General features: G+C 47.5%; 1 protein-coding gene across 1 annotated transcript; it reads left to right on the top strand.

Moving 5' to 3' along the window:
* The first annotated feature begins 19,168 nt into the window (after positions 1 to 19,168).
* USP22 (ubiquitin specific peptidase 22) lies at positions 19,169 to 59,335 on the top strand. The gene is made up of 13 exons (XM_064583214.1): positions 19,169 to 19,555; positions 36,298 to 36,430; positions 39,246 to 39,359; positions 41,389 to 41,490; positions 41,779 to 41,948; positions 42,894 to 43,041; positions 45,946 to 46,051; positions 47,595 to 47,753; positions 52,579 to 52,705; positions 53,812 to 53,903; positions 54,618 to 54,680; positions 55,281 to 55,430; positions 56,223 to 59,335. The coding sequence occupies exons 1-13, from the start codon at positions 19,385 to 19,387 to the stop codon at positions 56,263 to 56,265; spliced, it is 1,578 nt and encodes a 525-aa protein (XP_064439284.1). The 5' UTR covers positions 19,169 to 19,384; the 3' UTR covers positions 56,266 to 59,335.
* Positions 59,336 to 71,294: the final 11,959 nt, after the last annotated feature.

The raw sequence follows: 71,294 nt of genomic DNA, 5'->3' as shown, positions 1-71,294 counted from the left end.
CCTGTGGAGATAAGGCGTGGAAGCAGCAGTTTGAAAAATGCCTGTGGCCCATGGGAGGGAGAATGATTTACTCACCTCAGAGTGTGGCCTGGAGAGTCAGGAATCATGGGAAGAACCCTCCAGGAACAAAAGAGCTGGCAGGCACCATTTCCGCCCCCCCCCCAACTACTCAGCATAAACACACAGCTACCTGTAGGAACCAGCAGTGCCAACACTTGCTACCTAACTCATTTATATCAATCTCCCCCCCCCCCATGGATGGGCAGATCTGCCCTTTCTACTCAAGTTTGCCTAAGGCCTGATGTTGCAGGCCCCCTCCCCAAGAAGACCTGCAAACCCCACCAACAATTTGTCTCCTGACCCATGCCTTTTGTGGGGCCTCCCTTCTGGCAGTGATGGTGCCAGGTCTTATTTTGAAAGCAGACCAGTTCATACCCTGTTAAAATACACCCCATCTGGGCAGGGACCAAACACTGCCCACAATAGGCAGAGAGCCTCTTCAGACAACTGGATTGAAGGGAAAAGCAGCCAGGACTCAACAGCAGGGCACATGCACACACCATAGAAGACACTCCCTGAAGCGCCGGGTCCTGGGGAACAGGGGACCCTGCACCGCAGGGCCCTACAGGACCTCTTCTTCATAATGTCATTACCTTCAAGAGCAGGAGATGTAGCTGACTTTCCTAACACAGAGAAACAGACACAAGAATTAGAGGAATATGTTCCAAATGAAAAAACAGGACAAAGTCACAGGAAGAGACCTAACTGAAATGAATACAAGTGATATGCTAGATAGAGAATTTAAAGTAACGATCATAAATATACTCACTGGACTTAAAAGAGTGGAAGACATCAGTGAGAGCCTTAACAAAGCGATAAAAAAGAACCAATCAGAGATGAAGAACACAATAAATGAAATAAAAAATACACTTGATGGAATAAATATCAGGCTAGAAGAAGCAGAGGAATGAAATAATGACCCGGAAGACAGAGTAATAGAAAGTAATCAAGCTGAGCAAATGAAAGAAAAAAGAATTATGTAAAATGACAATAGACTTAAAGAATTCAACAACATCATCAAGCATAATAACATTTGCATTACAGGGATCCCAGAAGAAGAAAAAGAAAGAGAAAAGGGGATAGAAAATTTATTTGAAGAAATAAGAGGTGAAAAATTCCCTAATCTGGGGAAGGAAACAGATATCCAGATCCAGGAGGCACAGATATCCCCCCAACAAAATTAACCAAAGGAGGTTCACACCAAGACACATAGTAATTAAAAAAACAAAAAGTAGTGATTAAAACAAGTTTTTTAAAGCAGCAAGAGTAAAGAAGACAGTTACAGATAAGAGAAACCCCATAAGGCTATCAGTGGATTTTTCAGCAGAAACTCTGCGGGCCAGAAGGCAGTGGCATGATATATTCGAAGTGGTGAGTGGGAAAAGTCTGCAGCCAAAAATACTCTATCCAGCAAGGCTATCATTCAGAATAGAAGGAGAGGGAGAGATAAAGAATTTCCCAGACAAATGAAAACTAAAGGAATTCATGACAACTAAACCAGCCCTACAAGAAATGTTAAAGGAGATTCTTTGAGTGGTAAGGAAAGACCATAAGTGAGAGTATAAAAAGTTGGAAGCACAAAAGCAGTAAAAATAAGTATATCTGTAAAAATCAGCCAAGGGATTCACAAAATAAAAGGATGTAAAATATGACACCATATACCTAAAAGGTGGAGGGGAGAAGAGTAAAGAATGGGTTCAAACCTAAGGAAACATCAACTTAATATATACTGCTATATGCAGAAGATATTACATACAGATGTAATGGTAACCACAAATCAAAATCCAGTAATAGATATGCAAAGATTAAATAGAAAGAAATCCAAATATATCTCTAAAGAAGGCCAATAAACCATGAAAGAGAACAAGAGAAGAAAGGATCAGAGAAAATCTATAGAAACTATCACAAAACAAGTAATAAAATGGGAAGAAATACACATCTATCAATAATTCCTTTGAATATAAGTGGACTGAACACTGCAATCAAAAGACATAGGGTGACAGAGTGGATAAAAAAACAAGACCCATCTATACACTGCATATAAGAGACTCATCTCAAACCTAAAGACACTGGCAGATTGAAAGTGAGGGAATGGAGAAGCATTTATTTTGCAAGTAGATGTCAAAAGAAAGCAGAGTAGCAATACTTACATTAAACAAAACAGACTTCAAAACAAAGACTGTAACAAAAGACAAAGAAGAACACTATGTAATAGTAAAGGGGACAATCTAACAAGAAGATATAACAATTGCAAATATTTATGTACCTAACATGGGAGCACCCAAATACATAAAACAGTTAATAACAAACATAAAGGAACTAATCAATAGTAGTACAATAATAGCAGGGATCTTTAACACCCCAAATAACATCAATGGGTAGATCGTCAGAACAGAAAGAACAGAACAGAAAATCAATAAGGAAACAGGGGCTTTAAATGACAATCTGGACCAGATGGAGTTAACAGACATATTCAGAACATTCCATCCTAAAACAGCAGAATACACATTCTTTTCAAATGCACAAGGAACAGATCTTCAGAACAGATCACATTATCGGCCATGAAACAAGTTTCAACAAATTTAAGAGATCAAAGTCATACCATGCATCTTCTTTGACCACAATGCTATGAAACTAGAAATCAACCACAGGAAAAATCTGGAAAGAAGACAAATACATGGAGGTTAAATCACATGCTACCAATAATGAATGTGTCAACGAAGAAATAAAAAATTACATGGAAACAAATGAAATGAAAACATAACAATCCAAAATCTTTGGGATGCAGCAAAAGCAGTCTAAGAGGAAAGTTTATAGCAATAAAGCCTACCTCAAGAAGTAAGAAAAATATCAAATAAACAACCTAATCTTACACCTAAAGGAACTAGAAAAAGAAGAACAAACAAAACCCAAAACCAGCAGAAGGAAGGAAATAATAAAGATTAGAGCAGAAATAAATGATATAGAAACAAACAAACTAACTAAAAAACAATAGAAAAGATCAATGAAACCAGGAGCTGGTTCTTTGAAAAGATCAACAAAATTGATAAACCTGTAGTCAGACTAAAAAAAACCCAAAACAAAACAGAGAGGACTCAAATAAACAAAATCACAAACAAAAGAGGAAAAATAACAACGAACACCACAGAAATTAAAAAAAAATTGTAAGAGAATATTATGAAAAATTATATGCCAACAACTTGGACAACCTAGGAGGGATGGATAAATTCCTAGAAACAGGTAACCTCCCAAAACTAAATCAGGAAGAAATAGAAAATTTGAACAGACTGATTATCAGCAATGAAGTTAAATCAGTCATCAAAAAACTCCTAACGAAAAGAAGTCCAGGACCAGACAGCTTCACAGGTGAATTCTAGCAAACATTTAAAGAAGAGTTAATACCTATTCTTCTTAAACTATTCCAAAAATAGAAGAGGAAGGAAAACTTCCAAAATCATTCTATGAGGCCAGCATTATCCTGATACCAAAACTAGATAAAGACACCACAAAAAAGAGAACTACAGGCCAATATCTTTGATGAACACAGATGCAAAAATCCTCAACAAAATACAAGCAAACTGAATCCAACAATACATTAAAGAAATCATTCACCATGATCAAGTGGGATTTATTCCTGGGATGCAAGTTCAACATTTGCAAATCAATCAACATGATACATCTCATCAATAAGAGAAAGGATAAAAACCATATGATCATTTCAACAGATGCCGAAAAGGCACCTGACAAAGTACAACATCCATGATAAAAACCCTCAACAAAGTAGGTCTAGATGGAACATGCCTTGATATAATAAAGGCCTGATACGAAAAGCCCACAGCCAACATCATACTCAATGGTGAAAAACTGAGATATTTTCCCCTAAAGTCAGGAACAAGACAAGATGTCCACTCTCAACACTTACTCAACATGGTACTGGAAGTCCTAGCCACAGCAATCAGACAAGAAAAAGGAATAAAAGGCATCCAAATTGGTAAGGAAGAGGTAAAACTTTCACTATTTGCACATGACATGATACTATTTATAGGAAGCCCTAAAGACTCCACCAAAAAACTACTAGAACTGATAAATGAATTCAGTAAAGTCACAGGTTACAAAATCAATGTACAGAAATCTGTTGCATTTCTATACGCCAATAATGAAGCATCAGAAAGAGGAATTAAGGGCGCCTGGGTGGCTCAGTCGTTAAGCGTCTGCCTTCGGCTCAGGTCATGATCCCAGGGTCCTGGGATCGAGTCCCACATCGGGCTCCCTGCTCGGCAAGAAGCCTGCTTCTCCCTCTCCCATTCCCCCTGCTTGTGTTCCTGCTCTCGCTATTTCTCTCTCTGTCAAATAAATAAATAAAATATTTTTAAAAAATTAAAAAAAAAGAAAGAGAAATTAAGAAAACACTCCCATTTATAATTGCGTCAAAAATAATAAGATACCTGGGAATAAACCAAAAATAATAAGATACCTAGGAACAAACCTAACCAAAGAGGTGGAAGACCTGTACTCTGTAAACTATAAAACACTGATGAAAGAATTTGAAGATGACACAAAGAAATGGAAAGACATTCCATGCTCATGGACTGGAAGAACAAATTTGTAAAAATGTCTATACTACCTAAAGCAATCTACACATTTAATGTAATCCCTATCAAAATACCAATAGCATTTTTCACAGAACTAGAACAAACAATCTTAAAATTTGTATGGAACCACAAAACACCCCAAACAGCCAAAGCAATCTTGAAAAAAAAAAAAAAAAGAAACTGGAGGCATCACAATTCTAGACTTCAACTTATTTTAAAAAGCTGCAGTAATCGGGTGCCTGGGTGGCTCAGTTGGTTGAGCGACTGCCTTCGGCTCAGGTCATGATCCTGGAGTCCCGGGATCGAGTCCCGCATCGGGCTCCCTGCTCGGCGGGGAGCCTGCTTCTCCCTCTGACCCTCCCCCCTCTTGTGCTCTTTCTCTCAAATAAATAAATAAAATCTTTAAAAAAAAAAAAGCTGCAGTAATCAATATATTATGTGGTACTGGTGCAAAAATAGACACATAGATCAAAAGAACAGAATAGAAAACCCAGAAATATACCCACAATTATATGGTTAGTTAAACTTCGGCAAAGGGTAAAAGAATATCCAAGGGGGAAAAACAGAGTCCCTTTAACAAACGGTGTTGGGAAAACTGGACAGCAACATGCAGAAGAATGAAACTGGACCACTTTCCTACAGCATACACAAAAATAAACTCAAAATTTAAGGACCTAAATGTGAGATCTGAAACCATAAAAACCCTAGAAGAGAGCATGGCTAGTAATTTCTTTCATACTGGCAGTAGCAACATTTTTCTAGATATGTCTCCCGAGGCAAGGAAAATAAAAGCAAAAATAAACTATTGGGACTACATCAAAATAAAAAGCTTCTCTGCAGCAAAGGAAATAATCAGCAATCCTAAAAGATAACCTACCGAATGGGAGAAGATATTTGCAAAGGGCATACCCAATAAGGGGCTAGCATCCAAAATATATAAAGAACTTCCACAACTCAACACCAAAAAGCCCCAAATAATCCAACTGAAATGGGCAGAAGACATGAACAGACATTTCTCCAAAGAAAACATATGGATGGCCAAAAGACACATGAAAAGATGCTCAACATCACTCATCATCAGGCAAATGCAAATCCAAACCGCAATAAGATATCACCTCACACCTGTCAGAATGGCTAAAATAAACACAAGAAATCACAGGAGTTGGCGAGGATGTGGAGAAAAAGGAACTCTCTTGCATTGTTGATGGGAATGCAAACTGGTGCAGCCACTGTGGAAAATAGTATAGAGGTTCCTCAAAAAGTTGAAAATAGAACTACCTTATGATCCAGTAATCACACTACTGGGTATTTACCCCCCCCCCCAAATCAAAAGCCCTAGAGATGCCTGGGTGGCTCAGTCGGTTAAGCATCTGCCTTTGGCTCAGGTCACGATCCCAGGGTCCTTGGATCAAGTCCTGCATCAGGCTCCTTGCTCAGCGGGGAGTCTGCTTCTCCCTTTGCCTGCTGCTCCCCACTGCTCGTGCTCTCTCTCTCTCTCTGACAAATAAATAAAACCTTAAAAAAAACAAAAAACACTAAATCAAAGGAATACATGTACCCCTACATTTATTGCATTATTTACAATAGCAAAATTATGGAAGCAGCCCTAGTGAGTGGATGAAGATGTGGTATATATATGTACACAATGGAATATTATTGAGCCATAAAAAAGAATGAAATCTTGCCATTTGCAAAAACATGGATGGAGCTAGAGAGTAGAATGCTAAGTGAAATGTCAGAGAAAGACAAATACCATATGATTTCACTCATATGTGGAATTTAAGAAACAAAACAAATGAGCAAAGGAAAAAAAGAGAGACAGAGACAACCAAGAAACAGACTCAACTATAGAGAACAAACTGATGGTTACCAGAGGGAAGTGGGTGGGGGAATGGGTGAAATAAGTGATGGCGATTAAGAGGACACTTAGCATGATGAGCACTGAGTAATGTACAGAATTGCTAAATCACTATATCGTATACCTGAAACTCAAATAATACTATATGGTAACTATACCAGAATTAAAATAAAAAAACTTAATAACAAAATAAACAGTGTACCTTCAAAAAAATGAAAATAATCAAAAAATTTTCAAAAGTTTTAAAAAGAATGAAAAACACTCACGCATTCATTCAACAAACATTATCCAATGTCTATGAAATAGCAGGAATAGGTGCTTTTGAACGAACCACAGTGACACAATGATTTGAGGGGCTTAAAAAATATATTGATGCCTCTTTCTTGTTCCAGATTCATTAAAAGGAGTTTGAAGGGCATGGGATGTGGACATGAGTCCTTCATTAAAAAGTTCCCTGGTGATCTTGAAGAGCAGTGGGGGCTGCAGACAGCTGGTCTGCACCAGGATACCCACTCCGTGCTCTCCTCTCCGCACGGGAGGGGACACAGACCTGAGAGAAGATTTGGTGTTAGGAACAAAATGAAGCGGGACACCATGCTGGATGCCTGCTGGGTGTAGGGAGCCTTCTGAGGAAGGTCAAGGAGAGCCACATGAGGTCTGACTGCTGAGCGCGCATCTGAGCGACAGTAAAAATCAGGGGGAGAGAGAAGAGCTAGTGCGGCTCCCTTGAGGCGGGCAGGGGTCACCGAGGACCCCAAAGGGCGTGGCAAGGAGTTTGGATTTTATTCCAAGGGCAACGGAAACTAATGGAGAGATGTGATCTGATTTGTACTTATCCAAGATCGCTCTGGGGTAATGGGATCGCTCTGGGGTTATCCAAGAAACGAGGCTGGGTCGCTGGCAGGGGAGGACTCAGGACTGGGTGATGGATGTGGAAGGGAAGCAAACAGATTTTCTTTGAGGGAAGAGTGAGAAGGGCTTAGTGATAGTCAAAGAGGAAGAAGCCCATGAAGGTGCAGGGTGGGTTCCTCAGGCAGACAGAAGAGCCAGGCAGGGGCCCTGAGGGGAGGGGCCGCAGGACCGGGAGAGGGGGTGGAGAGGGAGGGGTGGACAGGCGGGTCGCTGGAGGAGTGTACTGATCCACACACAAGTATTTACTGAATGTTGGGCATGGGTTAGGCCCTGGGTATACAACGATTTAAAAAAATCTTACCTGCAAGGAGCTTGCATTCTGGTACAGGGAGAGAGAAAATCAACATGATAAAAAAATAATGTGATATGCAAAAATATAAAACAGACTAAGAGGCATCTGAAATGCTGAGTGAAGAGATGTTTGTAATTTTAAGTAGAATAGTCAGGAACTGTTCACTGACCAAGACTTGGTGAGGGAGCAAACCATATCTGGGAAAGAGCTTTCCAGGCCTCAAACAGCAGGTGCAAAGGTCCAGAGGCAGAAGTATTCCTGGTATGTTAGAGGGCCTGGAAGGAATTGAGGGTGGCTGGAGTGGAAGAGCAAGAAGACAGCAGGAGGAAAGAGCTGTGGAGGGATGACACATGGAAACGACTTGTTTTTTCTTTTTTTTTTCTTTTTCAAAGATTTTATTTATTTGACACAGAGAAAGAGATAGTGAGAGAGAGAGAGAGAGCACATTTAGGGGGAGCGGCAGGCAGAGGAAGAAGCAGGATCCCCGCTGAGCAAGGAGCCCGATGTGGGGGTCGATCCCAGGACCCTGGGATCATGACCTGAGCCGAAGGCAGATGCTTAACCAACTGAGCCACCCAGGCGCCCCTAAAAATATTTTTTATTGAGATGAAATTCATTTAACATAAAGTTAACCATTTTAAAGTGTAGAATTCAGCAACATGAACTGCATTCATACTGTCGTGCAACCACCACCTCTGTCTAGTTCCAGAACATTTTCATCCTGCCAAATGGAAACCCCATTCCCCAAGCCCCAGTGAGCAGTCACACCCCGTTCTTCCCTCCTTGCAGCCCCTGGCAAGCACTAATCTACTTTCTATTTCTATGGGTTTTCCTATTCTGCACATTTCACAGAAATGGAATCATACGATATGTGGTCTTTTGTGTCTAGCCTTTGTCCCTTAGCATGAAACTTCAGGCTTTCATGAACTTTTTAGCATGGGTCAGAACTTCAGGTCTTTTTATAACTGAGCGGTAGGCCCTTGGATAGACGTACCACAATTTTTTACTGGACCATTCCTCTGTTGATGGACTTCCGGTTGTTTCAAGGACTAAGCTTTGATTCTGAGTGAGGGGTTGGCCGTTGCTCTGAGCAGAGGACAGGACCTGGTATCTGTTCTGACAGGATCCCTCCAACCGAGGCAGGAGAGCAGACAGGGAGGGACACCTGTTGGCGTTTAGAGCAATTATCGAGGGAAGGGATGGTCGTGGGTTGGCCCAGAGTGCTAGCAGTGGGGGTGCTGGCCCTCCCTCAGCCTTCTGGAAGCCACGAAGGGCAGGAGGATGGACGGCAGGGCGGGCACCCTGCAGACGAGCCCTGTCACACTCTCTGTGAGGCCTCCTTCAGTGGCCGGCTTTGCTCACTGTCCTACCAGGTCTCTGAAAAGCCCCTGTGGAGGGAAGAAATAAGAGCCACGGGCTCCAGTGCCCATCCCAGGGCCGGCTGAATCACCTGACCTGAGCGGTAAGGGGTGGCCATGGGGTGTCCCTCCTCCTCCCGTGCACTGCCAAGCCTTAGCAGCTCCCCAGGGCCACCTGCACTGAGATGACCCTGGAAGCATCCATCACAGTCACCCCACGGCTCACACTGGCCGTCCATTCAGCTCGGCTCTTTCCATCCCTGGGCCGCAGGCGGCCTGATGTCAGAAGGGCAGGCACCCCACGTGGGCCCCACCTTTATGGCTCCCAGCAGAATTGAGGTTTGCTGAATTTGGCCTTGATAGACACATTCTTCCTCTATTCTTTTTTTTTTCTTTTTTTTTATATTTATTTTTTTTATTCTTATGTTAATCCCCATACATTACATCATTAGTTCTAGATGGAAGTGTTCCATGATTCATTGTTTGTGCATAACACCCAGTGCTCCATGCAGAACGTGTCCTCCTCAATACCCACCACCAGGCTAACCCATCCTCCCACCCCCCTCCCCTCTAGAACCCTCAGTTTGTTTTTCAGAGTCCATCGTCTCTCATGGTTCGTCCACCCCTCCGATTTCCCCCGCTTCATTCTTCCCCTCCCGCTACCTTCTTCTTCTTTTCTTTTTTCTTAACATATATTGCATTATTTGTTTCAGAGGTACAGATCTGAGATTCAACAGTCTTGCACAATTCACAGCGCTTACCAGAGCACATACCCTCCCCAGTGTCTATCACCCAGTCACCCCATCCCTCCCACCCCACACCCCACTCCAACAACACTCAGTTTGTTTCCTGCGATTAAGAATTCCTCATATCAGTGAGGTCATATGATACATGTCTTTCTCTGTTTGACTTATTTCACTCAACATAATACCCTCCAGTTCCATCCACGTCATTGCAAATGGCAAGATCTCATTCCTTTTGATGGCTGCCTAATATTCCATTGTATATATATACCACATCTTCTTTATCCATTCATCTGTCGATGGACATCTTGGCTCTTTCCACAGTTTGGCTATTGTGGACATTGCTGCTATAAACATTGGGGTGCATGTATCCCTTCGGATCCCTACTTTTGTATCTTTGGGGTAAATACCCAGTAGTGCAATTGCTGGATCATATGGTAGCTCTATTTTCAACTTTTTGAGGAACCTCCATACGGTTTTCCAGAGTGGCTGCACCAGCTTGCATTCCCACCAACAGTGTAGGAGGGTTCCCCTTTCTCCGCATCCCCGCCAACATCTGTCGTTTCCTGACTTGTTAATTTTAGCCATTCTGACTGGTGTGAGGTGGTATCTCATTGAGGTTTTGATTTGGATTTCCCTGATGCCGAGCGATATTGAGCACTTTTTCATGTGTCTGTTGGCCATTTGGATGTCTTCTTTGGAAAAATGTCTGTTCATGTCTTCTGCCCATTTCTTGATTGGATTCTTTGTTCTTTGGGTGTTGAGTTGGATGAGTTCTTTATAGATTTTGGATACTAGCCCTTTATCTGATATGTCATTTGCAAATATCTTCTCCCATTCTGTCGGTTGTCTTTTGGTTTTGTGGACTGTTTCCTTTGCTTTGCAAAAGCTTTTTATCTTGATGAAGTCCCAAGAGTTCATTTTTGCCCTTGCTTCCCTTGCCTTTGGCGATGTTTCTAGGAAGAAGTTGCTTCGGCTGAGGTCAAAGAGGTTGCTGCCTGTGTTCTCCTTTAGGATTTGGATGGACTCCTGTCTCACATTGAGGTCTTTCAACCACTTGGAGTCTATTTTTGTGTGTGGTGTAAGGAAATGGTCCAGTTTCATTCTTCTGCATGTGGCTATCCAATTTTCCCAACACCATTTGTTGAAGAAACTGCCTTTGTTCCATTGGACATTCTTTCCTGCTTTGTCGAAGATTAGTTGACCATAGAGTTGAGGGTCCATTTCTGGGCTCTCTATTCTGTTCCATTGATCTATGTGTCTGTTTTTGTGCCAGTACCATGCTGTCTTGATGATGACAGCTCATTCTTCCTCTATTCTTAGCCCTCCCTACTTCTGGGTTGGGGAGGCAGCCCCTCCTTCCTCCTCCCCTGTCTTGCCAGAAGCTGATGGGGTTAGCTTGCTTAAGACAATCTATATTTGTTTTATTGTGGGACAATAACGGAATTCACAGGAAGTATGAAAATCAGAGGGAACCTCCATTTCTGGTCCACTACATGGACAGAGCAGCAGGGCACAATGGGAAGTGAGGCCCCCAGAATGAGAATAATGAAGGCACTGTTTACTATTAATCACTTACAACTAGACAAACATTTTAATTCGGCTCATTCAAAGCGCTTTTGGGTTGAGGAACCCCCTCCCAAACCACAAGTATGGTATAGACTGCCCAATGGGGGGGGGGCACAACACAGTGGCCCAGTAGGAGCAGGATCCCACGATCCCCAGGGGCAGGGCATAAGTTAGAAGCTACGAAAGAATGTAACCCTCAGTCTCCCCTTTCTGCATCTGGTGATCGCTAGCCCAAACATCCCACTCCTCCCTTATGCCATGACCGACTCACTATGTGCCTACACGTAGGGGAGAATGCAAGCCTGCTTCAAGATGTTTGCCATCCCTTTGTACTGCTTTCCCACGCTTGGAGGCATCTGTCCTTGCTTTTCTTTCTTTTTTTTTTTTTCCTATTTTTTTTATTCTTATGTTAATCCCCATACATTACATCATTAGTTTTAGATGAAGTGTTCCATGATTCATTGTTTGTGCATAACATCCAGTGCTCCATGCAGAATGTGCCCTCCTCAATACCCACCACCAGGCTAACCCATCCTCCCACCCAGTCTTTGCTTTTCTGATAAAAAAACAAACAAACGAAATCAAAGCTATGTGCAGGATTCAGCCGCTCCCCCTTGCAGAGGCAGCCCTGCACGGCCACTCAGATTGCTGTCTGAGAACTTTATTTCAGTGTCCAACAACACTGAATCCAAGAATTTCGCCTTGGGGACTGGATGGCATGTGACCTTGGGCAGGTGATCAAACTTGTCTAGTCCCAGTCCCCTCATCTCTAAAGAGGGGTTAAGAGCACCTCCCTGCAGGACGCCGGCTCTCACATGACCAGGATGATGCCCGGCGCACAGTAGGTATGTAATCAATGAGTTAGTAGGAATGATGTTGTTTACTTCTGTGTGGTCCCATCTGGTTTGTGTCTCTGTACTTCCAAATCGTGCAGTATGTGTGATGGTTGAGCCAAATGCATGATTCAAGCTTACCACAATGCTGGGCGTGGTCTGAAATTCTTCACTCGGTGTAACTCATTTATTTAATCCTCACAACAGGCCTTTAAGGTGGATGCTGTTGTCACTCCTATGTTACAAATGAGGAAACTGAGGCACGATTAATTTGCCGGAAGTCACACACCCGTAAGTACCGGAGACGGGGTTGAACCCAGGTGGTCTGGCCCCAGACCTATGCTCTTTGCCTTTATGCTCCGCCGCCTCTGCTCAGGATAGAATGGGAAGTGGGGACAGAAAAAGGGTCAGGTGAAAGCCCAGAAGGTAGGCAGCAACATGATAGGGACAGTGAAAGGAGACAAGGATTTTCTGGTGCAAACACTCAGTGACCTGTAAATGTGCCTTGGTGTTCACGTATCTCCTTTCTGGGAAAGGGGCAGGGGAGCCTTAGGCCCTTAGGGAAGAAGACTTGGCCTGCCCAGCGTGCTGAGCTGTCCCTTCCCTCCCTGGCTGCAATGCTTCATCGGTTTTCAAAATCCCAGCTCTTCCCTGCGTGCCAAAGACAGGAAGAAATGACTTGTGACAGACCACAGAGATGACATGGGGACAGGAGTCCAAAATAAAAGAGAGAAAGGCAGAGAGGAGAGAGAGAGAGAGAGAGAGAGAGAGGAGGGCTTGGCAGCCTTGTAAAGGAAGAGCCATTTTCCCTCTGACGTCCCTTGACAATGGACAAGGACACTGTTGCTAGGCTGCGGGGCGTCCAGCCCAGCGTGCTGCGTGTTCAGACTGCTAAAAGGTCACAGTCCTGGGCAGAGGCAGGTCATGACACAGCATGGGTGGTCCCGTCACCAGAGCCTGGAGACCAGCCAGGGGCTACAATTTGCTTTCTGGAGTCCTTAGCAGGCTGGTGAGTGACAGAACACAGCGGTCAAAAAGTATTTCTCACTAAGGAGATACAATATTCATCAAGTTCTGAATAGGCTGTTGCAATTTCTGACACAGACTGTCATATTTTGCCCCTTTTAGAGATGTATACTCCCAGCTATTTTTTAAAAAGATTTTATTTATTAATTTGAGAGAGAGAGAGCATGAGCAGGGAGGAGGGGCAGAGGGAGAAGGAGAAGCAGACTCCTCTCTGAGCAGGGAGCCCGACAGGGGACTCGATCCCAGACTGGGATCATGACTTGAGCCAAAGGCAGACGCTTAACGGACTGAGCCACCCAGGCACCCTTAATCCCAGCTATTTTAGAAAAAACTTTCTTCTGCCCTTTCTTCTATACAGAGGAGATTTTATTTATTTATTTTTAAAGATTTTATTTTTATTTATTTGAGAGAGAGAACACCTGAGAGGGGATAGGGCCAGAGGACGAAGCAGACTCCCTGCCCAGCAGGAAGCCCTATGCGGGACTTGATCCAGGGACTCCAGGATCATGACCTGAGCCAAAGGCAGTCGCTTAACCAACCGAGCCACCCAGGCGCCCTATACAGAGGAGATTTTAATAGCCAAGGTATTTCCCAGAGGTCCCAGTTTGCTAACACTCCACATTCACTGTGACCTTGAGCAAGTGACTTAAGTTCCCTGAGGCTCAGGTTACTCAATCCTAAAAAAATGAGATTAACCCCCTTTGCTCATAGGCTTATGACAAGGTCAAATGAGATGATATGTGTAGAAGCCCTTTGAAACCTATAAAGGATAACACAGAAGGATGGTAACATTTCTCTTCTCTGCTTTTTTTTCCCCTGTTACTAGAAACTATTATTCCTATTGATATAGACCAATCTCTAAATTGGCAATTTGGATGACTCAGTGCAAAAGAAATGATCTAATAATACATTTGTGTGATCAGAAATATTATCCAAAGCTTAGAAACAAAGTAAAGGGGGCAGCTGGGTGGCTCAGTCAGATAAGGGTCCGACTCTTGATTTCGGCTTAGGTCATGATTTCAGGGTTGTGAGATTGAGCCCTGCCTAAGATTCTCTTTCTCCCTCTCCTTCTGCCCCTAAACACCCCCACCCTGCCATATGTGCTCTGTTTCTCTCTCAAAAAAAAAAAAAAAAGGGAGAAAGAAAGAATGTAAAAGATGACCGCATGACTTTTAATGTGCTAGACATCTGTTCTCTAAGGAAATGTAGCTCTGCTTATCCCACTATTTATTCAATTAGGAACCAGATATTTTACAATTCTCTAAGCTTAAAGATTAATGATAAAGAGTAGTAAGATATGATGATTTTCTTTTATGACCAGCAGAAAAGTCTACCCCAAAGCTTACAGGTGCATTTCCTTGGAGAACAGTAGTTCTCAAAGCGTGGCTCCTTGACCAGCAGCAGCTTTATCTGGGAATGGGTTAGAAATGAAGTTTCTCGGGCTTCACTCTGGACCTAAGACATCACAAACTCTAGGGGTGAAGCCCAGCATCCCAAGGTTCCTCTGTTATATGCTCCAGTTTGAGAACCACTGCTCTAGGACATTAACCAAGTTTGAAAGTAATAATTAGAAAACCGTATCTCATCATTCCCTTTTTTCCCACTGACCAAAAAAATCCCATTTTCCCATATGATCTTTTGACTTGTCTATATCTTCCTGTTGTTCCCTTATTAATAAGTTAAATAAAACTTTGCTGTGTGCTTTGTTTTGTTGTTAAATTGATATAACTGACATATAACATTGGTTTTCAGTGTACAATAAAATGATTTGACATAAGTATATATTGCAGAATGATTATGATAATATGTTTTATTAATATCTATCACCATACAAATTTGCCTATCCTCCATCCCCGTCTCTGGTAACTACTGATCTAATCTCTGCATCTGTGAGTTTGTTTTTGTTTTTGTTTTTTTTTTTTTGGTTTTCTGGGTTTATTTTTTTTATTCCACATATACGTGAGATCATATGGTATTTGTCTTTTCTGACTTATTTCACTTAGCATAATGTCCTCAGGGTCCATCCATGTTATTGTGAATGACAGGATTTTCTTTTTAAGGGCTGAATAATATTCCAGTGAACACAATAGAGAAAATATGGTGTATCTATATAAATACAATGGAATATTATTCAGCCGTAAAAAAGAAATCCTGGGGCAGCTGGGTGGCTCAGTCAGCTAACCATCCAACTCCTGGTTTCAGTTCAGGTCAAGATCTCATGGGTCATGGGATCCGGCCCCGAGTTGGGCTCTGCTCTCAGCAGGGAGTCTGCTTGAGAGTCTCCCCTTTTGCCCCTCCCCCCACTTGGGTGCATGCTCTCTCTCTAAAATAAATAAATAAATCTTTTTTTAAAAATTAAGAAATCCTGACATTTGCAATACTTAAGTGTCTTTCAGTACTTTCAATGTTGTTCCACTGTCTTCTGGCTTCCAAGGTTTCTGATTTAAAAAATATATCATTGTTCTCCTGTCTATAATGTCTTGTTTTTCTCTAGTGGCTATCAAGATTTGTTCTTTATTATTTGTTTTTAGTAAACTATGTTGTGCCTCAGCATGTTTTCTTCACATTTTTAAATTTTAATTTTATTTTATATTTTTAAGATTTTATTTATTTATTTGAGAGAGAGAGACAGAGTGCAAGCACAAGTCACGGGGAGGGGAAGGCAGAGGGGAGAGGGAGAGGCAGACTCCCTGCTGAGCAGGGAGCCCGATGCAGGACTGGATCCCAGGACCCCGGGATCATGACCTGAGCTGAAGGCAGACACTTAACCGAGTGAGCCACCCAGGCACCCTTTCACGTTTATTTTACTTGGGGTTCAATGGCAGTTTTGAATCTGTACATTTATACCCTTCATCAAACTGGGGAAAATTTCTGCCATGATTTCTTCAAATATATTTTCACTCTCATATTCTCCCACCTCTCCTTCTGGGACTTGAATCACACATACGTTAGGCCTTTTGATACCATCTCACAGGTGTGTGAGGCTCTGTTCAGTTTTTCAATATTTTTTCTTTGTTCTGATTAGATCACTTCAATTGATCAATTTTCAAGTTTACTTACTGTCCTGTATCATTTCTATTCTGGTCTTAAGGTGACCTTTTTATTGGAGATACTGTATACTTCAGTTCCAGTTCTTCCATTTGGTTCTTATATGTAGTTCATACTTCACTGCTGCTATTTCCTATCTTTTCATTCATTTCAAGGATATTGTCCTTTACTTCACAAAGCACAGTTATCATAGCCACTTTGAAGTCCTCGCATGCTAATTTTAACATCTCATACTTCTTAGGGTTGTTCACCTCTGACTGTCTTATCTCTTGAAAATGAATCATATTTTCATATTTTTCTTCATATGTCAAATAATTTTGGATTGTATCTTGAATGTTAGAAATGTTATAGTTTTTAAGTATGGATTTTGTTATATACCTCCAAAGAGAGTTGATCATTTTTTTTTTAAGGCACTAACTTAAAATTTAACTATTTCTTGGGCAGCAGCTTTAATCTCTACTCACTTCTTTTTCTTCTACTTGGGCTGCTTGGAATTAGCAATGAGTGGCTAAGTGGTCAAGACATAGTTCATGCATAGACTCTGGGGCTCCCCTTCTGTCTCTCCTCACTTTTCAGTGGTTTGTTCTGTACTCTTCCCCTGCTTCCTCAGTCCAGAAAGAGGCGGGGGTCTTTTGTCAGAGTTTCAGCCTCCCTGTCTGGGTTCCTCCAAGTGTAGCCTGTCCTCAGTCTATAAGCCATAAAAAACAGGTTACTTCCTTTGGGCAAGTCCCATCTTCCACGGGTCTGCTCCCTCCTGAATCTGCTTGCTTTGGGTCACTCTCCAGTGCTTTCAGGTGTTTGTTTTTGTATTCTGTCCAGAGATCACAGTTGTTATCAGAGGGAGGATTAGTGTAGGATATTGCTTGACCATCTTGGAAGCACAATTCCACAGGTGTTTTAAATTTAAGTTGGAAAACAAATTAAAAAAACATATAGAAAATAAATTTTAGACCATGTTAGTCTCATGGATGGTGGGAAATACTTTTTGAGACAAATCCCTCACCATGTCACTTATTTTTAAAAACTGGCCAACTCCTACTCATCCTTCTATGCTTATGTAAGGCATACTAAACATTTCTGGATCCCCTCCACTATGACTGCTGGGTAGGGTTAAGGTAACAGGTGTCTTGCAATGTTTTCATGTTACCTGGACTTTCCTTTATCTCTGCAGTTTCATATTACTGTAATTGCCTGCTAATGTTGCTATTTATCCCACTACATCCTGGGATTCCTTTTTTTAACTCAAGTAGAGTTGACACACAATGTTACATTAGTTTCCGGCACACAGCATAGTGATTCCACAGCTCCATGCATTATGCTATGCTCACCACAAGTGTAGCCACCCTCCTTCACTATACTGACCCTATTACAACTAGGCTGTACCTTTCATCCCCATGGCTCATTCATCCCATAACTGGAAGCCTGGACCTCCCACTCCCCTTCACGCATTTTTGCACATCCCCTCCCATCTCCCACTCCCCTCTGGCAACCACCAGACTGTTCTCTGTATTTATGGATCCGTTTCTGCCTTTTTGTTTGTTCATTTTGTTTTTTAGATTCCACATAGGAGTGAAATCATATAGTGTTTGTCTTTCTCTGTTTGACTTACTTCACTTAGCATAATACCTTCTAGGTCCATCCATGCTGTCACAAATGGCAAGCTCTTCTTCTTTTTTATGCCCATAATATTCTATTGTGTATATATACCACATTTTTATCCATTCATATATTGATTGACCCTTAGGTTGCTTCCATATCTTGTCTATCATAAATAATGCTACAATAAGCAGAGGGGTGCATATAGCCTTGAGTCAGTATTATTTTCTTTGGGTAAATACCCAGTAGTGCAATTTCTGGCTCATGTGATGTTGCTATTTTTAATGTTTGAGGAACCTCCACAGTGGCTGCATCAATTGACATTCCACTCTGGGATTTTTTCTTATTGAAGTATAATTAACATAAAATGTTATATTAGTTTCACATGTACAATAATTATTCAACAATTCTATACATTTCTCAGTGCTCATCAATTTAAGTGCATTCTTAATCCCCTTTATTTCACCTATGCACCCACCCACCTTCCCTCGGACAGCCACCAGTTTGTTCTGTTTTTTTGAGTCTGGGGTTTTGTTTGTTTGTTTTTTCCTTTGTTCTTTTGTTTCTTCAATTCTGCGTGAGTGAAATCACATGGCATCCATCCTGGGATTCTCAAAGTAGGACATGGTCTTAATCATTTCAATGCCCAGCAACTTCCAGACAGGCCACAAAGATGAGCGAGGCCTGCAGCGTCCCAGATGAGGGACTCCCGTTGCCAACAACACTGACAGCGAGCCAGGGAGGCACCGCCTAGGGTGGGAAAGCCCACGCTGGGGGGTCAGCACAGACCGGCGTCCAAGGGAGACTGCACGGATTTGCAAGGCCCAGCCCGTCGCTCCGCCTCTTTGCGGCAGAGCTCAGGCCGGTGCAAACCGGCTCAGTGCCCCGAAGGCCGCTCCGCGTCACCCAATCCTCGGCTGGCCCCCACCTCCGCAGCTCTCCGTGGGAGCCCGGGAATGGCAAGTGGCCAGCTTCCCGGGGGGCAGCTCTGAACCAGGCGACCTGTACTGACAGCTAGCGACAACCGCCGCGGCCGCCGCGGGCCGACCGGCGACCGCCGGCGTAAGCGCGGGGGCGGACCCTGGTCGGCTCCACGCCCCCGCCGAGCACTCACTCAGCCGATCGCCCCGGAGCCTGCGCGCGGCTGGGGCGGCGGCGTGGACGGGCGGGCCCGGGAGCGGCCGGAGCCTGCGCAGTGCCGCGCCCGCGGCTGGCCGGGGATGACGTAACCTCCGCCTGCGGCCTCCGCGCCCCGCCCCGCGCCGCGCTCCGCGAACCGGGCGAGCGCAGCGCGGGCGGTGCCTGGCTGGCCGCCGCCTCCTCCTTGGCGTCCGCGCAGCCGGGTCTTTGTGCGCCGGCCCCGCGGCTGCCCGCGCTTTGTTCCCGGCGCCCGTTCCCCGGCCGGCCGGGGCGCGCCGCCGAGCAGCCCCCTGCGCCGCGCTGGCGTCGTCCTCGTCCCCCTCGCCGCCCCCCGCGCGCGGCCGGGCCTTGCCCCCCATGGTGTCCCGGCCCGAGCCGGAGAGCGAGGCCATGGACGCGGAGCTGGTGGTGACGCCGCCGGGCTGCTCGCACCTGAGCAGCTTCAAGGTGGACAACTGGAAGCAGAACCTGCGGGCCATCTACCAGTGCTTCGTGTGGAGCGGCACGGCGGAGGCCCGCAAGCGCAAGGTGCGAGTCCCCTCTGCCCCCGGAAAACTGCGGGCTGAGCTGGGAGCCGGGGGAGACCCCTCTTTTTGCAGCGTTGCCCAGCAAGTGGGTGGTGTGGGGCTTCTGGGCCCTGTTGGGGTGCGAGGAGAAGGAAGGGAGGGCTTGTGAGCCCCCTGCGGACCCCTCCCGGGCTACGCTAGCCGGCGGGGGGGGGCCCCCGAGAGGGCTCTTCTTTCTTATTCCCTGCCCCCTCTCCCCTGCCCCCCTCCCCTCCCTCCCCTCTTTTCCCCTCCCTCCCCACCTCCCTTCTCCCCCCCCTTCCACCCTCCTCCTCCCCCCTCCCCTTCCCCTCCGCCTCGGTCCTCCCGCCCCCTCTCTTCCCCTCCCCCGTCTTCCTCCCCCTCCGCTGCGGGGGTGGGGGCGGAGCAGGGGCGGGGTTTGGGGCGTGTCCAGTTCCGGAGGTGGGCGAGCGCAGATCTGGGAAGCGGGTGGTTTTCTTCTCCGGGGTAACGATGGAAGCCTGGTACGGAGAAGGAAGGTGTCCCAGGTTCCAGCGCCAGGCCTCACCGAGGAACCCTCCGGGGCAGGGAAGGGTTCGGGGGCGGGGATGGGGGCAAAGAGCAGACGTAGGACAGAAAACTAAAAAGGGACAAAGACTCCGGGGCCTGTTGGGTGGTCTGCTGTGGGTCCGTCCCCTGCCACCATGCTGAGCACCCATTAATCTGGAGCGTGCGTTAAGGCTTACCTGGGTCAGGGAAACTGAGCCGTGTGTCTCGACCGGGAGTTGTCAGTATGAAGCTACAACGGTGTGGTGCTTGGGCAGAACACCGCACCGGCTCCAGGGTCTGCAGGAAGGAATGCAGGGAGACGGCATCGTCCCGCCTCGTTTCAGATACGGACGTGGGTGGAGGGGGTGAGCAGTTGGAAATGGAGCGAGTCAAGCCACTGTGCACCTCTATCTGGGAAGGCCATTTCGTTATCAGCACGATGTGTTTTGGAGAATCGCTTGTAGCTACGGAGGAGTGGATTTAAAAGAAAAGATCGGTTTGACGGGAAGGTGGGACAGAGGCGTGCCTTCTGCGTTAGGAGGCTTTAGTAAGAAACTGATCACCTCCGTGAGACGTTGAGGAAATTACCTTTAGTGTTATCTTTTTCAGATGAATGCCCCATTAGGCTTATTAATTATGTGGAAATCGGAAAATAACGGTATTATCTGAATGAATCTTGTTACAGTGTAACGCGATTTTGCAGTTCAGTGAGGTTCGGAGGTTTGAGGCTCTTTCCACCTTGTAGCTTTTTAAAAAAAAATTTTTTTTTTTAAACTAACATCCCCTGAGATTGTAGGGGTTAAGCACCAGTTTTCTTTCTTTTTATTAGTGATGGTGTTGGGAAGCATTACCTCTCAGGATGAACTGAAGTCAGAGATGATTTCTGTTAGGATCAGAGTGAGATTCTTGCTGATGGAATTGTGTGCTCCTGAAAAAATATCCTGGTTGAAAGCGATGGTCTTCAGGTGATAATCTTGTTACTGCTCCATGTCATTAGTTTAGTGGTTGAGATTTATATGGTGTGTGTAAGGTTCCTCTCCACATTGGATTCCTTACTTAAGGAATCCCCTGCTTTTATCTTCTCTCTCCCCTTCCCCTGTAAATTTTTAACAAAGCTGAAGGAGTCAAGTTTAACACATCATTAACTTTGTCTCCTTTCCTAAAGTAAGGAATCACTTTTTCTTTTGCTATATGTCTTGGATTAATCCTTTAATGTCAGTTGCTTAGTTTGGGAGCTGTTGAAGCACGTCTCTATTATTCACTTACAAAAACTTGAGTTATTGACAGACAAGAGGTGGTGATAAATACTTACCTCAAATTGCAGGTCTGTCACTGTTGCAATACCTTTTTGTAGTATACCAGCCAGGAATCCTAATATCCTTCGTCTTTTCTGCTCCAGATTTTGGGGGGGGTGGGGGGAGGTTCATTTTTGTATCATTTGGGTCCTGTCTAACTGCATGTCTAGCACTCTCTAGTGGCCCAGCCAAGGAAGAGTTGGTTTGACAAATGGTTTAACCCTCATGGTTAACAGTGAACAATACATGTTTCCCAGTGAGTAGGATTCTCAGTAGATCTGTATGTAGGCTTGGTATATATATATATATTTTGGTTTTAACAATATGAAGTTTCCTGTAAAAATATTTCAACTTAACGGGGTGCCTGGGTCATTAAACATCTGCCTTCGGCTCAGGTCATGATCCCAGGGTCCTGGAGTCGAGCCCCGAGTTGGCTCCCTGGTCAGTGGGAAGCCTGCTTCTCCTTCTCCCACTCCCCCTGCTTGTGTTCCCTCTCTCGCTGTCTCTCTCTCTGTGTCAAATAAGTAAATAAAATCTTTTAAAAAAATATTTCAACTTAAATTATAATCTTCCTAAATAAACAAAGGTGCCTTTTGAGGTTGAAGTCTCAGCAACAGTGTAACCATAGAAATAAAGCCCTGACTGGTGTGAGGTGGTATCTCAATAAAGCCCTGGATAAACAGGTGAGCTTTCTCTAAGTAGAAAACGGTTATGGTTTTTGTATCCACCTTTGATTCTTCTTTTGCTAGGCACAGAGTAAGAAGAACGTGATCAGATTTGATAACTTTCTGTCCAATATAGGCTTGAATTGCAGTAAAACTTGTGTACTACTGAATGTAAAAATGTTCCCATGTTCCTGTGAGTTAGGACTCAGTGCTGCCACAGTGGACTCTGCTTGAATATAGCAAATATCTTACCATTTTAGGGTTTGTGAAAAACTGACAATGAAGACATCAAGATTTTAAGTGCTACTGGTTATTATGACATAACAAAGTCTACACTGTAATTTGAATATATAGACCTTGGGAGGACGGGGAACATTTTTTAAATAATCACTTCTCTCTCTTTTTTTTTTAAAGATTTATTTATTTGACAGAGAGAGACACAGCGAGAGAGGGAGCACAAGCAGGGGGAGTGGGAGAGGGAGAAGCAGGCCTTCCACGGAGCAGGGAGCCCGATGCAGGGCTCGATCCCAGGACCCTGGGACCATGACCTGAGCCAAAGGCAGACCTTAACGACTGAGCCACCCAGGCGCCCTGCACTCCCCTCTTTTTGAACTGTTTCTGTGACTCTAAAATTTTGCAGCAACTTGTCCTCAAAACACAGCCCTTTTGGGAAGCCTGGGTGGCTCAGTGTTAAGCGTCTACCTTCAGCTCAGGTCATGATCCCAGGATGGGATTGAGTTCCACATGGGGCTCCTTGCTCAGCAGGGAGCCTGCTTCTCCCTCTGCCTGCCCCTCCCCCTGCTTGTGCACGTACATGCGCTCGCTCTCTCTCTCACAAATAAAATCTTAAAGCAAAACACGGCCTTCTTTATAGATGTAGTAAATAGTCTTACCAACTATACCTTGCTCCAAGGGAAGAAGAGTTGTCAAACATAGTGTAATTTTGGATTAATATGGGTTCTGGTTTAGTTTGGTCAGTAATCTGGAGGACAGTAAACTGCTTTTGAAGGTTTCTGTCTGAGGCACAAAATTTGGGGCCTGAAGCAAGCCTTTGGGTAGAAATTCTTAGGGAAATATTTCGTTTGAGAAAGGGGCTAGAGAGGAAACTTACCTGGGAAATGATAGATAAGAGGCGGGAGGGCTCTAAGATCCAGTAGTCATACCTTACTTTAACAGTTCTGTTTGATGTTTGTGGTCTTCACACCACCATTTAAATGTGGAACGATTCCCTGTTTTTTAGAACTCTCATTCTCTCTTCAGTCCAGAGTCAACTCTGAACCCTGGGTTTCTGTCTTGAGGAATTGAAATCCTTTTTTTTTTTTTTATTCTTATGTTAATCCCCATACATTACATCATTAGTTTTAGATGAAGTGTTCCATGATTCATTGTTTGTGCATAACACCCAGTGCTCCATGCAGAATGTGCCCTCCTCAATACCCACCACCAGGCTAACCCATCCTCCCACCCCCATCCCCTCTAGAACCCTCAGTTTGTTTTTCAGAGTCCATCGTCTCTCATGGTTCGTCTACCCCTCCGATTTCCCCCCTTCATTCTTCCCATCCTGCTACCTTCTTCTTCTTCTTTTTTTTTTTAAAGGCTAAATTTTTTATTTTATTTTATTTATTTATTTTTTATTCTTATGTTAATCCCCATACATTACATCATTAGTTTTAGATGAAGTGTTCCATGATTCATTGTTTGTGCATAACACCCAGTGCTCCATGCAGAATGTGCCCTCCTCAATACCCACCACCAGGCTAACCCATCCTCCCACCCCCCTCCCCTCTAGAACCCTGTTTGTTTTTCAGAGTCCGTCGTCTCTCATGGTTCGTCTACCCCTCCGATTTCCCCCCCTCATTCTTCCCCTCCTGCTACCTTCTTCTTTTTCTTTTTTTTCTTAACATATATTGCATTATTTGTTTCAGAGGTACAGATCTGAGATTCAGTAGTCTTGCACAATTCACAGTGCTTCCCAGAGCACATAGCCTCCCCAGTGTCTTATCACCCAGTCACCCCATCCCTCCCACCCCACCCCCCACTCCAGCAACCCTCAGTTTGTTTCCTGCGATTAAGGAGGAATTGAAATCTTAATTGTCAAAATGCCATTAAATAATAAGTGTCACAAAGCCGGATTACAAATATCTGCCTTAAAATTTAGAGTACTTGTAGATGCCCAATGATAATTCTTACACATAGGCTAATTAGAGCCTGAACATACATAAAGGAATGCGTAGATAATTCTAGATGCTTAATTGTCGGTCAGTTTTACTGAGGAAGATTAAAATACATGAATCTGTGTATTTAAAAAATAACAATTAAAATAAGTGACAATATGAACATACGCTCTTTTTTTGCATTTTTTTTTTTTTTTTTTTAGAGAGAGAGCACTCATGAGAGCAGAGGGAGGGGCAGAAGGAGAGGGGGAGAGAGAGTCTCAAGCAGACTCTGCACTGAGCATGGAGCCTAATGTGGGGCTTGCTCCCACAACCAGGAGATCATGACCTGAGCCGAAACCAAGAGTTGGTCACTTAACCGACTGAACCACCCAGGTGCCCTGAATATATATATATATATTTAAAGGTTTTATTTATTTACTCATAAGAGACAGAGAGAGAGGCAGAGGGAGAAGCAGGCTCCCCACTGAGCAGGGAGCCCGGTGTGGGACTTGATCCCAAAACCCCGGGCTCACGACCCGAGCCAAAGGCAGACGCTCAACCATCTGAGCCACCCAGGCGCCCGCCCTGAACATACTCTTAATGTGTAAAAATAAAACACCTTATCGAATAGGCTTATTGAATGTATATGGTGAGTCATTTCTGGCCCCACACCACCACTGTCAAGATATGTTTGCTGCCTGGGTCTTCCAGATTTTTAAAAAATTATAGGGGCACCTGGGTGGTTTAGTCGGTTAAGCGTCTGCCTTCGGCTCAGGTCATGATACCAGGGTCCTGGGATCCGGCCCCACATCAGGCTCCCTGCTCAGCAGGGAGCCTGCTTTTCCCTCTCTCTCTGCCTGCTGCTGGCGTGCTCTCTGTCAAATAAATAAATAAAATCTTAAAAAAAAGAAGATAAATACATCTGCATATAAAACAGTTACATGTTTTTATTTATGTAAACATACGTGCTGTGTATCTTGTTTCCATTTTTCACTTGTTGCCCATGCATATAGATCTGTTGAGCTGTGTGCGGTTAATATTCCATTGGATGCAAAGAGCGTTGTCTATTTTCCCCTTTTTTCAAGCTTTCAATTTGTAGGATTTACTAAGAATTTATGTAACTTAAGTGTGGTAATCAGTTTAAAGAAGGAATAATCTTAGGCAAGTCATTTTAATATATGTTTTCCTTTACTGAGGGATTGGAACATGATTTGTCTACTTGACATCAAACCTGAGATGCCTTTATTTTTATTTATTTATTTATTTATTTTTTAAAGATTTTATTTATTTATTTGAGAGAGAGAATGAGACAGAGAGCGAGAGCATGAGAGGGGGGAGGATCAGAGGGAGAAGCAGACTCCCTGCTGAGCACCGAGCCAGATGCGGGACTCGATCCAGGGACTCCAGGATCATGACCTGAGCCGAAGGCAGTTGCTTAACCAACTGAGCCACCCAGGCGCCCCCTGAGATGCCTTTGAAAAGTGCACTTTTATTTATGGAGAAACATGGGGAGGGAGGTAGCCAAAAGGAGACAAATACAAAAACTAAGTATGACACATGAAAGTTTAAGGTAGTATAATTTCATAGAGTACAAGCGTAATGCCCTTTCATTTTGAATCTTGACAAAGCGACAAATATAGGTTGTTAGCTTGTGGACACTTGCCTCAGATGAGAGTAGCTCTTACAGTCAGGGTTGTGGAAATGTGGCTCAGGTGTTCGGTTGTTGTGTGGAAAGGGAAGTTATTGCAGGAGGAAAATGGTCCTGCTTCTGTTGAGTCAGTGGTTACTTTGCCATGTGTTTTAGAAAAAGACGTACTAGTCCAGGGCTGTGCACTGGTCATCTCTTTATAAGTGCTGCTGTAGTTCTGGAGTCTGAGATCCGTCCCTTGAGATCTGAATGAATCTCTGATTCCTTTGAACTGTTTAGTAGAAATCATCATTGGGGGAAGACAGTTCTGTTACTGGCTTTAGACAGAGTACTTGGATCAACAGGACACACTGGTAGATCATAAACCGAGAGCCATGAGCTTGCATGTGTCGCTGGCTTCACCGTTGACACAGGTCATTGACTCAGCCCGGTGCTTACACCGTGACGTTGAGAATGCTGTTGGGCCCACTTCGGGTTTTGTGTTTTTGTTTTTTTAAGTTCAGTTCATTTTTTGGATATGTCTTTTTTTTTTTTTAAGTAAACTTTTTTCTTTTCAAACTTTATTCTCTTGAGGAATTAACTTTTGCTTTATTTATTGATGCGTTGAATCTCAAATCCTTACAGCAAAACATAACACCATTCATACTAAGCAGGGGACAGGTCTTTCCAAGTAAAAGGTCCAGAATGGAAAAAATTTTTCTTTTGAGATAATCGTAGATTGACATGCTGTTGTAAAAAATAACACAGACATCTCTGTACCCTTTACGCAGTTTCCGCCAATGGTAACATCTTGCAAACTGTAATGAAATATTAACAACCAGGATGTCAGCATTGATACAGTCCATCTTTGATACAATCCACCCATTTTCTTCAGACCCCCCCCTCCCCCCGTCTCCCTGATTGTTAACCTTTTACTGTTACCGTGGTACCTTTTGTCACAACCAATGACAAAACTTGATACATTGTTATTAACTGAAAGTCATACTTCATTCAGATCCCATTAGTTTTTCCCTAACCTCCTTTTTCTTTCTCAGGATCCCATCCAGGATTCCACATTACATGTAGTTGTCATGTCTCCGTAGGCTCCTCTGGATAGTGACATTTTCTCAGACTTTCCTTCTTTTTGATGACCTTAGCAGTTTTGAGGCAAATTGCTCAGGTATTTTATAGGACGCCCCTCAATTTGGGCTTGTCTGATGTTTTTCTCATGGAGCTGTGGTTATGGCTTTTGGGAAGGCCAGAGAGGTGAAGTGCCCTTACCAAGCCCTGTCAAGGGTGATGGGGTCAACACGACTTAGGACTGTTGGTGGAAAGCTTGACCGTGTGGTTGTGAGGCTGTTCTACAGTAAAGTGGCTCTTTTTCCCTCCTTTCCATACTGTCCTATTTGGAGCAGAGTCACTCTGCACAGGTCACATGTAAGGAGAGGGCAGTTAACGCTCTGCGTCCTTGAGGCCAGAGTATCCAGATTATTTGGAATTTTTCTATAGGAAATATTTGTCCTTTCCCACTCACTTAGTATTTATTCAATCTTTTGTATCAGTATGGATTTACAGGTATTTTATACTATGGGTTATAATCCAGTATTCTGTTTTGTTGCTCAGACTCTCCAGCTTTAGCCAGTGGGAGCTCTTCCGGTTGTCTTCCCTGTCACTTGGGCATACCCTTACCAATTTTTGTTTGGTTTATTGTTGTTTTTGAGGACTTCCTTACTTTCTGGTACTGTGAGTTTCTAGGCTTATATTGTATATTTTCTGCCCTGGTCTTAGAATCTACCATTTCTCCAAGGGGCCCTAGTCCTTTTATTGGAGAATAGAGTTAGAAAATATGGTTTGGGCAGTGGCTGTGCTTGTTGATACCAGTGATGTGGCTTCTCAGCCCTCAGGGGACAGAGCCAAGAAACCGACGTGTATATGCCAATTCATGTACACACAAGTCTATGGTGGTTCATCTCCACCCTTATTAAACTATACCTGAGTTCATAGTGATGTCTCCAACTCTAATCCAATACTACATGGGTCGTTCTAGCCTTTTCTTGCTTATCTGTAACTTCTCTGTCCAACAGATAAAACGTACCCACCATCTATGTACTTAACTGTTTAATTTCAGTTTGCTTGTATAAAGCAAACTCAAGGGACGGATCTCAGACTCCAGACCAAGGATAGTCTGCCCCCAAATGTGACACTTTGGCATATTGTCTATTCTGAATTAAAAGTTCCTTAAAAACAGCCCACGAAAGAACACTCTGGCAGAGATAGGGAATTTAGAACCGAGAAAGCTGTATGACCTTTATTACTTTCTTACCAGTTTACGGCCCAGCCCAAAATCTGTGTTTAATTCCTTAATAATTGAAGCTCCTGAACATAAGTTTTTGTCCTGTCAATTCCTCTGTGATTTATTGTCTCTTTGCCAGCTTTTGTCATTTCTTTGGGTCTTAATGTCAGTATTGGTCTCCACGTGCAGTGCACATAATTAAACTTTGGTTCTTTTTCTTTGGTTATTCTATCTCATGTCAATTTAAATCTTAGACTAGCTGGAAGAATCTTGAAGGGTAGAGGAAAAATTTTCCCCTCCAACAGCGGTTTCAGAATTGTTACTCTGCCCCTCCTCGGGTAAGCAGTGTTACCACCTGGCTTTCCCGTGGCTCCTTTTGCCTGGCGTTTTACACCCTCCACTCATTTCCAAGTTACTTAGGCAAGTTGTCCCATACCCTCTGCATACGTGGGCATTATCGCATACATTTATTTGTAATACAGTCAGATTCTTTTGTCCTGGTCTGCACTGCATCCTTGCATCCTCTGACTGCCTAACCAATTATTTACAGGTTGGCATATATTATGGTTTGCCCTTTGTGCTGTGAAAGTTAAGAAGATTAAATAGGAAGTATGTAAACTCGGTTTTCAGGGACTGAAATGACCTACCTTAACAGATCTTTGAGGTTTGTTTCTTTCCTCTCATCTTATGTTGACTGGTACCTGCAGCAGAGAGTGAAATTAAACCAGAATCAGTAGCTTTTATTATTGTTAGCAGCTCTGGTAAAATGCTTTGGGGAATAAGGTGGAAAGAGCAGGTTAAAATGAGGGTTTAGGAGAATCTGATCACTCCCTATACACATTGACAACTGACAGTTGGGAGGTGATGTAGAATTTAAATTGAGAATAGCCCCAGGGGGAAAAAAAGGGTAGCCCAAGGCAGTCAGTACCATGGGGATTTTGCCTTTGCTTCTGCCCAAAAGTGTGACCTGCACAGGTCCCCCAGTCTCTCTTGAGTGTCACTCATTTCTCATTTATGATAATACGCTTTAATTTACATAGCGTTTTATATTTTATAAAGCATTTTTCAAACATAATTTCACTTGATTTTGGTACTCGTAATACACGTTTTAGGTAAGCGTGGCAGGTAAGTCGCCTAACCTATCCAAGGGCACTTATCGTGAACACCAAGTCTGGGCCTTGAAATTAGGTTACTTTGAGTCTGAAGTTTGTGCTCCCACTAAATTATTCTGGAATGTTTTACATCACCACCAAGTAATTCTCTAATCTCGGCAGACAGTGGCCATATGTCGTACAGATTAGACTCAACTTGGACACTTCCTGGAGCCAGTGTAAGATTGTATAGGTTAAGGGTTCAGTCCAAGAGCACTACTCCTACTTTAGACACCAGTCACAAGTCCAGATTGGCACCCGGGCTTGCACCTGATTAGGACCCCTTTTTCAGGTTCGGTAACTTGTTAAAATAGTTCACAAAACTCAGGGAAACCTTTACTTACGTTTACCAATTTATTATAAAAGATAAAGTGTACAGGTGAACAGTCAGATGAAGAGGTACATAGGATGGGGTCTGGGAGAGCCCTGGGCACAGGAGCTTTGTCCCAGTGGAGTCAGGGTGCACCACACTCGCGGTGCATATGATGTAGGAAAGATGTTAGGGTTTGAAGCTGATGGCCAAGAAAGAATTCTTGAGACCTCTTTGGTGCAGAAAGGTGATTTCACTAAAGCTCTGGGACAGGACCATGGGCTGAAAGAGCTGCACCGGAGTCATGAGGAGTGGCCCATTATATACTTTCGAGTTGGGGGATGGAGTTAGGCACAGCCTAAGTCTCTTAAGGAATTTTGGAAGCAAGGTTTCCAGGACCTTGAGGGGGCTAGCTATTGTTAGGAAAAGGTTATTTGTTACTGTCTAATAAAACCTTAGTCATGAGACCCTTCAGATATATATCTGTGGGTCATATGCTTGGGGGATGATTGCCAACATATATCTGGGGGAGTAGAAGTAAAGGAAGTTTCCAAAGGAATTTTTTTTTTTTTTAAGATTTTATTTTTATTTTGAGGGAGAGAGAATGAGAGAGAGAGAGCATGAGAGAGAGGAGGGTCAGAGGGAGAAGCAGACTTCTTGCTGAGCAGGAAGCCTGATGTGGGACTCCATCCCGGGACTCCAGGATCATGACCTGAGCCGAAGGCAGTTGCTTAACCAACTGAGCCACCCAGGCGCCCCCCAAAGGAATTTTTTTAAAGATTTTTTATTTATTTATTTGAGAGAGAGTGCACTTGAGCAGAGGGAAGGGGAGGGTCAGAGGGAAAGGGAGAAGCAGACCCCCCGCTGAGCAGGGAGCGCGACAGGATCCCCAATCCCAGGACCCTGAGATCATGACCTGAGCTTGAAGGCAGCTGCTTAACCGACGAGCCACCCAGGCGCCTCCAAAGGAATTTTTATATGTTAAAGTAGACTTACAGGATCCTGGGGGTCGGGCTAAGATTGCCTTTTACCCTTAGCAAAGTATTAACATCGAGGCACTTAAGTTCCTAGAGGAATGTCACTCTGTTTCAAGGAACTTGTCAGTGGGCTGTAACAAGTAAGGAAATTTAATAATTTTTCTTCTGCCTTTGTTTTCCACATCACATGGATGCATTAACCAACCCAGAAGCCCTCTGGACCCTGTCTTTTAGCATTTTCATTAGGGCTTCATTACATAGTTATGATTAAACAGACACTGATTAGACACTACAGAGGCATGATTGATTAAATCATTGGCAATTGGTGGAGGTTGGGGTGGGGCAGAAAGTTCCAACCCTCTGATCACATGGTTGGTTCCCTGGCACCCAGACCCCATCCTGAGGCTATCCAGAAGCTTTTCAAAAATATCTCAGTAACATAAATTTAGACATGGTTGAAAGGAACTTGTGAATAATAAAAGATACCTTTATCAATCAGATCACTTCGAAATTCAAGGGTTTTAAGGGCTTTGTGCTTGGAATTGGGAAGACCAAAATATGTATTTCTTCTATCACACTTACTGTAATTCTCACTTCTGTACCTCGAGGGAGTTGGGCTAAATAGATCTATTTGAGTTGAGAGAGTCAAAGACCTGAGTGTGGCTTTCTGAGGCTGGGAAGTCTGAGGAGATTGTTTGATTTCAGTTAAGTCTTTGCCTTTTGGTGCCTCAGTTCATGTAGAAAATGGAATGTTTATTCCTGTCCCTTTGCTTATGTCAGAGTCCCTGATGGTAGAAAAGTATTTTGAACCCTTGAAAAAGTCATCAAAGAGAATGAAAAACAATTAAACTTACCTTCTTACAGTTGTCAGATGTTAATAGATCAGTGGTGGTGGGAAGTCGTGCATTAGCTCTCAAGGTGCCATCTCATGGTTGTCACTTGCTTTAAGCTAGACTCAGAATTCACCATACAACTGAGTCATCTCTGACTCATGTGCCTCTTCTGCCCCTGCCCCATCCTTCTTGGTATGGGGAGGAGGGTGTGAGAAAGATCGTAGAGATTAGGGTATCCAAGGAAATATTGTTAGTATTGGGGCCTCGAATGAATGGACTTTCTGTGCATTTCTTGAATTATGTAAAATCAGAACTGTTTATTTTTTTTAAGTTTTTATTTAAATTCCAGTTAGTTAACATACAGCGTAATACTAGTTTCAGGTGTATAATATAGTGAGGCAACACTTCATACAACTCCCATGCTTTTCACAAGTGCCCCTCTCATCCCCATCTCCCCCACCCACCATTCCTCTGGTGACCACCAGTTTGTTCTCTGTACTTGCAAGTCTGTTTCTTGGTTTGCCCCCCTCCCCCACGCCCTTTGCTCGTTTGTTTTGTTTCTTAAATTCCACACGTGAATGAAATCATAGGGTATTTGTCTTTTTTTGACTGACTTATTTCACTTAGCATAATCCTCTCTGGCTTCATCCAAGTGGATGCAAACAGAACTGTTAAATTATTGACCCCTGTCTGCTTTTCCTATCAATAAAAATCCTAGCTGTGTTTCGGATTTCCTTGCAGCCTACTGAATCTACTTGAATTAATTTATGGGAGAAAGGGATTTAATACAGAAATCATTGCAAGGGCTCCAGGAGCAGTAGACTCTGGGTTGAGTTTCCTGGAACCCCCACCAGCCTCCATAATTCCGCTGCCTCTGCCCATCCAGGAAGGTGAGGGAGGAACCTTGCCGTCCCTGCTGCGACCAGCCACTCCAGAAAGCAGCCACCCCTGTGCCTCTCCCTGGCCCACTCAGACCAGTAGTGGGTGGTGCAAGGGTGTCCTACCTTTTCCATGTCAGTGGGAGGGGGTTAGGATAGTAATAGCTAACGTGAACTCTGTATTCTTTCCTGTGGCTGCTTTCACAAGTGACCACAAACTGGGGGTTTTACAACAAGTTCTGGAGGTCAAAAGCCCGCAGTCTGGTGTTGGCAGAACCACGGCCCTCCAGAGGCTCGAAGGGAGGAACAGTTCTGGCCTGTTCCTGCTGTAGGCCCCCACCGTCCAGTTTCTGCCTCCTTCACCTGGCCTTCATTCCCTTGTCCAAGGTCTTTGTGACCCTCCCAAGGACACTCAGGATGGCATTTAGGGCCCACCCAGATAATCAAGTGTAATCTCATCTCGACACCCTGAACTTAACTACATTTGCAGAATTTTCCACCTAAGGTAACATTCTCAGGTTCTGGGGATTAAGATGGGGACACACCTTTTGGGGAGCGACGGTCAGCCCACTACAGATCCTGACAAGTACAGGCACTGTCCTCAGTACATTAAAAGGCAGCCATTTAATCCTCGTAGTAGTCGCATGAGGTAGAAATGTGTCCACATTTAAAAGTCAGGAAACCGGGGCGCCTGGGTGGCTCAGTTGGTTAAGTGACTGCCTTCGGCTCAGATCATGATCCTGGAGTCTCGGGATCGAGTCCCGCATCGGGCTCCCTGCTCGACAGGGAGTCTGCTTCTCCCTCTGACCCTCCCCCCTCTCATGTGCTCTCTCTCTCATTCTCTCTCTCAAATAAATAAATAAAATCTTGAAAAAAATAAATAAATTAAAAAAAATAATAAGAAATAAAATAAATAAAAGTCAGGAAACCGAGGCAAAGAGAACCGTGTAACTTGTTCGATCCCACAGCGAGAGTTGTGGAAACCGGAATTGGACCCGCTCCTCTGCCCTGTAACAGATGCTCAGTGGGTCACCGGATTGCCTACAACTGGTTGCGAGATCTTTAAAGAATTAACTGGAAGTCAGCAGCTGGCTTTCATAAGTAGTTGACATCTACCTAATTCTTTTCACTAGTACTTGGCAGTACTAATCACTTGCCTTTGTTTTAGCATCCTGAGACTTGGTGTCAGACCTACAAATGTCGGTATCACGTGTACCGTTTCCTAGGGTGTCCAGGGTTATTTCGAGCTGCTCTAGTTTCTGTGCTTCAGCTTCGGGGCTAAATGAGCTCAGGAGACAGAACTCCTCGTGTAAGTCAGTCGTTGCTCCATTTAGGATCTAGAACTGTGCTGTCCAGCACTCCAGTCACTAGCCACGTGTGCTGTTTGTAATTACTATGAAATAGAACAAAAAACCCAGTTTCTTGGCTGCCCGAGTCACTTCTCGGTAATGACCGCTGTAATGGACAGTGCAGACCCACAACACTTGCAGCATCGTAGAACCTTCTCTGGGATAGTGCTGATAGAAATTACACAAGACACCGTCCGAGACAGATGCTGCTTTCTGCTTAGTGTCTCTTGGCCGTCGCTGGCTGCTTCGTTACTCTGAGGGAACTGGTCTCGCAGCTGTTGGACCCATCCACTCAGTAACACCTTCAGTGGTGGGTGTGACACCGCCTCCAGGTAGCGTCCTGGGGGTTACACACTTGAGCGAGGTCGCCCGGAGGAGGAAGTTAGGTCCTTCTTGTTCTTTGGAAGAGCAGGTCTTCCCACTTTGGGTTCATTTTCTTTTCTCCATATGAATTGAAGTCATACGCCTTGTAAGAAACATTCTATAGAATTCCGTAGAATTTGAGCAGAAATTGTATACAGACTTTTCTGATTTCTCCAGTCGTCCTCAGTCAGGCGTGGTTGTTGCTCCTTTTAAATTTTAAATTATGCCATAATTTTGAATTATGCCATAAAGGCATAATGGCCTTTATGCCATTTTAATGCCTTTAAAATATGCCATTTAATGCCTTTAAAATATGCCTTAAAAAATGGCCTTTATGCCATTTTAATGCCTTTAAAATATCCTGACTGGGGCGCCTGGATGGCTCAGTTGGTTAAGCGACTGCCTTTGGCTCAGGTCATGATCCCACGGTCCTTGCTCAGCAGGGAGCCAGCTTCTCCCTCTCCCTCTGCCTGCTTGTGCATACTCTCTCTTTCTCTCTGGAATATAAATAAATAAAATCTTAAAAAAAAATTTAAAAATATCCTGAGTGATTAAAAATAAAGGACACCTCTTAATCTTTTCCCATTCTTTGTAACTGTAGTGAATAGTAAATGGAGTCTAGCTCGTGGTGGTTACTACAAATCTTCAGGAATCTGTTGCTTACAATATTTATAGCCAAAGGGAAATTTTCCATGATACCTGAAAGTATCATTTGCTTACATCAAATACAACTGTATATGTAATTTAGAAATGTCCCCTGTATTCCTAAAAGCAATTACAGTTACTTAATTTCTTGGATTTATCACTAGAAGAATCAATAGATGATACAACTATTTATACTACGGCGGCATTTATTTTTGTTTTTGTTTTAAAGATTTGTTTATTTGAGAGAGAGAGCGAGAGCATGAGAGTGCACGAGGTGGGGGTGGGCCAGGGAGAGGAGCTTGTCTATTTTGTCTTCTGGGCTGTGGCCGCAGGGCTCTCTTGTCTTTGAGGAGCATATGGCCCTGTACCCTCCCTGGCCAACTCCTCTGCACCAGTTCTTCCTCCTCTGGAGGCTGACAGAGTTATCAGTGTCCCCACACAGCTTCCCTTTAGGCAGTTACCATCTAGGTGAAAACGATGATTTGTGTTTTATGTAAATATGGTTTGAGCCCGGTCCCCAGAGCCTCTCCTCCCTCCATGCCCCCCACTCTAGGTGAATGCACAGCCTGTCACCCCTGGGCTTGGCACTTGATTTGATCTTGTGTGTGCAGAGTGAAGCTTAGGAGGGGCTGCCTCCAGGCTGAGGGGCCTCCTGGGGTTAGGCACGTCCTAGTCCCCATTCTAACTGTGTCACACACACACCCACCCACCCACCCAAAGGTCACAAGCATATATACACCTAAGTAACTCTTCATATGTCAGAAGAGCCCAGAACCTTCCCCAGTGGGTGGTTGTGAGCATTGAATGAGGTACATCATCTGAAGGCCCGCGGCACCAGCGTCTAGAGTGCATGCAGCGGGGGGTTGCAATGTTCGTGTTGGCAGCCCTTTCTGTCTTAACCTTCCCTTCCCCGTACCCTGTTTATTTCCTCCTGGCCTTCATCCCCCTGCTTCCTGCCCACCCATCACCGCAGAAGAAAATCCGACACCATGGTGTCCTCTCAGAGGCTGGAAATTCAATTTGATGATCTGCAGGGAGTTTATAGTCACTGCTGCAGTGCAGAGGTCATATTGGGCTAGAAAACAGTGGTGGTCTTGGGTGGTTGGGGTGTGTAAGAATTATCACTGCTCGCAGTGACTGAGATTAAAATTTTAGGTTTCTGTGGTCTAACTCTTGGCATCAAACTTTTTCTTGTTCCTCTGTATCACTTTGACTCATGTCCCTCTCTGCTGGTTGATGATGGCTTGTAAATTGGCTGTGGTCCTGTGACCTGGGATCGCAAACGTACAGTGATGTCCACGGGAAGGGTGGCTAGGCTGTGAGCTCCTGGTGTGGGATGGGGAAGGAGACTAGGGGGTGGGCAGCACCCCGTCGGGACCGAGCGGGAGACTGAGGGCTCCTAAGGCTCACGTGGTAAACATCTGAGCCACTTCCGGGTTTTGGTAGCTGCGACTGTGGGCTTGAGCTTTCTTACGTGGAGCTAGTTCTGAGCCAAATGAGCCAAGAGTACCTTTTGGAGCAGTTGAAAGGATTACAAAGAGATCTCGTTGAGTGAGACCCATGATACCCTGTGATGTCCCTTCCTCCCCCTGCCGTGTCGGTTGTGGATCGCTTCGCTTGACCACTTTCTGTCCGGGAACGCCTGGTTTCTAATTCTCTGCTCTCAATTTCAGGCGAAGTCGTGCGTCTGTCACGTTTGTGGCGTCCACCTGAACAGGCTTCACTCCTGCCTACACTGTGTCTTCTTTGGCTGCTTCACAAAGAAGCATATCCACGAGCACGCCAAGTCCAAGCGGCACAACCTGGGTAAGGCGCCCTCCGACGCGTCTCCCTGGCCCAGCAGCCCCCTGTTCCCTGGCCTGCGGCTCCCAGCACCACTCTTCCCAGGGTCCGGTCCGAAATCCTTGTGGAAGTCCGGGGGCAGTGAGATACACAGGACTCCAAGGGATCATGCACCTAGCCTGCCTTCAGGCACTGGAGTTGAAGTTAGTTAGTATTTTATGTAACCTGAAATGATCAATTAACGAAGGCCCACTGTTCAGCTCTTTCTTTAATGCAACCTCAGAGCCTTCTTCCCCTCATTGAGGCAAAAATTCACCAAGAGAGATCTTAGATGCAGGGTTGGGTTATTGATGTCAGCATGGCTGACAGCCCAGCTGGGTGGTTTCTGTCGCTTTCTATAATGGATTTTCACTGTTCTCGATAACACAGAGTCGTGAAAAGGCTAACGGCACTGTGGCGTCAAGATAAATTTATGTTTCTTATACTTACAAGTTCCAGCTGTCACACATTCTGGAAGTTACATAAAGCAAAAGTTTTGTCCTTGGCTTTATTTCTAACTGTGTGCCTTAAATGTTTCTCTCCTTCAGAATAATATTTTCAGTGATGGTGAAGTTGTTAGGTTGTCCTTAAGAAAATCACTTTCAAAAGGTCCAAGCCAAAGAAACTTCATGGGGGCTCAGTGATTCCAGTTAAAGATCTTTTTAGGCCTTTTTTGGTAGTAGAAATGGAATGTACTAACTGAGTCATCCCTCTTGGACTGCCACACTCGTAACTAAGAACTCACAGCAAGCGCTCGTAAAAAGCCTGCTTGGAACGAGGTACTCAAGTTGTGGTGATGAGCTGGTTGGCCTTTTTGGAAAGAGAGCTAATGCTGCCGAAGGTATTCTCATGAATTATGTCCCACGGAGGAATGAGGTCATCAGTGATCTCTTAAATTGGCTAACCAGACGGAAAAGACACTGCTTGGGACAGTATGGATGTGACAAAATTATCTAGCATTTACTTAATGTAGATATGTGCTTTCACAATATAAATGAAGAGTATTCCTGCCATGTCTGCATCTCAGACCAGACCCACGTAGGCCGCTCTGCTGTTTTTCCTGGTCTGTGATTTCATGGGGTTAAAGGGTTATGGAAAATTGGAAATCTATTTACACTTAAAAAAGCTCTCTGAAGAATCTTGCTATTACCCAGAGTCATCTATAAAAATCACTTCAGAAATTTATTCATTTCGTCCACCTGACTGATAAACTCTGCGTCTACTTTTGCTAGAAAGCATAAATTTTAGAAAGTTTGCTTTCAGAAACAAAACCTTGAAATGGGAGGAAGATCCAGTTCTTTTTTTTTTTTAAAGATTTTATTTATTTATTAGAGAGAAGGGGGGAGGGGCAGACGGAGAGGGAAAGAGAGAATCTCACGCAGACTCCCCATTGAGCTCCTCAGAGCCCGCTGTGTAACTTGCTTGGCATATTTTTTATTGAATGCCTCTGCTTTCCTGAAAATTCCTGTCATCCTCATTGTAGTCTGTCTCGGGCTTTGGTATCCCATGCCAGGAACTCTCCCATTCAAGGCATACGTGGTGCCAAGGGGCAGCCAAGCTCTCTGCAGCAGCTTTGATGGCGACTTTCAAAGAATTTGTGGGAATTTTGTCAGTTTTGGGTGAGAGGCAAGGGGTAGGTATGGGATTCTTCAATTGAGCTTTAATACATCTGCTTTAGAGGACTTTAAAGATCCCCCACAATATTACTGATGTGTCCTGGCAACTGAAGACCCGGAATACGATACAAACTGTGATGTATGAAGACATTACCACGCACTAGGTGTACTGTAAAGTTACAAAATCACCACACAAACCTGTGAACTCTTAGTGCTGTTACCATCACTATTACCAAAGGGGAAGCTGAGGCTCGGGGAAGTGGAGTAACTTATCAGAGGTGCGTAACTAGTAAGCGGCAGAGCCGGGCTTAATCCCAGTTATTCTAAATCTGTGCTCTTTATGCTGCATTGCCTCTCAGACATCTTCTATTGCTTGGTGAACCCGAGCCAGAAAAAAAATTCTTTTTAATTGTTGAATTGAGACACCTTTCTTCCAGGTGCTTAAATTAAAGGATTTTATCTTACTTTCTAATGAAGTAACTAAGAGCCAGTTTTTATAGATGATGCAGTTGAGAAAATGCATAAGAGCCACTCACAGGTGGGCAGGAGTCAGCTCTGTGGGTCAAGAAGTGAAGATTGCCTGGGTAGAGGATATTTTACCACTGTCAAAGTAAGAGTAGGCAAATAGCTGTGGCATTCCTTTTTGTAATCATATCAGGAATTCTAGATGTAGTAAAACACAGTTATGCATGTCAGGTGGCTAAGAATCCTTCTGAGCTGATCATACTCTATGACAGTTCCCCCCCCCCTTTTTTTTTTTTGAGAGAGAAGATGAGCACAAGCCCGGGGTGGGGGGGGTTGAACCCAAGGCAGACGCTTAACTGGCTGAGCCACCCAGGTGCCCCTTCCTTGTTTTAAATACCACTCTTTTCAGAGAATAGAGCATCCTGATACTTGAGGTCCTTTGTAAAATATGGATGTGACGCCTCTCATTCTCAGATTCCTCAGCCTCGAAAGTCCTGAGCTTCCAGGGAAAGTACACATACCTCACTTGCTTAGGATAAAAGTCTGAAGTGGGAGGTAAAATCCTTTTATAAATAGAGGTTTCTATGGTTTGAGAGTAGGGGAATGGTGGAAACAGTAAAATATCTAAAACACTTAGATGTTTCATTTGTGGCCATATTAAGCGTTACCTTAAAGTTTTTAATTCAATTTGGTCTCTCTTTTCCCCTTTCTCTTTTCAGCCATAGAGCTTATGTATGGAGGGATCTACTGCTTTTTGTGTCAGGACTACATATATGACAAAGACATGGAAATCATTGCCAAAGAGGAGCAACGGAAAGCTTGGAAAATGCAAGGTTTGGTTTTGCCTAGATTTACGTGCCTGCTTTGGCTCCTACTCGTGCATTCCCTCGTGTCTGTCAAGGGCAGGGCTTATCAAGAGAAAGATCAATATCTAGGGAGAAAGTCAGGGTCGGGAGATAGGATAGCCTCTGGGTTTTTGCAGGTTGGGTCTTGATTTGGTGGGAAGAACCCTCACAGCTGCTTGCTTCCCCCTGTAGGTGCCAGTTGAGGATCCGGGAGAAGCAGGTGAGGTGACTGGCCAGACAGGTGGGCAGGCGCCCTCTGCAGGGGGCCAGGGGAGGAGGGCTGAAAATGCCAAGCTTCTCCTCATGGTGTGGTCTCTCTGGCAACCAGCCCCCTCCAGGAGCCCACTGGGAGTCACCTCATTAGAATAAAGAGTGCTCTTAGCACTCTTTAGAATAATAAGTGCTCTTAGCACTTAGGAAATCATAAGGGTTTGAGGAGCTTTGTGCCAGGAACCAGGGGTGGGGACCACTATGTGTTTTCTGGTCCCAGCGTGGGGTTCTCCGGTGCTGTCACTTCCCTGTGCTCACACGTGCCTTCATGGGATGCGTAGTCTGGGATACACACAACAATATGCGGCTGTTTTCCCTATTCTTTCTTTCTTTTTTTGTTTCCTTGATTTTTTTTAGTTTTCATTTCCAGCAGATGCTGTAACAGTGAAAGGGTTACAACAGTAGGAGGTATAGTTTACTCCACTTGACTAGTGAGCATCACTCAGTGAGCAGAGCTTTCACTGTTTACAGAGAGAACATAGAAACCCAGTATCTGCTTTACACTTTTTGGCCTTAATAGCTCTGCTTTCAAACAACCCTGTTTTTTGAGAATGGAACAATAGAAACAATTCTCTGTGATCAGAATTGTTTGTATGTAACACATCTTTTCTGGAGAACAGGCTCTTTAACCAACTTCCTATTCTTTTCTCCCTCAAAAATTTAGTAACATTGCAACTAAGTCTGAATATATTATTTCTCTGGGAAGAACATTTCACCCACAGGAGCTAAGAAATGCATGGCCCAGAATAAAACAACTCTTCTAAAATCATTCTACAGGGCGCCTGCATGGCTCAGATGGTTAAGTGTCTCCCTTCGGCTCAGGTCATGATCTCAGGGTCCTGGGATCGAGTCCCGCATCAGGCTCCCTGCTCCTTGGGAGCCTGCTTCTCCCTCTGCCTCTCTCTCTCTCTCTCTCTCTCTCATGAATAAATAAATAAAATCTTAATAAAATAAAATAATTCTACAACTCCAGGTGTCAGTGAGATAGTATGTCTTTTAAAGGTCATTGAATTTTGCAGAAATTTTAAGTTACATGGAACAAGTAGGTATTAAGATGAATTGTGACAATTAGCATCTGCACCATTGTCTGTGGTATAAATCTTTTGTGGGTACAGCTGTTCAACACGATGTATTTTCAAACTTTCAGCGAGTGCGTTTTCTCCCTGTGCTTTCACTCTTTCACGGGAGACCCCTCATCTCAGTGCCAAGTGTAGCATCTGCCGCCGGGTCTGGTGCAGTCTCGCTACTCAGGGATTAAAGGCTTTGCAAAAAATCCCCATCTTGGCATTAGCGTTACGGTAGCGTTAATTGGAGGTGTTGCCTTTCTCACAGGAAACCGCTTATTCACCACACGTTTTTTTTTTTTTTTTTAAAGAATTTATTTATTTGAGAGAGAGAGAGAGCAAGAGCATGAGTGGGAGAGGGGCAGAGGGAGAAGCAGTCCCCCCACAGAGCTGGGAGCCCGATGTGGGTCTTGATTCCAGGACCCTGGGATCATGACCTGAGCCGAAGGCAGACGCTTAACCGACTGAGCCACCCAGGCGCCCCACCACACATTTTCTAAAAGAAACTCCTCCTAAGTGTTTTTAGCCCGTTGCAATATAATACGGTTCAACAAAGACCTCGTGTTGTGGCTGCCCCTCTTTGAAATACAAGCTGATAAGTATTCTATCACCATCGCTTTTATTTACAAACACTTGATGAAAACTGAGCTCATGGCACCGGGAACTGTTTTCCATCTACTTAGGCGTTGGGGAGAAGTTTTCAACTTGGGAACCCACCAAACGGGAGCTTGAACTGCTGAAACACAACCCGAAAAGGCGAAAGATCACCTCCAACTGCACCATAGGTAGGTGGGTGACAGCGCCCCGAGCAGTGGTTTGTTCTGCCAGGAAGGCTGGCTTCTCTGGGTTTAAAAGTCGATGTAAACAGCTGGATTTCATAGCACGGTTCTCCTTAAGCCCTTGTATAAGTCGTTCATCATTCCCCCTTCCCCCAACTTCTGGAACACCTGTGCTCTGGGGAAGCGGGTAGCTGGGGTAGGTTTGGGGGGCCTCATGGTGATGGACGGAAATGGTCCCTGCCCCGGGGCTCTGACGGTCTGTCCTGTAAGAAGACTCAAGTTTATTCTGCCCAGGTTTGCGGGGGCTGATCAACCTTGGCAACACCTGCTTCATGAACTGCATCGTCCAGGCGCTCACGCACACGCCGCTCCTGCGAGACTTCTTCCTCTCCGACAGGCACCGGTGTGAGATGCAGACCCCCAGCTCGTGTCTGGTCTGTGAGATGTCGTCGCTGTTTCAGGAGGTGAGCGCTGCTGGCGTGGGCAGCCTACCGTTTCTGTGACCGCTTGTACTTTTCCTTTAAATAAATGTCAAGTCCACATAATAAAGGAAGGCAGGTTTCTGGAACCTTGCACAGGGAATAATACATGCATTTCTTATGGAACATTTTTTCCAAAGGGAATTGCTAGGGACTGTTGGCATCACTTGGAGGCACGGTGCTGACTTGGAGGATGAGAAAGAGCCCTTCGGAGGGGGCGCAATGGGTGGAAGACATCTGTCTGTAGATGTCGTGCTCGTTTCATCCTCCTCATTGTCTGCCGTCCTCTTCTCAAGGAGAGTGGCCCTTGTCTTCTCCTGCCAGGCCTGAGTGTGCTCCACCAGAGCACCTGTCTTGGTGGCCCTCCGCCCCGCACATCAGGTTCTGTTCTGCTTGGGGCCTAGGCCGCACTCACAGCGGGACAGCTCAGGCCTGGGCTCAGGCGTCCCTGTGCGGGATCCCCCCACACCTAATGACCAAAGAGGCTGCCCAACCATAGATCGGGGCCGGCGCCTGCCTCGTGGCTGCCGAGAGGACCCAGATGTGCTTCACAGGCCCAACAGAGGAGCCAGCGGGTTCGGCCTCGTCCGCTTTCTTCAGTACCTCCGAGCGCAGCCTCGTGCCCGCCGCCCACCTTGTGTCCGCATCGGGCATTCCCCATTCCTCATTTTGGCTTCTCTGTAGAAAACCGACAGTGGGAAGGGACAAAATGATAGATTCAAAAAGTCCAGGGAGTCCACATGAAAATACATTTTGAAAAAAAAAAGGGGGGGGCGGCGGGAGTAAAACAATCCTTTTGACCGAGTCCCCGCAAGAAATTCTAGGCTGCTGTTACAGGTTTGTTTTTTTTTTTTATTGTGTGTGCTTTGTGTTCAGAGTGTAGTACTTACTCCTGACAGTGTTTCTCCTCCTCTCCCTGTCGGTGAGCAGTTCTACTCGGGGCACCGCTCCCCCCACATCCCCTACAAGTTGCTGCACCTGGTGTGGACTCACGCGCGGCACCTGGCGGGGTACGAGCAGCAGGACGCGCACGAGTTCCTCATCGCCGCCCTGGACGTCCTCCACCGGCATTGCAAAGGTGCGGCCCCGCCCGGGATAGGGGGCGCTCTCGAACACCACCCCGGGGGACTCAGCGCACTTGTGTTTTAATTGTGGTGGTTTTCCCCATTAATACCCCAGAGAGGTTCTTCATAGTTTAAGAGGGGAGGAAATGGTTGGGGTGTCCTCTTCCGACCTTGCTGGGAAGGGAAGAGCGTGGCGGGTGGTCCTGTAAAACCCGTAGCAGTGAACAGAGGTCTCCGTCCTTGACGGGCCTTTGCCTCGAGTCCTCTGCTGCCGGCTTCCTCTCGGACTGATTGTGAGGGAGCTGGTGTGCGGCTCCTCCGGGTTACTTGGCCCCTGACACGCCAGAAAATTCCATATATGCTCCAAATGCAGCTGAACCATCAACACTGGCTCCCTCCCCTGGTGGGGTCTCCAGAAGGACCGATCATGGCGCTAAAGTCACCAGAGAGAGCTGAGAATACAAAACTGGATCTGCACGCTCGCCAGTGCTTCCCTTACCCTAAGTCACGCTCATTTTGGGGTCCAGCCAAGGTCTTTTTAAAGATTTTTTTTAATTTATTTATTTGAGACAGAGAGAATGAGAGACAGAGAGCATGAGAGGGAGGAGGGTCAGAGGGAGAAGCAGACTCCCCGCCGAGCAGGTAGCCCGACGTGGGACTCGATCCCGGGACTCCAGGATCATGACCTGAGCCGAAGGCAGTCGCTTAACCAACTGAGCCACCCAGGCGCCCCAGCCAAGGTCTTTTTAAAGTCTCTTTCAGGACCTCGCTGGGTTTTGGCTTCTGTCCCACAGCTGGGCTCCCAGAGGGGGGCAGCCCCCCCAGGGGTCTCAGATGTGGGTGGGTTTGGATAGTCTGGGGAAGGGGATGGGGGAAGCAGCTCTTCGGGCTCGGGCCAGGAGGTTAGGACTGAATAACAAGCCACCGCGGGTCCCTCCTGCCCTCCCCATGGCGGGGCTCCCAGTCTGAAGGCCCTACACCCAAGTGTGCTGACCCAGGATCAGCTGAGGAGGATTCTTGACCGTGATGGGTCACAGTCCCTTGGAGGGCTCTTTGCTGCTTCTGTTGGCTAGGTGTGGAGTGAACTCAGCATTTTCCTGCTGGGTCCCCAGTGATGCTCATGGGCCGGTTCAGGGAAGACACTCAGGTGTAGCTGACATGTGTCGGGGTGAGCAAGTTACCTGCTTACCTGTGGCCTCTGGGGTGGACCGGCGGGTTGTCGGTGATTCTGTTGGACCACAGTTCTGTTCCCCAGGACTTCTGCTCGGCCTTTCTGCAGTCACGGGACTGCTCTCCCAAATGCCCTGTGAGGTCTGACATCCCAACTTTGAGGCCAGCCAGACTCCGAATAAGGTGGCTTGTTCTCATCAGCTGTCGGGGCTTTGGGTTCTGGTTTTTTTGTGTACTTAAGTGTTTTTCTCCTGAAAAACCTATACATCCTTTCAGTGCTCACCCGAGGAGCCAAATAAACGGTGCTGAATAGCTTAGGTGAGGTTTGGTTTCCTAGTATGAAGTATAACATACAAACCGAAAAGAGCCGCTGTGTAAGACCATTAAATTATCATCCCGAGCACTTGAGGATAATCATGAGACTTCTGTAACCAGCATTAGTCTGTCCTAAAAATCAGCTGCGTCAAATGCATTGCTGGGAAAACGTTCATCTGACAGAAGCACGATGCAATGATCATGGTCCACTTCTCTGACGTAATTCTATTGCACACGTCACAAGAAATGTCTCGTCAGAGGCAGGGTGTTCGGGGATGCCTGAGTGGCTCAGTCGGTTAAGCGTCTGCCTTCGGCTCAGGTCATGATCCCAAGGCCCTGGGATGGAGCCCTTAGTTGGGCTCCCTGCTCAGTGAGGAGCCTGCTTCTCCCTCTCCCAGTCCCCCTGCTTGTGTTCCCTCTCTCTGTTTCTGACAAATAAATAAAGAAAATCTTAAAAAAAAAAAAAAAAAAAAGAAGCAGGTGTTCCAATCTCTCCTTCAGCCTTGCTAGTTCACTTGGCTGGGTCGTGTTTTTATGTGGTTGCGAGCATCGGGTATCTTTTGGCTGATTTTCCTTTGTGGTTTCCTATATGTATTTTCCTGTATTCTGACATTTTGTCCCATGAACTCGAAATCTTTCTGGGTAGCATTTCTCCCTAATCTCTCTAGGCGATTTGCTGTCAAAAGACTTAGTGGGCATTCTTTATTCCTAGGTAATAATTTCACTTGTTTGAGGAGGAACATATATACAGATAAACACAGTCTGTCTCCTTTGTCTGGTTGAATGAAAGTTCTATAGTATGTATCTGCGATACATGTTAGTATGTATTGTGTTCCAGCGTGTAAGCTTTGTATTTGTATATTTGCCCCCGAATATATAAAACCCGTGTTGAACTAGAGAGGATCGGAGTGGTACTTACCTAGGTGCAAATGCTTAAGAAAGCAGAGCTGTTCGTGAAGTTGCAGGCTGCAGGAGCTGATGGGGAAAACAGACCGATGGGAGTCCTGCAGAGACGCTTTCTGAAGTCGGGGCATCGTGTCTGTGCCGCGGAGGGGGGAAGCAGGCATTCCCTGGCAGTGTGGGGCACCCCGCCACGGCAGGGCCGCTCAGTTGTTCTGTGGGGGAAGGGGAATCCGTGACTCTCCCCAGTGACTGGGCGTTAGCTACATCATGGTATCTACGTAGAAGCCAAGCGGATCTTAGGGAATGGAGAAAGAGAAGCACACTTAAAATATGCTAGCTGGGTTGTTCCCTCTTTTCCTGCCAAGTCTCCCTGTTCGAATAAGGGTCCTCCTGTGCCCTCGTGAAAGTTTCGGCACTTCGGCTTCACCAGCCTCTGTAGGTGAATGGCCTCACACCTTGGGCCCGAGGCTCTTGGAAGCTTGTGGACTCGGGGCACAGATGCAAATCCCACAGCTGTGATCTTTCCCCAGGTGACGATAATGGGAAGAAGGCCAACAACCCCAACCACTGCAACTGCATCATAGACCAGATCTTCACGGGCGGGCTGCAGTCGGACGTCACCTGCCAAGTCTGCCAGTAAGTGTGCGAGACTTCCCGCACGGCACCCAGCGTTCTTCTGGAACGCGAGAGGCCGTCTGCACTGTGCTGACCAGACCGTGGTGTGGGACCCCAGGTCCTGCCCGGGAGACTGACTTGGTTCTAGGTGCTGCTTTTGGAACATCATGGGACATGTTCAGCCAGCAAAACTGCTGTGTTTTGAGCAGGTTTTAGAAGTTTTAACACTTAGAGCCAGAAGTTTAGTCCGTGCCCCCCATGGCTCTGGCTCTTCGGTGATGTGGGGAAGCGTAGGTGGTGTGGCTCTTACAGAGGAGCCTCTGCGGCAACCGAACGTGGAGCAGGACGAGCTGAGGTTAAACAGCCAAGCCATCGAACGTGTTGAGATAAATCAGCTCCAGTACAGGAGGCTCACAGAGGAGGAGCAGGTCGCCCTGAGTGCTGCAGGTCCCCGGGGCCATCTTTTTTCCAGTGCACACCTGGGCGGGTGTGCCCTGAAGCTTCCCCCCATGTCTTGCTCTACCAGGAGCTAAATAAGAGCCCTGCCTTCTGGAGGGACTGGTGCACACCTGGCAGATCCTTGGCACCCATTCTCCAAAGTGTGTTGCTTTTCATGTCATGGTTTCCTTTCCCATGGTCTCCAGACTAGTGTCCCTGATTGTTCACAGCTTTGCTCAGCGTGCAGAGCTTTGATTTCTAGGAGGAGGATGCATGGATCAGTGAGGTTGCAAGAACCCTCCCTTTCGACCTCAGTGCACACTCCTCTGTGTTTTTCCATTTCAGGGTTTTAAAAAATCCTGGTCATGATCCACTCAAGTTATTTCGGAACCTCTACTGGATTCCCGCGTGCAGTTGGTAGAGGACAGAGGAGATACCGGGAGGGGAGCGGTTCTGCCTGGGTCACGCACCCAGTTTTCTGTGACGTAGACACCGTCGTGGGCATTGCTCCAGTGTTTAGACTCACAGTTTTAAAGGACCTCCTTGTCGGCTCTGTGCTGCTGAATTCCAGCAGCAGGAGGTTGTCTCCGGGTTTATGTCCTGTTTGAGTATCTGGAGTGAAGTTCCCAGCCTGTCCTTCACGGGCCGTGTCTGGGAGGGAACCGCCTCTGTTATTAGGTAGAGCGTCCCGTGGCGCGGTGCTGGCTCGGTGCGTTCTCTCCACGGGAGGTGTGCCTGGAGCTCTAAATCGCTCCCTGGACTCGCGGTTTCTAGTTCCTCAGATGCTGCTAAGCTAGATCCATCAATTCAGAACTTCTGGACATGGGGCCCAGGGGTCTGTCTCTATTTTCAAAAAACCCCAAAACGATCGTAATGATCTTCTGGATTCTGAAACCGTAGCTTTCGGAGCAGCCTCTGCCGGAAGTGGTTTACCTGCTGTTCCTCCACAGGGCTCCCTTGGGGGCCCAGGACGAGCTGGGTGGGAGCTGTCCCGCGTCTTCTGACCTTCCACGTCATTTGCATGGAAGGGCAGAGCTGTGAGACGATGTGGATGTCGTCGGCGAGCTGCTGCCTCGGAGGCTGCGTGGCCGTCCGTTCTCACGTGTGTGTGTCTCTCCTCTTCTAGCGGAGTCTCTACCACCATAGACCCCTTTTGGGACATCAGTTTAGATCTGCCTGGCTCCTCCACCCCGTTCTGGCCCCTGAGCCCCGGGAGTGAGGGCAGCGTGGTGAACGGGGAAAGCCACGTAGCAGGAACCACTACGCTCACGGACTGCTTGCGAAGGTAAGAGAGCTGCCGGCGCTTCTGGAGACAAAGCAGGCGCTGGTCTCTCCAGCCTGCGGCTCTTCGGGGTAGTGGTTGGTCAGAGGAAAGTCTGAAGAAATTCAGGGCCACCCAGGGCCCCAGGAGAATTTTCTGTCACATGTCCGGTATAGAAAATGAGACAAGGCAGGACAGCCTGCAGGTGGCTGCAGCTGGTGCCCAGTGGCTCGTAGTAGAGTCTGTCACGTGTTGGCAAGAGGACTGTTCTGGTCACCCAGCTTGGTGTGGAAACCCCCTGCCCACCGGGCAAGGTGCCTGAGAGCCAGAGAGCTGAGGTTGAAGCTCCATCACCATCTGGGGCTGAGAAGCTGCCCCAGAGTCTGGCGGGGCCCTTCCTGCCGGCCACTGGCCCGTTTGTGGTGGTGCGCGTGTCCGTTTTCGCCATCGCCACGTGGGACAGGTGCTGGGGTTAGGGGATGGTTGCCATCGGCGTGTTCGGGTAGCTCTCACACGTGATAGCGGAGACGTTAGAAACCCTTTCTAAACTATTCTAATGGACTTGAGTGTTTTACAGCCTTTATTTTCTTTTACTCACTTTAAAGGTCACCGCAGGTGTGTCCTTGGGCAGAGGTGTTCCTTACGGAGAGGGGCAGGCTTCTTGGTTTTTATCTTGCTGTATAGTCAGCAGGCTCAAAGGTGCATGTTAAGAATTTTTAAGCGCATCAACTCCGTCACACTGGTAGATCCAGATGTAAATGGGGCATCAAACTTATAATTTGGGAACCAAGAAGAACATCAGAAATGAAAAGGCCACCATTTTTGAAGAGACGGTTTCCAACTCCGTTGCACTTAGTTGTGTGTTTCAGCAAACCTGAAGCTTTGCCCACCAAGCGGGCACAGAGGGGGCAGCGACACTTTCCACACCGAGATGCCCACCGAGCTGTCCGGTCAGGGGCTGCGTGGGGCTGGGTCAGTGGTCAAGTGGCCAAGGAAAGGCGAGCACGTTCATCTCGAGTTTGTGTTAACAGCAAAAGGGCCCTTTCCAAGTTACGTTGAGAGCAGATTGCGAAGCCGGCAGGAGGAAGTTGAGGTAGATGGAATTCCGTAGCTCCAGACCCTCCGAGTTCTCAAGTGTTTCATGAGGGTACGCGGTGCGGGGGCAGAGAGGTGGCCATCACCCCTCGGGAGCTGCCTGAGGGAAGGCTCACCCCGTGCTCCTTGAGCCTTTCGGGGAGGAGGTAGACTCAGCGGGAGCACGGAGGCGGCCCTGGTGAAGGGGGAGCCCTCGGCAGGGCCAGTTGCTCTCCTGGGTGTCGGGCCGTTCCTGTGTTGGCCTCGGGCTGTGCCCTTGGCTCTCGTCACTCTGTTGCTGTCTCTGCTGTCTTACTGTCTGTGTTGTATCTCCTCAGTCCGGATTGAAATGCAGCCTCTTCGGGGGAGGAGACTGCCTCGTACTACCTTCCCGTCCCCCCCGTCGCACCTCGAGTGGTGATGGTCTTCTGCCGGGCACGCGTGCAAGCGCACCTGCACTCACCAGGTCGGAGTGCTTGCAGGCTTGCACGCGGCAGGAAGGGGCTCTGCTGAGCTCAGGCGGGTGAAGAGACTGGGTAGTTCACCGCATCCACAGGAAGGCTGAAGAGGACCCGGCTCAGCAAACACGTGGTCACCATGCGAAGCTTGGGGACCGGTATCCAGAGACATGCAGCCCGCTGCTGGCCTGTGGCTGTCCGGTGCCGTGGAGCTGCTGCTCTGGGCAAGACCGGTTCTTCCTCCAGATGCTTCTTGAGAATGACTTTTCCAGACGCAGAGTCCTCATTACGAGTATCCAACCGGTCGAGCCTAGGTCGGGTGCCCAGAATGCTGGTGGGTGGAAAAGCAAATCCCTGGCCTTCGTGGTAAACTTCCATGAAGGAGAAGACGGGCCCTGCCTCCCACCCAGGTTTGGAAATTCCCCAAACATGGGTGGAGGGGTGGCACGGATAGATCGTTGAGAAGATCCGGGAGTTGAGCTCTGTTGTCCTTCCATTCTTCACTCACGGTTATGGAATTTGAAGCCAAATCCTCTTCGTATCTGACGTTGTGGGACATTTCTTAGCTGTCGAAGCAGGTTTGGTTGACATATTTGGTGTCCGAACGTTAGCGTCGTTTGGCAGAGAGGAGGTGGATTTGGGTTAAGTGCATTTCAACTTAGGGGGCACTGCACACAGAAAGAAAAATGACAAAATATCAGGATCTTCCTGAAGAATAAAAAATGAGAAAACCTCAAAAGATGACTTTGGACTCAGCATTTTATACCGCGCTGGAGTACGTTCTTTTAAAATGCGCATCCTCAGGAGAAGCAGTGCGCTTATTGATCAGCTGCTTAATTGATAATAGTTAACAAAGTGGTTAAAACTGGCTGACGCTTGTGTTTCCAAATTTGAGGGTAAGTGACGTGTTCACACCCCCAGTCTGAGTTGACAAGCCACACAAGGCTGCATCTTAGGAAGCTCGACCCTGTCACATTTGAGAGTTCCTGCAGCTCGAGCCTCAGGCGCTTCCTTCACTGGGGAAGGAAGTGTTTTTTGCGGCCCGGATTGGTACTTTTGTTGCCTCGGGCACTTTGCTTTCCACCATGGGACACCTGCTTTCTGAATGCTTGCTGCACGGGCAGAGTGCTCTGCCTGATTTCTGCTGTGGGCTGGCATTGGGCTTCCAGTTGTAAAAGTCCATGTTTTTCCTCAGTGCACCATGCTCGCTCTACCTGGTAGTGACACGCGGTCTGAGTACTCGTCCCCGCTGTCTCCAGTGCTGACCGAAGGAGCTGGTCTAGACGTCAGGGAAGCAGTTGTGGCCCCTGGTGTGGTCCTGAGCAGTTTGGTTGGCCTGGGGCCAAATGGGTTTGAGTTGGAAAATAGGGTTATGGGGTAGTGTGTGGCAAGTCATGTATTTCCAGAGTCTTCACTATAAACATGGGGACGTTCTTCTCTCTTCCGGTCAGGTACCCAGTGTTTAAACTGCCCTGATTGTTTTTATAAGAAACTATTCCGTACAGTTTGTTCAACTCAGGATCCAGACTAGGTGTGCACATTACATTTGGTTGCAAATCCATAGGCTTCAGCCCCCGCCCCCCCCGCCCCCCCCCCCCGCCTTGTGGTTTCCTTGCCGTTTCTGTGTTGAAAAGACAAGATCGTTTTTCACAGAATTACCTACACCGTGGACTTTGCCAATTACATTTGTGGGCTAGTTCTTGCAGGTTGGGGCAAACACACTCAGATGCCTTGTACCACGTTCTTTCCCATGAGACCTAACTGCTCTCCTTGGCTTCCCTCGGCTTCCCACTTCCGGGGCACCTACTGGGGCAGGCTGGGTCAGCTGTGGTCAGGAGGGGGCATCGTCTTGCCCCGGTGAGATCACGGAATTTCTGAAGGATTATTAACAAAAGATCTCCAGACCTGGTTGTGAAAAGATGAACTTCATTTGCTTTTCAGCTTTAAACTTAAAAAATTTGGCATAAACCGTGTTGAAACATCTGTTTTATGGGTAACCACCACCTTTGCCAGAAATGCTTTTGGACTTAATGCAACCTTGCTATGTCGTGAGGTCTGTCTTCGTCATTTGAGAATGATCATTTCTCTGTTTTTAAAATTTAACTTCTATTTTGGGATACAGATTCACGTGCAGTTATTTTTTTTTTTTTAATGTTTTATTTATTTATTCATGAAAGTCAGAGAGAGGCAGAGGCAGAGGCAGAGGGAGAAGCAGGCTCCCCACCTAGCAGGGAGCCCCATGCGGGACTCGATCCCAGAACCCTGGGATCATGACCTGAGCCGAAGGCAGACGCTTAACCATCTGAGCCACCCAGGCGCCCCTACGTGCAGTTATAATTGGGTATCCTGTACTGAGTTTTCCCCCAGTGGTAACATCGTGTTAAATTGCAGTACAATGTGATGATCAGGATATTCGCATCGACGTAGTCAGGATGCAGGGCATTTCCAGCCTTCCATGTCCCTCCCCACACCACTGCCTCGTAACCCCGGGCTGCCATGAATTCAGCATTCTGAGAATGTTACGTAAATGGAATCATAGAACATGGAACCTCTTGGATCTCCTCCCCCAGGCTCCCCACCATAAGTCTCCGGAGATTCATCCAGGTTGTGTGTGTCCATAGTCTATTCCTGTTTGTTGCCGATGAGTATTCCACGGGGTCACGTAGCATTTTCTTCAACCATCTGCACACCGAACAGCACTGACGGCTGCCAGGTGTTTTGGCTGTTAACAAACACAGCTGCTAAAAAACATTTATGTATAGTTGTTTGCGTGATCACGAGTTGTCGTTTTTCTGAAATACGAATTGCTATGTCTTAACGGTCATGAGAAAATCATTACTATTTCACCAGACTTTTAATTAAAAAAAACAAATAAAAACAAAATCACTTTTAAAGTGATAAGGGGAAGAGATGAAGGAAGAAAAATTTTTTTTCCCCATTGTGAAATTATAAACGCCCCTAACTGTACACATGTTTTCAGTAGGGAAATTAACCCATTGAAAGTGATACTTATTGGGGCACCTGGGTGGCTCAGTCGGTTAAGCGACTGCCTTCGGCTCAGGTCATGATCCTGGAGTCCCGGGATCGAGTCCCGCATCGGGCTCCCTGCTCAGCGGGGAGCCTGCTTCTCCCTCTGACCCTCCCCCCTCTCATGTACTCCCTCTCTCTCATTCTCTCTCTCTCAAATAAAAATAAATAAAATCTAAAAAAAAAAAAAAAGAGTGATACTTCTTTTGTCTTTTTCCTTTCTTACCTCTCCCATCTTTTTTTTTTTTTTTTTTTTTTAACTAAAACTGTATTGTTGAAATGTCTTACAGATTTACCCGGCCGGAGCACTTAGGAAGCAGTGCCAAGATCAAGTGCAGTGGCTGCCATAGCTACCAGGAGTCCACGAAGCAGCTCACCATGAAGAAGCTGCCCATTGTGGCCTGTTTCCATCTCAAGGTACGTTTTCTAGGAAGCGCACTCCAGCGGCAGACTCCATTTTTAATCCCCGGTACAACTTAGAGCCTGTCGGTATGGCGTCCAGAAGTACATTTCGTAACGGCAGCGACTCAGTAAAGAGCACGGAGGGCACAAGAGGGTCGTAGGTTGTGACTCTCCCCCTGTCTTCTGTTGCCCAGAGAGGTCTGTGGTGAACCAGAGTGATTCCTGGATAACGACAGTAGGATGTGAGTCACTCACCTGGGGGCGGGCTTTAAGAATTTCCTCCTCCTTCCCCCGAGATTCCCCACCCTCCCCCCACCACCAAAGTTCTCTGGTTTTCTTTTAGTTTTTTTTTTTTTTTTAAAGATTTTATTTATTTATTTGACAGAGACACAGTGAGAGCAGGAACACAAGCAGGGGGAGTGGGAGAGGGAGAAGCAGGCTTCCCGCTGAGCAGGGAGCCCGATGCGGGGCTCGATCCCAGGACCCTGGGATCATGACCCGAGCCGAAGGCAGACGCTTAACGACTGAGCCACCTAGGCGCCCCAGGTTTTCTTTTAGTTAAAAGCAAACAAGACCCGAGCCTTATGATCCAGTCCAGGGGGGTCGGTCAGCTTTCTCTATAAAGGGTCAGATAGTAAATATTTTAGGCTTCATGGCCACATAGAATCTTTGTTTTATGGTCTTCGTTTTATGACCCTTTTAACAGAAAACCCACACCATACCTGGCTTGCTGGCTGGATTTGGGCCCCAGTGTAGTCGAAGGAGTGTCTGTGGTAAAAGGAACAGTATGTCCATTTTTGCTCCCAGAGCTTATGGATGTTTGTTCTGTTTCCTTCCACTTTGCACTTTGCTGGGTTTGTTACAAGATTACTTTTTTGCAGACTTGGCCCCGATCACTTTGAACAATGCCATCGTTTCAGACCTCCATTTTTGAACCCCATGAATTAGATTTGCATGGATTAATACTGTGTTACTGAGTCTGTAAGCTCTAGATGTGGCCGAAGGGCAATTCAGAAAGAAAATGAAAAGCCCCCTTTTGGGGGTGTAGAGAAAAGCACCGTCGGAAGAAAGCCCTTCAGCTTCATCCTCTTCCTTCTCTCCCCTCTCCCCGATTTCTGCAGCGATTCGAACACTCGGCCAAACTGAGGCGGAAGATCACCACGTATGTGTCCTTTCCCCTGGAACTGGACATGACGCCCTTCATGGCGTCCAGGTATGAAAGGGTTTGGGACGCTGTATGAGTGGCAGGAGGGCTGTGGCTCCGTAGGGTCCGTGATTGGCTCTGGTTCCCCGATGAGCCGGCGTAGAGGTTGCTAGAAGCACATCTGCCAAAACGGAATCGTCATCCTGGTCTTCACCCAGGACACAGTTGAGTCTTGTCAGCCGTGCTGCCGCGGCTTTGGCTCCTCCCTAGCGGTCCTTTATCAGCTCCCAGACGTGGTGAGCGGTCACGGTGCAACCACGGGAGGCAGCGCTGCGGCAGATGGAACCGCCTTTGGATACGGCAAAGCACAGTGGATGTTGCAGATGTGGATTCACATCTTGATATCCCAGACCACTTAAAACGCGCCCTCCGAATCACCGCGACACTCGCTCAGACGTCAGATGGGCGTTAGTCTCCTCGGCCCCCATAACACATCAGCACAGGCTTGGCTGGAAGCAGCGAGGTGGAGTCCGGTCCATCTGCGCCTCGTGGCTCTGCGCCGCTTGGTTTTCCAGCCCCGGCCTCTGCTGCCCCACCTTCACTCGGGGATGGTCTTCCCCTAGAAAGCAGAGTTGCTGGAAGAATTAGAAAGCATGTCTAAGATGCACCGAGGGCCGCGTCTGGCGGAGGAGGCCTGGGGGTAGAGGTGCCGTCATTCGAGCCCCGCGTCTGCTTGGGTGATTACTGTAAATGATGCTGAGGAAGTGCTGTTGTTGGTTACAGCAAAGAGAGCAGGATGAACGGACAGTACCAGCAGCCAGCGGACAGTCTCAACAACGACAATAAGTAAGTGATGCCTCGTGGGTTGGCGCCGGGCGTCTGCAGCGTGAGCGGGGAGCGTGGGAGCACCGGTGGGCCGCGTGGGGAGGGCCCCCGACGGCACGGCTCTTCTTCTGGCCGCTGGCCTGCCTCCTGTCTTGCGGCTCCACCCTTGTTGGAAATGCTGCAGGCTGTTGGGAGAGGGCTTTTCACACGTGCACCATAAAGCTCCCCGATGGAGGAGCCTGCGCCCCTCTGTCCCAGCTCCTGTGCGCGAGCTCGGGGTCTGGATTCAGGGCCCCTCGGCCTCTGTGTCCACCCGCGCTGCAGTAAGGCCCCTGTTCTTTCCTTCACCACCCACTGCCGTCGCTGTGGGAGGAAGAACAGAGGACGGCATGCTTACAGCATCCCCAGCACGGCTGGCTGTCCCCGCTTCCACTAAATGGGGCTCCCGCAAAGCAGCTTGAGAGCTGAGTGGGCTAGGCCGGCCTGCTTGCCTGTCGGGCTCCTGCTCTCGTTCTTGGGGTGTCTGGGGGCTGCGCACTGTGCAGGCTGCTGACTGCTTCTGATGGTGATAAAACTAACTCGACTGCCCCTTCTCTCCCCACTGCCGCGCTCCCAAACTAGGTACTCCTTGTTTGCCGTAGTTAACCACCAAGGGACCCTGGAGAGCGGCCACTACACCAGCTTCATCCGGCAGCACAAGGACCAGTGGTTCAAGTGTGACGACGCTATCATCACCAAGGCCAGCATTGAGGACGTGCTGGACAGCGAGGGGTACGTCCGGCCCGATGGTCACCTTGAGTCTCTGATGTAACGAGGCATGTTCTGGACAGGATGCCAGCCTGGGTGGGCAGCCGGATGGGCGGGGCCACTCTCCATGAGCACCTTCAGGCCCAGAGCGTGGGGGTGGTCATTTCTGTCCCCCACGGCATGAGCAGCCGCGGCGGGGCTTGGGGAGCTCCTTCCTTCTTGACCTGCTTCATTCCTCCCTGGCCCGTTGTCACCCACCTTTTGCCTTAAGTCCTTCGTCTTGAGACTGGCCGTGGAATCCCCCGCTCCAGGATGGGCCGGGATGAGCCAGCCAGAGCGCTCTTGAGGCGTCTGCACTTTGTATTTACTCCAAGCGGTGGGGCGCCCCTTGAGAGAGTGTGGGTAGAATTGGTGTGAGAGAGGACAGTTTTGTGGGTAATTAGGCCAGAAGGAGGCCTCCAGAAGGGGTGGATTTGGGCCAGAAGGCGTTGTAAGAGTCTCCCCCAGAGTAGCCGCCACCTGAGGGCAGCTGCGGTGGCCGTCGGAGAAGCTTCAGGAGCCGTGGGGGGGGCCGGACTGATGGGCTCACGATGTCCTGGCGGACAGGTGGGAGGACGGGCATTCGCTCTGGGCACCTTGCTGCCCAGCCAAGGCCCCTCGTCCTTGGGGACTAAGAATCAGCACCTAGCAGGCAAGCCATCAGGCTGCCAGTGGGTGCCGAGACCACTGCATGGGTATTCCCAGTGCCAGAAGCTTCGGGTTGCGTGAACTTCCGGTGAATTAGAATGTAAGCCTGCTTCCTGTCTGCCTCCCCAGATACCTGCTGTTCTACCACAAACAGTTCCTGGAATATGAGTAGCCTTATCTGCAGCTGGTCCACAGAAATGACGGCGATGAGTTGGCCAGCCTCACAAAACGATCCTCGTCCTCCCCGACTTCACGAAGCCACCACCCACACAGAAGTGCCCCCGAGAGCATCGGATTCCTCTGCAGCCTGGGCCCAGCGGCGGCCATAGCGGGTGCTCAGGGTCGTCGTGTCTGCGTGGACAGGCGCTGCGCTCGGAACGAGGCTCCCGGACCTGCGCGACAGACACAGCGACGTGGGGGCTGGGCCCTGCGTGGGGAGGGGCACCAGGGATGCGTCCCTGGGTGTCTCCTGTGCTCCTCAAGACCATGTCCGGGGGGGGGGGGTTGTTGGAGCCTGTCCTGAGGGTTCAGTTTAGTAAGGCGCCAGCCTGCTTTTGCATCGTGGGTCTGTTAAAGCAGAGAAGTACAGGAGCCAAAGATGTGGTGTGAGGACAGAGGACTTTGCAAGTACCTTCCTCGCTGTGGGTTTAGTATCAGATAGCTAGCTGGAACTCTTAGCCTTGCCTTGTCAGCAGATACAAGAACCCCCTCCCCCCGAGCCCATGGGGCCGAAGACACTAACTGGGGTTTCCAATCACGTCTGTTGCGCACATCACTTAGCATTCAGCTGCATGTGGAAATGTCAGCCCAGGTGTTCTCTCTCGGGTTTTTTTTTTTTTTTTTGGAAATAGGCACTTTCTTAGCCCTCTCTCCTTTTCTCTCTTTTTCCACAATGGTGACTTTCATAAACGTAATGGTAGTAACATGAATGAATTATTGGATTTATACAGACATTTAGATTGTTTTCCTTTATTCTGGAGAGTGAATCCTGCTTTTTCATTGGTGCTGGTTTTGTTGCTTGGCCCCCTCCCCCCCTCCCCTTCAGAAGCGTCCGGGTCCTGGTGAAGGCTGCCGGGGGCGGCGGACGAGAGTCAGGCCGAGGCTAATAAGTGTCTCTGTCCTATTAACCTTTTGAGTAAATGAAGTGTTTCAGTGGCTTCATTGTTCCCTTCCTCCTGTTTTCTTCCTGGCCACCCGGCCCACTCGCTGTTCCGTGGCCGCGTGGCGGCTCGTGGGTCGGAGGGATGCTGGAGCGACTTCCGCTGGAGCCTTTCGTCGCTGCTCCCTCCGCACTCCGCCGGGTGTGGTTTCATGCGGAGCAGGGGCAGGTGGCTCTGCGCGGGAGCTGCTGCGAGCGGGGGGAGCCGCGCAAGGAGAGGGAACAGTTCGCCTTGTTCCTTGTAAGATACCCTGCATGCATCTGTGTGTTCAGACCCAAACTTCGATTGTCCGTTTCTGTGGGGGAGGAAAAGCTGCTTGAATGTCGTTCACGGAACAGGCAGCACTTGTCCTGGGAGCCCGGTCTGCATCGGAGCTGTGGAATGTTCGTTCCTGCAGAAGAGCACCCTCTGTTTGAGGTTCAGCGCTCTTTCTTTCTTTTTTTTCTAAAGAGCCAGGTAGTAAATATTTGAGGCTTTATGGGCCACGTGGTGTCTGCCGTAGCTAATACAGAAACAGATGAGCATGGCTGTGTTCCAATAAAGCATCTTACGGATGCTGAAATGTGACAGTTGTCACATGTCATGGATTTTTTTTTCTCTATTTAAAAATGTGCAAACTCTTCTAAGCTGGTAGGCCATGTAGACACAGTCAGTGGGCCAGATCTGGCTCATTGGCTAGTCAGGTTAGGAAATGGGTAGGAACAGCAGAAGTTGAGTAGTTACTGCTCAGTGTGGAACGTGCTAGAATACACGAAACAACAATAGCATGCTGCAGCAGCTTCATACTCGACAAAGTCCTTAGTGATGCAGCTTTTAAAGCACTTGCTCAGTTCAGGCTCAGTGTATTTCGGCATTTTGGGATACACAGGAGTCCTCAGAAATACGGGTGGGTGCAAATTTTCAGAAATGGCCCCACGTGCCTGGCGGTAGTGTGTGTGTGTGTGGTGTGTGTGTGTGTGTGTGGTGAAGATTTCTTTTTGGGAGAGCCGTTGCCTTTTAATAAGGAGCAAATCAAACGAGGAGCTGACTGAGGCAGGCCTGCAGAGTTCTGAGCCGTGAGCTTTGCCGCCTTGTGACCTGGCTTTACTGGATTGTCCTGGGTTTTCTGGCAGGTTCCCTGTGGTCTGGCCTGTCCTGCTTCCCACATGTGTCTGCTCATGTTCAGGAGAGCTCAGCTATTCCAAGAGCATGAGGTCTGGGGACAGACAGGCCACGTTTCTCTTTTGTAGACATGACTTTACATTTTTGTATCCAAATTAATTGTCGTTATTCCCTGTTGGTGGCATTGCAAGTCGCCACCTGTCTCCGTGCCACTGGGAAGCTCCTGTGACCGCAAGCACCGTGGGCAGTGTTGCCAGCAGGACATCCTGCCGCCGCCGTGGTCGCTCGGATTCACCCTGTTACCCACAGAATACTCCATCCTGGGCTTGGGAATGTTTCTCTCCGCTCCCAGGCCAGCTGTTAAATTCAGGAACATGGCTTTCTTGTTTCCTCGTAACGACCCCCGTATCGGTGTTCAGGTCATTACCAAGGGCGTCTGACACTAACGGGATCATCGGGTGACCCCCACCAGCCTGCACATTTCCACCAGTGGTTTTAAAATAACCTGTGTCTTGGAGATGTTGGCCGTCCTTTGAGCGTGTCACAGGGAAACCGGGCTTTCCGTCTTCAGAGGTGGGCGGTGAGCTCCGAGCAGCGTCCGGCTGGGGGAGTGGGGGGCCCGGCAGGCAGCCCGAGCGGCCGGGCCTCCCCTCCAGGGCGCAGGACCGTCTGAGGCCTCCTTCCTGCGGCAGTGCCCCCGACCCCACAACACATAGCCCCGTGCTCTTGTCCTTTGGCTTGGTGTGTATGCTTTCCCTGGGTCAGATGGCCCTTCTTTTGACGATTCAAGTGACTGTTTTGTTGACTATAATCTTGAAAACAGAAATTGTAAGAAAAAGATTCCAATGATCGTGCTGTGGATTTTATTACCAAGATGTTTACACCTCCCTTTTACCTGTCATTCTGAGGAACTGTTGACTCTTCTCCCTTAATGGCTTGTAGTGTTTCCTATGTCATAATAAAGCTACGTTTTCTTCGGAACACTGGCCGGGTCTCCCCTTACTACTGACAGCAGCCAGAGAGGGCGCCGTGGAGGAGAGGTGGCGCCGCAGCAGCCCCGCTGGGCTTAGCGGCCAGAGCTCGGATGTGGTTTGGGCCAGTCCAGTGATGGCTCTGGGTGTCGGGGAGTCCGCGCACCCCACATTTCCTCACTTTCCCTGATTAGCTCACTGCTTCTCAGACCCTCTTTCCCTCCTCTTGTGGGCAGTAGGGTGACGCATCCAGGGTTCAGGACAACCATCCACTCTCAGAGTTTGTCACCATCACAGTCATGTGCAGTACAGGAATCCTTACCAGCGTTTGGTGACGAGATCAGGGGTGTGGTATAACAATACGCATGTGTAGTAAGCTCCCCAAATGAGCAGTCAGCATACATGAATCAGGAGAAAATGTGCACAGTTAGTGCTGCCCTTGATCCTGTAATTGGTCACAGGACTGTAGTTGACATTTGTGACATCCTCCCCGCCTCCCTCCACACTTCCCTTGTCCTCAGAACCTCCCTTAACTGGTTTTTACCTGCTGGACCCAAAGCCTCATTGCCGAAGTGTTCTTTTTTTAGAAACCATTGTCGCAAGGTCCTTTATTTCCCTTACATGGAAACACCGAGAGAGACCAGAGAATCCCTCTGGATCCCAGGCTTAGTCCTCTGTCCCCACTGAGTAGCATTCTCTTCAGATTACCCAGAATCAGTGTTGTGTCCCTCAGGGGGAGCTTATTCCCCCTTAGGGTCCAAGACCAAACCAACAAAGCCCCCAGTTTTCCAGGCCTGGAATAAAAAGATTCTGTGATTGGGTTGTTGAGTGTAATACTGAGACATGCCAGCCCCCACTCCCACGCCTCGATCCTCAGACCCATGTATTCTGGCTGTGGGGGAGTCGGCACCAGGTAACGGCCTCTGGCTAACGGCATAAAAGTCATCCTGGAAGACAGAACCCCATTCCTTCCCCATAGCTGAGTCCTCAGGATGCCCAGCTGCTTCCTGGTGGGGGCTGATGTAGTAAGAACAGTTCCTTCCATGGATACAAGCCCATTGCTCGTGAATGTCCTTTGCTGTGATTTAGGTTCTGTGATCAACAGCTATTTGTAGAATGTGACCGTGGATGGTGGTGCTGACAGGCATGGTGGGCGTGTCCATCACTGGAATATGAGTTTATTCGAGTGAAGACCAATCTCTGCCCTCTCCATGATGCAGGAGGCCCAGTGTGGTCCACCTGCCACCAGGTGGCTGGCTGGTCCTCCTAGGAAATGCCATCCTAGGGACTCGGCGTTAGCATCTGTTAGCTGGTTAGGCACTCAGCGGGTAGTTAGCTTGGTGAGCCTTGGGGAGGGCAGGTCTAAGAGTTGAGCCTATTCTAGCCCCCACCCCTGTCTTGATGGCCCTTTGGTTCATGGGTCCACCAAGCAAGCATGGTGGCTGGGGAAGGAAGCTGACTACAAATACAAGGCATGCCATTTTGTCTCCCTGATCATTAAGAGCATCCCCATAGGGATTCTCGGGTGGGCACCTGTGGATGCAGATATCTTCATAGTCGGTGCCCGTTTTGAGAGGTCTGTCCCCAACCAGACTGTCACCAATCCTTGAGTCCTGTTCCAGATGTTCGACCATCCAACCAAACTGTGAGCAACTCACCACAGATCAACGTAGATCAGTACTTAATTCCAGACAAGTGGGTAACCAGAGGTACAGCTCAAAGTTTCACTCAGGCTTGTCCTCCGTCACTGTACATAGGTGTCCTCAGTCACCCGGTTACAAAAAACACTTGATGCCGTGCAGCAGGTGTCCGTTGAAAGAGCCACCTGTTGACGCAGTTTACCTTCTGCACGTGCGTACACGCTCCTCCACGTGCCATTGCCGCAACATGATGGACGGCGGCTGCACACACCCGACCTTAAGGCCGAGCGGGTCAGACCACTCACTTTGTTGTGGGACGCTCAGGCTGCATGGTCAGCTCGGCCTGTGATACACGTTCAATCTGCTAAGTCCAAGCAACAAGTAGGAGCTGTTTCTAGAAAGGAGAATGCACATCTGCGGAGGAGGACGTAGATTGGAGTTGCTCTGAAATCCTGGAGCTCTGTGCTGTTTCTCTCCTATTGGCCCTTGCTAGAGTCTCTGTTAAGCATCCTTGTTTGCCACCGACACTTTGGATCATAGGATCTGAGTGGTAGTGCAGCGTGTGACAGCCCGAGCTTAGGTCCTCCTTGCAACCAGGAGCTGTATGGTGCCTCTGGAGGTGGGTCGAATTAACACACTCAGATGGGGTGTATGCTACTTCCCAAAACCCAGCAACACCTCTCAGGCATTGTGCCTCTTTTTACGTAGTAGGTGGTGTGACTTGCAGCCCTTTGTCCTTCACCTTGAAGAGGATATCCTGACAAGCTTCAGATCCCTGAGCCCCCAGAAACCTCATCGAGTTGGGGGCCCGAGCTTCGGGGACTTTCTTTTTCCTGCTTTGGTTCACTTATTAAAGCCTCTAGAATTTACTGCTACCTGCTTATCACATCGAGTCAGCAAAATGCCATCAATATAGTGGACCAGAGTGATGCATGATGGAATATCAGGAGTCAATATGTATATAGACTTATTATAGCAGAAAGCAGAATTAATGTAGCCCTGGGTCTATACCGGGAAGGTATACTGTGGGCCCCGTCAAGTACAGGCAAAATGCCTTGGTGGTCCTTACAAATTGGTATGGGGAAAACATGCACTAGTCCGGTCACTGGCTGCATACTTCGTGCCCGGAGCCATGGGGACTTGTTCCAGTAACGGGTCTGCCTCTGTGATGATAGCTGAGATTGGACAGCCCCTGGTCCGCTTTATAAAGTTGGCCATCATTCCCACAGATTTGCACACGCCGGACAGGTGAATTACAAGGGGCTGTGATAGGAAGTATCACTGCTATATCTTTTAATTCTTTGATGGGAGTCTTACTCTTTGAAATCCCCCAGGAGGGGAGCCTGGGTGGCTCAGTGGGTTGAGCTCAGGTCAGGATCCCAGGGTCCTGGGATCAAGTCCTGCATGGGGCTCTTTGCTCAGCAGGGAGTGTGCTTCTTCTGCCCCTCCTCCCTGTTCGTACTCTCTCTCAAATAAATTAAAAGTTTTTAAAAAAGGGGGGCGGGGGAGGAAGGAAGGTAGGAGAGGAGGAGGATGAAGAAGATGATAAAATAATCCCCCCAGGAACACGTATTGCTTCTGGTGTACTGTCATGGTAAGGGAGATGAAGTTCTAGGCATTTCTGCATGGTCCTTCCAACCACAGTAGCCCTCACCTAGTGGATAAAAAGTCAATGTGGGTATGACCTCACTGATAGGAGGAATTCTTAATCGCAGGAAACAAACTGAGGGTTGCTGGAGTGGGGGGTGGGGTGGGAGGGATGGGGTGACTGGGTGATAGACACTGGGGAGGGTATGTGCTCTGGTAAGTGCTGTGAATTGTCCAAGACTGTTGAATCTCAGATCTGTACCTCTGAAACAAATAACGCAATCTCTGTGAAGAAGAAAAAGAAGAAGAAGAAGAAGAAGAAGGTAGCAGGAGGGGAAGAATGAAGGGGGGGAAATCAGAGGGGTAGACGAACCATGAGAGACGATGGACTCTGAAAAACAAACTGAGGGTTCTAGAGGGGAGGGGGGTGGGAGGATGGGTTAGCCTGGTGGTGGGTATTGAGGAGGGCACATTCTGCATGGAGCACTGGGTGTTGTGCACAAACAATGAATCATGGAACACTACATCTAAAACTAATGATGTAATGTATGGGGATTAACATAGGAATAAAAAAATTAAAAAAAAAAAAGTCAATGTGGGGATCCTGCCAAGTGCCAGGTATGCCCACTATATATACTTAGGAACTGAGGGAATAACCACAGAATGGATCCAACATACTTCCATTAACAAAATAAGAAATTGGGGGCACCTGGGTGGCTCAGTTGGTTAAGCGACTGCCTTCGGCTCAGGTCATGATCCTGGAGTCCCGGGATCGAGTCCCGCGTCGGGCTCCCTGCTCGGCGGGGAGCCTGCTTCTGCCTCTGGCCCTCCCCCCTCTCATCTGCTCTCTCTCTCTCATTCTCTCTGTCTCAAATAAATAAATAAAATCTTTAAAAAAAAATAAGAAATTGTACGTACACGTTCTGGGTAGACTCTGAGAGCTGGTGCATGTTGTCCTGTGCTCTCCCCGCTCAGCCACAACACCTGGCAATGTGCAGTGAGTCTCCATCAGCCAGAATATCCTGGGTAGAGGGTCACATGGAGGAGAACCTATAGGTGACTGGATACACATGTTACGTGAGCAAGAAATAATTTGTTGTTGTTAAAGAAAAGCTATTGTCTTGGGCGGCGTCAACAAAAGAATGATATCTCAAAATGGGGGTGGGCCAGATCTAGTCTTCTCATATCCACGCCACTGAACATAGTGCCTGGTCCACAATATTCATTGCATCAATGACTCTCCTCAGCGTGTGACTTCGATAACAAAAGCTCTCCAGCAGAATGTGATGGTGAGGGGCGCCTGGGTGGCTCAGTCGTTAAGCGTCTGCCTTCGGCTCAGGTCATGATCTCGGGGTCCTGGGATCGAGCCCCACATCGGGCTCCCTGCTCCGCGGGAAGCCTGCTTCTCCCTCTCCCACTCCCCCTGCTTGTGTTCCCTCTCTCGCTGTGTCTCTCTCTGTCAAATAAATAAATAAAATCTTTAAAAAAAAAAGAAAAAGAAAAAAGAATGTGATGGTGAGCAGAAAGGGGCCAGGTCCTGTCCCCAAGGAACTTGCGGGAAGGGAAAGAAGCACTGACAAGTATCTGAGAAATGTGGACAAACACGGGTACAGTGCTCTGGCGATCTTACAGGGCAGTTGGGGGCCTGAGGAAGTGACATTTAGCAAGACAGGGGCCATGGTGGTGTGGGTGGGGTGGCCCTGTTGATTAGAGGATAGCGCTTTAGGCCGGGGGGGCCTGGGGCGCACACCACAGCATCCACCACACTCAGTGACATCTCTGACACCTGGGACTCTCAGATTCATGCATTAGTGCCGGCTCAAGGTCCCAACCTGCAACGGACACGAGGACAGTGTAATTCAGAGCAAACCTGAAGCCCCAACCTGGACCAATCTCCCGGGCCTGCCCCAGATCCCCAGCTCCCTGTCTGCGCACATAACTCTGCCAGTGAGGGAGGCATATGCCACCTTTTTCCTGGGGAGAAATGTATCCACTTGAAATCTTACGCACTTTATCCCAACTTGGGAGCTCATGTACGTTTGAGACACTCTTAATGCAACAAATTTGTGAAGACTAATAACGGACCGATCAAGAGCTCCATGAGCCCCCCTCCATTCTTTCTCGGTCGGTGGATTGGCCTGCTCCGGTAGAGAGCAGTTTCATGGAGCAGGAAAGTCTCTTTTCAAGGGACAAGAGATGAGCATTCTAGTTGGGGCTGGGTGCTCCCTGGCTGTGCTCCTGGGACTGGTGATTCTCTTGAGCACCCCTGGCCCCTTGTCTCTAAGATGAGAAGGGACAGAGCTTAAAAGGTCGGGAAACTCCATCCCAACCCTGATGTTTGCTAAGTCTAAAGAATTTTTTCTCCCTGCTTCTCCTGATGGTGATAGCAATCAGTCATGAAGGGATGTCAATGCCAGCCGCTAGGAGGGGGAGACGAAATGTAAATAGGTTGCATTTTTGTAGAATGTTCAAACTAGAAAAGACTTCAGCAGTGGTCTTGTTGGACTCCTGAATTATTCATTTGGCAACTATTTGACACCCTGAATCATGCAGGACTTATACTGTTCTGGGCACAAGGGAGCGAGAGACCTGTTCTCACGGAGGGGACACACATATGTCAGACTGTGGTAAGCACTATGTAGCTGAGAGAGGCTGGGGGCCAAAGCGTGACAGCAGGGGCCACGCTGTTCACCCAGGTGGTCAAATGGCTCTCCAGTGAGACCACCTCCGAGCAGAGACCTGAATGAAGTAAGACACTGAGCACAGGCTGTCAGAGGTAGAACATTCCAGGTAATAGGAACAGCATGTCCTTGAAGATGGGGAAATTGAGGCTCAGAGGGACACCTTAGCGAGCTCCCTTCGGTCTGCTGTTGGGTCCAGCCCATGCTGGTTGTTTCCCATTGATTCAAAAAGCCGAGTCTCACTGGGTATTTACCCCAAAGATACAAATGTAGTGATCCAAAGGGGTACGTGCACCCCAATATTTATAGCAGCAATGTCCACAAGAGTCGAACTATGGAGACTATAGACGCAGAACCAAACTGAGGGTTCTACAGGGGAGGCGGGTGGGGGGGATGGGTTAGCCCGGTGATGGGTATTAAGGAGGGCACGTTCTGCATGGAGCAGCCGTGGCCTGCTTCTCCCGAGAAGCCAGTGGAAAAATTCCTCCTGGTCCGCAGCCAGAACTTTCTGTGCTTTCCACACCAACGGGTTCATGTGGTTTCTCTGCCCTGTCAGGTGCATGACAGCGCATGCTAAAATGGCAGTTCCAGCTTCTCTAGTATTTTAAATTGTAAGTTTAACCTTCTCTGTGGTGTATAGTCCAGTGATTAAGAGACAGGATAGTGAGCCGGACTGCCTGAGCATGAATCCTGGTTCTGGGTACCTCTGGGTAAGTTACTTAAACTCCTTAGTCTCCTCTATAAAATGTGGACACTAAGAGTATCCCCTCATAGGATGATTATAAGGGGGGAAAAATTGAGTTAATATATGGAAAGTGCTTAGGAAAATGCTTGGCATGGAGTAAGAATTATATAAATATTTTTTTAAAACCCCAAATCTGAGAGCCAAGCTTGGGACTCTCTGGGATCTGTGGTGTGTCTTCTGACTCAAAGCCTATATGTCCATTTCCTAGGATATGTTTGGGGGTTTTCCTTTGATTAGTCTATAAATGAGAGAGTGAACAAAAATTAGGAAGAAGAAACCAGGTATTTTGCTAAGCAGATGTGGGACCTGTCCCTGGCCTGTTGGAAAGAGACCGAATGTCAGGCTGGGTGACATGTTCTGTTATAGGACCTGGACCAGTTGGTTCTCCACCTGGAACCATCTGGGAGCCTAGAAAGCCTCCTGATGCTTGGCCCCCCCCCAAGGGAGGGATTCTCATGTTCAGCTACGGCTGAGAACAGCTAGGCAGATAGGCCGAGTAAAGAGCCAGAGAAACACAGCTGGAGAGAATCTCTCCTTTGTTCCAAAAAATAATTTGGGCAAGTTTCCAAGATCATAACGGTGAGATTTTTTGAAATTTTAAGAAATCAGGGAGAAGGGAAATTGTGGGAGGGAAGGGCTTCTGAGAAGGTGGCATTTGAGCTGAGGTTTGCACGATAGGAGCACCCCCTCGAACCCAGGGGGCAGATGGAGGGAAGAGCATTCCTGGTAGAGGGAACAGCAATGGCAAAGGCCTCAGGGCAGGAGGATGCCGGTGAGAGGGGCTGGAGGGTAGTGGGTGACCTGGCGTGTGATATGGGCTGACTTTGGGAGGAAGCTCAGAGGCCCTTGGAAGAGGTTGACATTTTATTCTGTGTTGAGAACCCACTGGAGGGTTTTAAACAGTGAAAAGACATGATGTAATTGATATTTTTATAAGATCACCTTGGCTTCCGGGGCCACCTAGGAAGGAGAAAGCCAGAGAGAAGACCACTCCTTCCCAAGTGATCAGAAAGCTGGATAATCCACAAAACTGTACCTTCCCTGAGCCTATCTGTGAACTGGAGTTGCAGGGCAACCCACTGGCCTGAAGTCTAAGGAAGGCAGGTGCCCCCAAGGAGAGAGGGGACATGAGCATGGCCACCTGTGGCCAAGCGCAGGGAAGAAGGCAGAGCCACCATGCACATGGGCAAGAGGTCCTCCAGGGCTTTAAAGGATTGCTGAAGGCTGAGCGTGGTTTGGCACGAGAGCACAGAACTTCTGGGAACGTCGAACAAGGGGAGTTGACACCCACTTGCAGGTTCTTCTCCACAGTCTTCCACTGGATCTTATAAAACATGTCAGTCACAGAGTGGAGACCACAGGAAGCCTCGGAGGTGCCGGCCCGGGGCCCCAGCTGCTGGAAGTATTCACAGCCCCACCCAGACTCTTCTTCCCTAACAGACCAAAGCTGGGCAAAGGGCAGCAAACTCAGGATTCAGGTGATAAACCCCAGGAAAATACCCTCCAGTCCATCTGGGGGCAGGACACCGTCCCGGGCCTGATCCGTAAGAGAGGTTCCGTTCCTGGGGTGGGGGGAGGGAAGGATCACTGGAAAAGGCTTATTCCCTCTGCCCAGGAACATGGCCTGCCAGACACTGACACAGGATGGCAGACAGCTCCCCCCACCCCTCTGGTTGGCAAGCACCAAGTAACATCGCCTACCGCAGACGGAAGGCAAAGAATGGAGAAAGACGCTCTTGGGTGCCTGGGTGGCTCAGTTGGTTAAGCGACTGCCTTCGGCTCAGGTCATGATCCTGGAGTCCCGGGATCAAGTCCCGCATCGGGCTCCCTGATCAGCAGGGAGTCTGCTTCTCCCTCTGACTCTCCCCCCTCTCATGTGCTCTCTCTCATTCTCTCTCTCTCAAATAAATAAATAAAATCTTAAAAAAAAAAAAAAAAGAAAGAAAGAAAGACGCTCTTTAGGCAGAGGCACGCAGGGACGGAGGGCATAGCGGGAATATTACAAACCCTGCCACCCCCTGCCACCAAGAACATGGTGACCCCAGGGGCATTTGAAGTCAGCAAGGCATGAGAGGTGAGCATACAACTAGACGGAAACTCAGCTCCGCTCACAGCTTGGTCGGCTCGACCCCTCACACTGACTGCCTGGCAGGAGAGCCGGCGTACCTGTCCCCCAGTACACCCTCCTTCCTTCAGCCTGCCTACTGTCCCACGCGGCTCTGGCATTCGTTAAAAAGATTACCACACACACGCACGAGCAAGTAAAAACAACCCATTGCCAACAGACAAATCACTCCACAGAGCCAGAGTCAGAGGTGGTCTGGGTGTTGAAACTATTAGGCAGGAATTTTTAAATAATTAAGATTCAGATGTTGAATTCTCTCATGGAAACTGTGGGATACATGCCTGAATAGAAGGGGGGGGGGCTTCAGCAGAGAGATGGAAACTATGAGAGTCAAATGGAAACTCTGGAAGAAAAACCCATGTAATTGAGATGAAGGACCATCAGTAAGCTCAGCACAGCTGAGGAGTGAAGCAGTGAACTTGAAGGTCAATAGAAATTACCCAGACTGAACCACAAAGAGAAAAAAAGAATGGGGGGAAAAAAACCCCAACAAAATAATAGGGCACCCGAGCTATGGGATGATAGCAAACAGTTGGAAGAGATAATGAATGGCATGTATATATATATTTAATAATGAAAGACACCAAGCTACAGATCAATAAAATCTCGGAGAACCCCAAGCAGGCTAAGTAAAAAACAAACCTAACCCAGGGCACCGGGTGGCTCAGTTGGTTAAATGTCCAGCTCTTGTTTTTGGCTCACGTCATGGTCTCAGGGTCGTGACATCGAGCCCCGTGAGAGGCTCCATGCTGGGCATGGAGCCTGCTTAGGGTGCTCTCTCTTCCTTTCCCTCTGCCCCTCCTCCCCTGCTCATGTGTGCGCACGCTCTCTCTCTCTCTCTCTCTCAAAAAAACAAACAAAAAAACCCTAACTCAAACAAAAAGTCCTAGATAGAACATATTCTAACTGCTAAAACGATAAGAAGGGCACCTGGGTGGCTCAGTTGGTTAAGCGACTGCCTTTGGCTCAGGTCATGATCCCGGGGTCCTGGGATCAAGTCCCACATCGGGCTCCCCTGTTTGGGCTCTCTCTCTCTGTCAAATAAATAAATAAAATCTTTAGAATAAATAAAAAGGTAAGAAAAGGAGAAGGAAATGAGGGCACAGATTATAAAGGAACAAAGCGAGGAATCAGAGTAGATGTCTTGTCAGAAACTATGCAAACCACGGATAATAGAATAATGTCTTTAAAATGCTGAAAGACCTGCAACCCCAGTCTATACCCAGGAACAAAAACATCTTTCAGAAATGCAAGAGAAATAAAGACTTTTCCAAACAAATAAAAATGGAGAGGATTCATGTCCTGCAAGGACAAGGAATAAAGGAAGTTCTTCAGACAGAAGGAACATGTTCCCAGACGCCTGGCTCTACACCAAACAGTGAGGATTTCCAGAAATTAAGGTAAATAAAAAAGGCATTGTTTTTCTTATTTTTAATTGCTCTGAAAGGTACTGAACTTCTAAAGCAAAAATAGTAGTGATGTATAGAGAGTTGATAGAACATGTAAGGAAAATGCGTGAGAATGGCAGCACAGAAGCTGGGGGGCATTGAGAGTATACTGTTGTAAGAGTCTTATGCTCTATGCAAAGTGGTATATTATTATTGGAGGGTTGACTGTGATGAACTAAAGATGTACCATTAAAAAGATTTCAAGAGGCATAGGGCACCTGGGTGGCTCAGTCGTTGAGCGTCTGCCTTTGGCTCAGGTCATGATCCCGGGGTCCTGGGATTGAGTCCTGCATGGGGCTCCCTGCTCTGCAGGGAGTCCGTTTCTCCCTCTGCCTCTGACCCTCCCCACTCGTTCTCTCAATCTCTCTCTCAATCAATAAATACAATCTTTAAAAAAATTTAAGAGGCATAAATGAAAAGATCAGGTTTCAGAGAAACAAAGAGTAGAATGGTGGTTAGCAGGGTGGGGGGGTGGAGGCAGGGAACGGGGTGGGGGAGAGATGCTGGTCAAAGGGCACAAACTTCCCGTTATAAGATAAACAAGTTCCGAGGATCTAACGTACCACATGGCGAACAGGGCAATAATACTGTATTATCTACTTCAAAGTTGCTAAGAGAGTAGATCTTCGATGTTCTCACCACCAAAAAGGCACAGTAATTCTGTGATGGGATGGAAGGGTTCGCTAATGCTATGAGGTCCTCGTTTTGCAATATGTAAATGTATCAAATCATCACATTTTACATCGTACACTCACACAATGTTATATGTCAACTGTATCTCAATAGAGCTTAAAAGAAAAAAAAAGATCGGTGTTGCCATGAATAGGGAAAGGGCTGGGTTGGCAAGGTACGGCCCGCGGTTCAAATCTGGCCCGCTACCTGTTTCTGGAAGCCGTTTTATGGAGCACAGCCTTCCCTGCTTGCTACTGTGGTGGGGGCCGGGTAACTGTCCGGCCAAAATGGTCCACAAAGCCCAAGATACTGACCCTGTGATCCTTTCCAGCAGAGCTGGCTGAGCCCCGGGCTAGGGGACAGGGTGGCGACAGATCGGCCAGGGGGCGCTGCGCACTCACCTGTGGGAGCCCTGGCAGGAGCCTGGCTCCGGGGCTGTGACGAGTGACAGGAATCAGAATGTATGTTGGAGATACAACCAACAGAATTTTATCCAGAGCACGGATAAAATGGACAGTATTTAGAGTTTCTCATTTACGATCTACCAAAGGGATCCGTGTCTTAAAACGCACACCCACACCCACACCCACACCCACACCCACAACAAAGAACAATTGAAAAACTGACAAAAACCAAGATTATTTTTGTCTGATGGCTGCCAGGGTCGGGCGCTCAGCACCCTGCATTTTCCGCAGACCCAACTCCCCTAGCACTACCAGAAACATCCCCCAGAGTTCCCCGGGCTCGGATGGGCAGAGCTGGAACACTGCAGAAGAAATAGAAACCCGCACACCCTCCAGGCGAGCCTTCCCGTCTAAGCGGCACCCAGGCGGCTCCCAGATGCGCCCTTACCCCGTCAGTGTGCGGGACATCCACCCCAGTTACAGGCCTTTAGTGTCAATCCTGTCATCGGATAAGCTACTCACATGGGCTTGGTGGCAGGAAACAATGCTGCCCGGGTGTTGCCATTTGCCATGTGGGGCTGACTGAGCGACAGATCGGACGTGAGTCTTGGGCAGACACACTTTAGAAGCCCCAAATTCCCATGTGAAGCCCTAACCCTCAGCTCCC

This window comes from Mirounga angustirostris, unplaced genomic scaffold (assembly GCF_029215605.1).
Source record: "Mirounga angustirostris isolate CCGP_5_RB_7025 unplaced genomic scaffold, mMirAng1.0.hap1 SCAF_17, whole genome shotgun sequence".
Lineage (NCBI taxonomy): Eukaryota > Metazoa > Chordata > Mammalia > Carnivora > Phocidae > Mirounga > Mirounga angustirostris.
The sequence above is the reverse complement of the archived record's forward strand: the minus strand, read 5'-3'. Positions and strand labels throughout refer to the sequence as shown.

Excerpts from the sequence above, each read along its gene's own strand:
- USP22 (XM_064583214.1), top strand. The coding sequence starts at position 19,385 with ATGGTGTCCCGGCCCGAGCCGGAGAGCGAGGCCATGGACGCGGAGCTG. Across the intron at positions 36,431-39,245 it reads GTCCAAGCGGCACAACCTGG|CCATAGAGCTTATGTATGGA; the intron begins GTAAGGCGCCCT and ends TTCTCTTTTCAG. Across the intron at positions 55,431-56,222 it reads GACGTGCTGGACAGCGAGGG|ATACCTGCTGTTCTACCACA; the intron begins GTACGTCCGGCC and ends CTGCCTCCCCAG.